This window comes from Typopeltis vanoorti, chromosome 22 (assembly GCF_054136105.1).
Source record: "Typopeltis vanoorti isolate ZY-2024b chromosome 22, IOZ_Tvanoo_1.0, whole genome shotgun sequence".
In the NCBI taxonomy this organism is placed as follows: Eukaryota; Metazoa; Arthropoda; class Arachnida; order Uropygi; family Thelyphonidae; genus Typopeltis; species Typopeltis vanoorti.
In genome coordinates, this window is record NC_143570.1 from 51,954,438 (window position 1) to 52,026,526 (window position 72,089).

Sequence of the window (72,089 nt, forward strand, 5' to 3'; positions counted from 1 at the left end):
CCTTTTAAATCCAAACAGTAGTTTTGTAGCGAATGTTCTAACGATGAAATACCTAAAAGACTTTTGTTGTTTAAATAAATAGGATTCGGTTTATTCGAGATAAAAATAATTTGATCAGTCAGTAATTTTTACTCGTAGACTTAATGAGACCAAATAAGGCAGTTTTTCATCACTTCAGTCCTCCGATAAGCAGTATAGTGGCGTCACACCGGGAGATGAAACTCATCTCTCACTTAACAACAATCACAAACGTCCACGTCACAATTTGAACTCGCATGAAGAGTGGGTACACTTTTCACTCGTCCAACCAAGGATGAGTGAAAGCAGCAGCATCCGAATAGGGATACGAGTCGGGTTAAAAGCCATAAGTTAAAAGGCGTTAAAACCTGAAGTTAGTGATTGGTTCCATTTTCTGAAACGGATACGATTGTTTTCTAAGAAGAAAACAATCATATCCGTTTAGTTTTGTATTCGGTTTGATGTCGTTGTATACAGCTATACCTGTCACTGCATGAGAGAGAGAGAGAGAGAGAGAGAGAGAGAGACTGGAAAGCATCTCGTTGACGCTAATGGTAAGTTCATTAGACTCCTATTCGTTACTTTATTATGCATTGTGGTTGAATAATTCCATAAAGTCTGTTTGACTAATAATAAAAAAAGATGGAATTATTTTCGAAATATTTTTGTTCATTTCTCTACTGAAATATAAGTGGAATCAACGGATGATCTTAAAACGACTATTTTCTCCGCATCTTATGTCATCAGACAACTTTCTAAAGACGAAACACTTCTGAATGGAATCTTCAGCCATGAAAGGATGTTCAGTCGTAAGTTTACTATCTGGTTGTATGATAAAAATAAAGCCACGAGATTTTTTTTTAAAAAAAGAAAGAATGCATTTATTTCTCATGTCATCTGCTACCATCAGAAAGAACAGCTTCTTATCTTTCGAGAAACTTTGCAAAAAAACAACAAAGTAAGGCTGGAACACGAGACTCTTGCAAGCCTCACTTACCTTAGCTGTCGGACGTCCGACGCCTCCGTCTCCTGAAAAGCGGTATTGCATGACGCCATCCTCCGTTCGCTGATTGGTAGGCTCTCCACCATGCCATTAATGCTTTGCCAGGTCTGCCGACAGATGGCGGTCTATTTAGGACACGCTAATGAAAGCAGGTAAGCATAGCGTCCCAGGTACAGTAGTACAGGTGAGCTTGGGCAGGGACTTGAGTAAGACGCAGGCAGCCAGAGAAACGCTGGACAGTTCCACTGCAAGGGGTTTAACGCAGTCCTGAATGTGTGGACTCCACGCCAGGAATACACCCGCTGGTCCGCAAATGGGGACTGAAGTTTAAGGGGGCTCAGATTTGTGACCTGCTACACGTTCTGTGGGACAGGTGTGCGGTACTCGAAGTGTCCGAAAAACTCCCATGTCGACGGGTACGGCAGTGCTCAACTGCGTCCCTCCGGACTCTTGTACGAACAGTGGATTACGTATCGCAGCGATGACCTCTGACATGGCGGATTTCCATGATGTGAGTATTCGTATTTGTGTCTTTGACGATGTGCGGTTAGTTTAAGATGTCGCCCGATGTTTTCTTTTGATTTGGTCGGTAATAAATCGTTGCGATTATGAGCAGCTGTGGACAGATACGAAGGTGTCTTTGCAGCCTCTGTAGACGAGAGTGTCTTTCGGAATGTCACCTTGAAAGCGTAATTAAACGGTGAAGTTAATGGTTTCTCGGTGACACATGAGCATCTCGTCTTAGATGGGTTGGTCCTTGAGTGATAATAGCAATAGTAGAGGAAGTTTTCTAGCAAGTGTTGATATGTTTGAAATGTGACGTTTATGTTATCTGAAAAGTGACAAATATAGACTCGTGGTATTATGCTTTTAAATAACAATTATTTTTAGTTCACTTTTTTTATCTTTTTTTTTTTAAAAAAAAAAAAACAACACTCGAAATAAACAATGGAAGGTTGTTTCAAGTACAGCAACTCGAGCAAATAAAAACGTGCGTGTGTGTAGGTCGATTGTTAAAAGTTTGAGGACAACAATGGCCAAACGATGACGTCAGCGCGAGTAAACAAAGCAATACACGTGAACTCGCTGTATAAATGAAAGTGACAAATTTATGTCAGTTTGGTTCTAACTGGATCTTGCACGATTTAGGTTTTGGCTTATATAATAATAATAATAATAATAATAAGTAGGCGATCAATGGAGAAGGTCGTGTAAATTTTGTACTATGTATTATCCACAATTATTAACGGGAACAAAAAGATGGCGGAAATATTATTCCAATCTAAAATTTATTTATGCATCATAGAATTAGAATTTTTTTTATCACTTGAGCACAACTTTTTTCTTTTTACAGATCGCATCTGCTTTTACTACTTGTTTTTCTCTCGAGGTACAAAAAATTACTATAATAACAATCTGCTAACCATACGAGACGTAATCTGATTATAATAAAGTGCCATTTTAGCGGATAATGTTTTTTTTTTTTTTAAATGGCAGCCGCCATCTTGAAATTTTATTTTTTAAATTTCAGTAGCTCCAGCTGCAACGTTATCCTTCGTTCTCAGCCACAGCACCGAGTCCCATGACGTTCAATCCATCTTCTCTTTATTCTAATACAATCCTTTACTTTGACCACTTGTCTTAGCATTTCTCTACTATTGGTTCGCTATCAGATGGACCACTTTTCACAGATGGTGCATCTTCTGCTCATTGGCCTGTAGCTTAGCTCGTCCATGACAACAGCATAACCTCTTGTGATGATTTTTTTACTAACCGCACATTGTTTGCGAATAACAGGATGTCATAAATTGTAATGAAATTGCCCATATGGACACCCGTTAACAGAAAATCCTTTTTGTACGGTGTGCATCCGTTAGAATAAGCCAAAGTTGTTTGAAGAGTACGAGACCTTGGGAGGAAATGCGGATGAAACGCTACGTTCGCTCCTCGATACGGAATTCTTCGATAGGATGCTTATGATTTGTCAAAAATATATTTATATGACTGAAATGTAGTTTTGTTATTTCTGCATGCCTCTGGCTTGAATATATGTTTGAGTTTACTACCGCTAATTATATAACTGGTTTAGATGGGGAAAGTAAACAGATGTTGGTATTATCAAAAGGAGAGATGTCGCAAAGCTTGTATCAGTTAAATATTTGTTTTGTGAAAATATTTGCTGATATATTTCGCAAAACGTAGCACTCAAATAATATTACAAATGTTTGAGATGAAAATGTGGCGGTCTGGCTGGCTGAGTGGTTAGCATATTCGTCCTCCAACCAACAAGCTGAGGGTTCGAATCCTGCTCTGGGCGTTGATGTCTGTGATTAACTTTAGTGGTGTTGGGGGGAGCCTCCGTAGCTCAGTCAGTATAGACGAAGCCCTTCGGTCGGAAAGACCTGGGTTCGATTTCCGTCAGTGACGTGACGAACCTTTATCTGGTCTCTTTCGACGGAAGGTGAGTTAACCGGTCTCAATACGGAGGTAGGGTTTTTTTTTCCCACCCGGAAAGTCGGGTTTTTCGTCCCCTCAGAACAGGAACCGGTTCTGTGAACACACATGGATTACAGTCATGAATACTTTGTTGTATAACGAAACCTGTGGAGCATTGATGACTATACATACGCACGTAATAACCGCAGTAATAAGTTTTATTAAGTAAATATGTCATCCTAAGTATCTTGGGACATCGTCAGTACAGTTAATTCAAACAATACTAGGAATAACATAGTTAGGGCGCATGCTTACAATGGAATCCCAATAGGCGTGCAGTAGCGTGTTATAAGAATTAAATTAAAATATATCTGGAGGAAAAAAATTCATTAAAATGAGATAACATATATAAATTATTGTACGCAATTTAGGATGACAATTTCCCACAGTTTAGAGATAGTAAGAACGTCATTACGGTTCAAACTGGGTTTGTGACGTAGGGCGTTCGTGTTTATATAAAGATCTGTGTAGAAGTTTGGTCTTTTTCCAATGGATCCTATGGTTTGGATTTTGAACTCCGTGTTGTGCGAAGTCAGTAATCGTGAACTACCCTGTAAAAAATCTCACTTGGAATGCTTTATGGGCAAGCCAACAAAATCACTTACGGTCCGAAACGACTGAAAGGGAAAATCAGTCAGGGAAGGGTGAAGATCATCGTGCCGGTTATTGGAGGCCTGAAGCGGCTAAAACGTTTCGTGCTTGATCGCGTGAGCAGAGTTTAAGGACCATGTAAAAATCAAATAGAAAAAAAAAAATCATTCTTTTTCCTCCGTACGAATGTGCTATTGGTTTACAAAATCTTTCGTTGGTGGGAGGCACATAAAGAGATTTTTATCTGATGCATCTCAACGTCCACGATCTATTTTAATTTATAAGATAAATCACGTACGATTACAACACACAATGCAGTTTCCATCCATTACACGTTATTACCCGGGGAATTCTTCAAAACAATCTGAAAGGGAAATAAAGCGAATTCTAAAAATAACGAGCCAACATTAAAAAAAAAAAAAAAAAAAAAAAAAATGAGTGGCTTCTTTACACATGACGACATATCACCTACTTAACCATGCACTCCGAGACTTTCTTGAAGTCAACTTAAAGCAATAAGAAAGAAATTAAGAGGCAACACTCAACCAGCGGCTAAGTAAAGCTTATTTCATGTAAAGCGAACCATGGACAACCTTTTCCTAGGTCGTCACGTGACAATGTAATTAAGGTTACGGCAAATAATCAGAATCGAGTAGTACTATTTATTTGAAGTATAACAACCTTAATAAAACCTCTTCCTACTATAAGAAGAAAGAAAAAAAAAATATTAAACTGTGCGCGCCGGTGCGTAAACGCTAAAAATAAGAACACAAACCACTTTAAGGATTCTACGAGTGATGGTGCTTAAAACTAAAGGAACATAAACTGTAAAAGTTGGTTCTAACAATAGTTTGCCGTCCCTTTTGCCTTAAGGGGGGACATTCTGTTTATCTTGATGTTTTAATCGGGAAGACTTCCGATAATAAAAAGCGAGTAATGTACGCGTCGTAAAATGGTTGATTAATTGGGGCCTAATTAATTCTCGGTTAATTGGTAGCGAGATAAAGATTTTAAACGTAAGAGAGTCCATTAAGATTTCAATAAGTGAGGCGTATCTCTTCGATGCGCTAAAGGGATAATGGTGGCATGGAAAGAAACTGTCGGTACTCAAGTGCTACAGCTATATTTAACGCTAATGGGTGACGGGGGTCGTTTTATGATGGACAAATGAAATCCACTTGGGAGAACGATCCTGGGATTATTTCACATAACAGCAGTGGAAGAAATCAGTTAAATTTAGGTTTTGCGTCTGCGCAGAAAATTCTTGATCACACGAAGTTCTGCAGTTTAACTGATCTTTTGATACATTTTTTCAGATGAGAAAGAATGGTCTTGATTATTTAAGAATGATGCTCCAATATGGTGCATCATCCAGTAACATTATTCCTCAATAAATATCACATATATCGAACTAGAAGCAAGATTTGTTTGTCAATTTAATGTACCTCTAACAGACCAAATTGCAATAAAATTTAACGCTTGTTGTTTGTCGCACAGTCATGGTGATACGAAAATAATTCGCAACAGTTCGGAGAAAAAATAAATACGTAATATTCGCATTAAGATGATTACAAAATTATCAGCAAGAAATAAAGAATGCTTGAGATAGAATTTTGATATACAAAGGGAAGGATAGACTCGAAGAAATCGGGAAGTGAACGAAGAAATTATCACACACCTTCGGGAAGTGAGAACACGTCTCAAGAAATGACATAAAATAATTTATGCCATCTTTTTTCGTGATTTGGTTTAATGTATTAAGGCTATTCAAAAAATGGCTAATTGGGGTGTAAAATTCTATCAGAAGTGATTCTAATTCATGTGTAAAACTACTTTTTTTATTATTATTTTGGTCATTAGCAGTAGCATTTTAATACTCCCTTTTAAGAAGTAACTTTCGTAATCGACATTGTCATAAATAAAACCATTCGCCACCCCCCCCCCATAAAAAAAGAGACGGGAATCACTTGAAACCTGTATGACTTATATCATGTAAAAATTATTAAAGAAAAAAAAATGGGAGCAAACACGCTTTGTCCAACGTGTAAATGGGTTTAAGTATCTTTTCTTACTTGACTTTTCTTACTAACTGCGGTACGACAGAGAGATTATAAGTTCCGATAGCATTCGTTAGACGTTAGTGATCTGTGTTAGCGTGACATGTGAGTGATCTTCTCTTCAGATAAGAGTCGTAAGCGGATACAAAAGTCTCTTCTTCCCCCCCCCCTCCCCAACTTTGTTCTAACCGACGTTGCCCCTCTACAGATGTACTTTCCCAGCAGATTTTTCTTGTTGCTATTTAGCTAATTGTATGATTATGTCAAGTCTTCTAACTCTTGTACAAGTTTACAACGTGTAAAAGGAGAATGGTTAAAATTGTTGAAATGTGCAAGGCTGAAATTACAGTTTGGTAGTTGTGTTAGTTATTCGATTGTGGACAGTGAACTCGCATTGTAAGCTATACGCGTTACAGTTAGTAGATGTATGTTGTGTATTCTTTTTCCATACGACACTTTGAGTAATAGATTTTTTTTTATTTCTTTAGACATAGGTCTAGATGCTAAGGGATTGGTCTAATTTGCTTTCGGAAAACTCAGTTACACTCGCATGAAACTGGCTAGCTCACTCGGACATCCCTAAACGTCGGGATTCGAACCTGGTATTTCCAAACCCTAAGTTGGGCATCCTCCTCCTAATTGCGCTAAGCAACTCGGTGAACTGACTCACTAAAACAGAAACACTTGTGATGCAGTAACATTATTTTCGTAATCTAAATGGCATAGCGTCACTGATCATATAACAATGTGTCTTGCACGGAGTGTGACGTCATTGCAACTGCACTTCAGTTTCCTTGACGTCATCATACGATCAACACATTCTACTCTATACGAAGTCCTTTTTCTTTAGTACCATAATTTGAAATAATCTTCAGTAAAAACTACCCTAATAAATGAGCAAGATCGGAACCATTCTACTGGGCATGATCACTTATGATTTTATGCATCTGTACGGATTTGAAATTGCATAGGCCTACTTGGGAGCAGCCCGCGTGGAGATGATAGATTCCTATTCTTAGGAATGTATCCGTGAATATTTGCGTTTTACCGTCACTAGATAGATGAAGATGTTTCCATGGCAACAATTTCCTCTTTTAATAATGAGGATTTGTTTAATTCAACTTACGTCACAAATATTGTCCAAGTTTTTTTTTTATTAAAAAAAAATTAGCTAGCTAAGAGGTGCGTTGCTCCTAAGACAGTGACATCTAGTGACGGAAAATTCAGTGATATATAATAACCATAAGGATTATTCTAATTACATTACGTTACTAGTTTAAAAAAAAATATGCGTATAAAGCAGAGAGGAAAGAAACATCTCAGAATAATAAAATAAAAATCATCACTGAATGACAATTTAATATACGTTACACTCGCGCGCTTTTTATTGTCCATTTTCCTGTCAGCGCTCTGAAATGCTTCACTGCTTAGATCTACGCAAGCGTCTAATAAACAAAGCAATTATTTTCCCCATTAAAACACTCCTAGGTAAAGAAAAAAAAAAATAAATAAACGTCTACTTCTTGAAAACCGAATTATCCAACAAGTAAACGATGCAACTTATTTATAAAGCATGACGTCAATAAACAAATCCGTGCTTTTAAATATCCCTTCAATCAGGGAACAAGTTTCTCGCGAGACGAGACCTGATATTCAAAATACCACTCAATAAAAACTTCCCACTCTATTCATAGCCGGTGATTCTTCCTCTTACACGTGTCAATGAAGAGAAGTTCCTGTACCTGAAAATACATTGTTTGCGTGGCAGTGAATATTAAGTGCCTATTTACCTGTTTTTTGGTATGAACTGCAGACATAATTGGCTCAAAAATATTTTCTTTATAGAAGTTCCTTCCAAGATTGCTCATGGGGAATATTTTAAATGATCCTTTGACGTTTTTAAACCGAATGTCTGCTCCGTCATACGGACAAACCGATTCTAGAAATACCTGATTGTGTCGTGTTTGTATCAACAGAATGTTAGAGCTGAGGGTTGGTAAGGGGAGATCGTCAGTTGGGTGATTTCAAAAATTTTGTCGACAGAAAAATCCAAACACAACCGCGATCACCTCTACTAAGCATCGGTCGTTCTATATATCAATTGTGATAACAATCATGGCTATAAAGGATAAATATAAATAATTTTAAATGTTTTATTTTAAAATTAAGAAGAATTTATCTATCTAAAATAAGACTAATCCAAATATAAAATACAATCTTATTTCTTTCTGATAATGTTAAAGTGTACATTGGATAATGATCATGCGACCGATGGAATTTTGGTTTTTACATTTTGTCGATAGGTGGCGCTCACTAAAACGGGAAGAAATGTACTGTAGATGATAAACGTAATGAGCATCTAAAACAAGCGAACTCGTTTTAATCATATAATAACTAAAACTCCACAAAATGTTCATCAGTGGAAGTATTAGAATGACAAGGTTTTGTTTAATCTATTAAAGAAGGTATAGTTGTAAAGGATGAAAAATCAATATCTATCTAATGTATCCGAATATGGTCTTGTTCTGCTTACGCACAATGTCCGGGTGATTTTGCGTAGCTCTCATTCAAGTCTGCCTGAAGCAATCATAACCGCTGGCATCACACTTACAGGTTATGCAGCCAGGAGTGTTAGTTTCACTGCATAACCTGCTTGTAGAATTACTGTTAAAAGAAGTATTGCATTTTACCTGCACTTCTGACTTAGAAGGTTACTAGGATGGAATGATACGGAGTTTTTTCAGAATCTAACGTCGCTAATGAAAGTTCTGCTTGTAGAAGACATTTTACCATAATTTTAAGTTGAACTGTCGTTTACAAGATTTGTTCTCGTGTCTAAATTCACCCTGCAATGTGCAGATAGTCGGCTGTTAGGTGGCAGAGAGAGATCAATTACGGGTAATAACCCTACCTGGTAGCGTGTGGGATCTACATACCCTCGGGCTATGTAAAGCGAGGAAAAGCATTCCCCTATTTAGGCCAAAGAAAAGTTAGCCAGTTGGCCAGCTAAATAGCCTCGAACTGGGTCAAGACGATATCTGATAGTGTAGGTTGGAACACTCGCATTAGCCCTTTTAGTGCTTCCTATAATTGTTTAACTAAACTGGACTCCAAGTACGGCCTCACGATTTCCTCTCCAACCTTGGTATAAATGCCTATAATAATCCCCCTCTTCCCCATACTGATGGGGGAAAGCAGGGGTGAGGGGAAATATTAGCAATGTATAATGAAAAAATTAAACATTACTGAAACGTTAACAACATATGGAAGACATGAAGAGAAATAAAAAGAAAATGAAAGAACGGGTTTAAGTATAGGGAAAAAAAGGGAAAGAAATGGAGTTGAAGGGGTGGGGGGGGTAAGAACTGATAATAAAATAATGAGGAAAGTGTACAAGTCGTTTGATGTATTTTAAACCAATATTCAGATGTTGAAGGGGGGGGGGGGGAGGAAGGGAAAGAAAGAAGATTATTGGAAGTTAGAAATGCATGGAAGGACCGAGTAGCTTGCGTAAAATGCTGGATTTGCTGTTAAATCAAATTAATTAAAATTATAAAATAAGAGTTAGTATTTTTATAGAATAAATAAGCTGAAACAGTTGAGTTTACTGAGATTTATGTAAAATGAAATTAGTTTTTTTTTTTTTTTCTTCCGATCATGTATTTTAAGCCAAGTGGCCTATTCCTTGATCTTTCATGATTAGTCATAATAATTTCATGATTAGTCGAATTTCATTATTTAATCGCCTTAATCCGAATATGAAGAGATGTTCCGGTCGCATGCTTTATACATCTCATTTAAAGCACTAGACGAAGGTTAGATTAGGTTATTTTGGATTTGTGGACAAAGCAACACGGGCTAAAAGACAAGTGTGTGTTATGGCTGTTAATTGTGGGTTTTTTATGGCCGGTTTGTCTGTTTTTTGAGGGGTTGAAAAGACTAGACGAAATCATTTTAGTTATCGCTAGAAATGTTAATAGTGAAGGTTGATCCTCTCGATCTTCAAAATGCTGACAGAGCAAGTAGGAAGAGGAAAATAAAGAAAAAAAAAAAAAAAAAAAAAAAGAATATCTCGGTGTCAGGCATTTTTTATGTGGTTCCCACCCATGAAAAGTTTTTCTAAACTTAGGGCACATTCTTACCGTGGTTGGGATAAAGATATTTTCTATATTTATTAATGCTTTATTATTTTTTTTTCTATTTTTTAAATATTTTTACACAGTCCCCTCTAGAGAAGACCAAATATGGAAGTTTTCAAGTCTTCAATGCGGGGGGGGGGGTCTCATACCAAGCAATGAGGTTCATTTCCCACTTAAAGATAATAACAAACAACGGTGGTGCCCAAGGCGAGATTCGAACCCGCGACATGTTGGTTGTAGAGAGGATATGCTAACCACTCGGCCAACCTGGCCACAAATTGAATTTTTTTATTGAGTTTTATGTATCTTATCTTCCTAAATTATCATTATGGCATTTGTTTTTAAATGCCTGTTTACTTTTCAGTAATGAGGAATACGTATTCTCCCCCCCCCCCCCACAGAACTGAAATAGCTTTCTCTCCAAGTCAATTGCAAAAATAGCATCGCCTATAGCACTGTCCGCTAGCATGTGCAGGTATCGGAGATGTTTGGACTTTACAAGTATGTAGTGACTTTCCGGAGATATAACCAAGGCGCTTTTCCCTTTCAAACCCAGTATGAAAAAAAAGGTAAGAGAAGAAAAAAAAAAAGAAAAAACCTCTACATCGATTTTATTTCCTCTTATTGTGAGTTCTAAGCTGTCAATGGTTATCTATTATGTCCCCAGCATCATAAAAGAAAATCTGGGTCCAGATAGGAACTTATCACAAGACTGCTTAGGCATGTTGCCAACATAACTAGATCGCCAGTGCTCAAGGGTTGCCTCATATATTACAGCAGAGAGGAAATGAACGAAAAAAAAAAAAAAACTTGATATGTACCCTTGTGAGTCCGGTTTTCTGAAAACCGCTGGAGCAAAAAAAAGAAGTTCTTAAAACACAAGACGTTGTACATACGTCTTTCTGAATTCTCTTGTCTTATTCAAAGACTTCTCCCCCCCCTCCCTTGATAAATCATATTTTACCCTTCCAGATAGCTACGCCCGTTTGCCCTATACAGGCGCTTGAAGACATACGGCTATAAATTAAGAAACAAAGCGTGAGGAGTGAAAGGTGCTCTGGATTATCCCCCTTTTAAATCTTAGCTCAAAAAGCCTTTCCTTCTACTCAACTACTTGTTCGACAACATCTGTAGGGCCTCTTAGTTATTGAGGGGCAAGAATCAAGCGTAAAGTAATTAAAACAGTTCTGATAAATGTATATTGTAGTGGTCACTAATATTTTGGATTCAGTGGTGGCAAATTGTTAGGGATATAGGTGGCGCTGATGACGTCATAATGGAAAAACCAACTCTAATACGAATCTGCAACTACAATAGTTAATAGTATACAATGAGTTTACGTAGAGATAAATTATGGTGATTTTATTAACGTAGTAAAACTCGTTATGAATTCAGCCCATCATTAGCAACGTTTCCATAAAAAGAATCTTAGCTTAGAGTTGGTAATATTAAACGAACGATGATTAAGCGTTGAAATGCAAAATGGTTGTACTGATAGCGGACTCCATTATATCAATAACTTTGTCCAGTAATTACCAAATAATTCTCCTGATGTTAATGATATGCACTGCGTGTATATGAAAGCGATTCACATTAATAAATTATACCTACATTCTATGGTCAGCCATTGGACACTTTTCATTAATTTTAATATTTCTATAACGCATTTCATTCTGCGTGATAAATAGAACCAGTGATAAATGAAGCTCGCGCATTAGTAAATCAAATAGGATAAACAAGGCACTTCGACCAAAGTGAATCTGATTGCAGTATGGATTCCCTTGTGGTGGTGGTGGCAGCTTACATTAAAATCAGAAACAGGCATTGATTAGTCAATTTATTAGATAAACAGTGTGTATAATAATATGTGTAACTCAGCCTTAGTCCAAGCATTATAAAGGTTGAAATAATGTCCAGCTTTATTTCTTAACTGTCAATTTAAAAACATCGTTGAATATATAACCTATTTGCATTCTTTTTCATTGCTATTAATTCAATATCTAATAAGCAATTTTAATTTTATTCCTAACTTATTGAGTACTTTCTTCCCCTACCTTTTTTTTTTTTTTGAAGTATTTTCCATTTATTATTTTTGAAATGTGATTAATCGACCGTGAGATGCGGTGATTGATTCATTCAATCCAATGCTCTTGGAGGGTAACGGATGGCAATGCTGTACCAATGAAGTTTAACTGAGGTTCGGCTGTTGCTGTTACCCCTTTGGGCGCTGGGATTCGAGAGTTTTGAGTTCGCTCTCTTAAGGTTTTTGCCTTAAGGGAAGCATTCGGTCTCCGGGGGAGGTGTTTTTCGGCACGGCCCGATGAGGGGCTTTGTCGGTGAATGATTTTCTTCCGAATTCCGAATTTGAGTGGTTCTGCTAGGTAGTGGGGGAGCCCGTCACTGAGTGGAATCAACGCTGAGATATGGACGGTCTTTCGCCCACTATGGAGTGGCCTAGAGATCGTCCGAATTTTTTTGAGTTCACCTTTACTTAAACAGTCGGTGATTAATACGCTTGGAGGGTAATGGGCGGCAATGCTGTAGCCAACGAAGTTCTAACTGAGGCTCGGCTATTGCTGTTACCCTCCTGCCATGATTAGAGCCTTAATAGCTCAATAACACCTTATCCCTACACTGTCCTCTACAGATAACGGGGAATATGAAAAGCATTCTTGCTTCGCCCTTTTAAGCCAATCCTTATAAGGATAAGGACATTTATCATTCTTATAGTTATAAGAATGATAAATGGAAAGTCTTGAAGGAAGTGAAGTGATGGGTTCGACACATAATTAACAGTGTTTTAATGATGAGAACTTTCCTACTTGAACAGTCGGAAAGTTATCCGAGAAGAAAAAAAAAAAAAGATTCATTTTTCCAGATCACCTTCTTGAAGACTTGAATGCATTGAAACTAGAAGCCAGCATAACTGAACAGGTTTTTTTTTTTTTTTTTTCCTCCTAGTGCTTCCCTTCCCCGTAGCACCTGTTAATTTTCAAGTTACTTCACAGTTTATTTTTAAACCACGGTATATCTTCTCTTCGTGTTTCTATTAGTTTAGTTATTAAACTTCTCCAGCCTCAGCCAGTAACAACAACAAAGTTTGTTTGTGTGTTTTCAGATTCAAACTGTGGTCAAAAGCCTCGTGAATTTAATTAGAATTATGATATGACACAACAATATTCGATCATATTATTGCTACTATGATAATATTCTCTCATTCCTGCCCTACTCCAAAACGTATGCCCACAAGAAAGCTCAATGCCACAAAAAAATAATCTTTTAGTCTGAATGAATATCGCACAACGCAAACGGAAGATCGTGTTGTGCGATATTTACTCAGAGGCTGGAGAGATCTAAGTTTGAATCACTGTAGGGCAATGGAAACATTTTTATAACACAATTTCGATTTGCATTTCCATAATATTCAAGTGTCCTTCATACCCACTTGTTTAAATGATAAGTCATCGCTATTAAAGTTTAGCTTTGCTTAACCCATATTATAGTAAAATATATTCAATTAAATTAATGTAAAAACAAACTATTAACATGTATTTGGCTTAAGTAATGTCCAATCTTTTACAGTAGACAGTATTTTTATGCTTATCTACCTTATAACCGCATCGAATGGAACATTGAACAATCTTTACGGTTACCAAGTAGGATTTTTCCCAAAATCAAATTTAAGTTTCCGTTATCTGTGGTAAAACCACTACGCTAATTAGAATCATTGGCCAGAAAAGTGCTCCTCAAAGTAGTTAATGAAGCAAATCATACACCACAAGAAGAATCATTTAACCAAATAATCATTGCTTAGGAGCTTAATGTTCTTTACTTTCAATTATCGTGGCCAGCGGGCATGAAATTACATGCAAAACTCACCCTTGTCACTACAGTCACGTGCCACCGAGCATTGTTGGTTTGCTGTTAAAGCTTTTTTGAACACGTGATGCAGGTCGATTGGCAGATAAACTCATTATGTAAATGGTATAACTCGAGGTATGGCGATGCACATGATTCCGTATTCTTGCTGCAGACAACTAGGGTGGTTCATAGGAAGTGTCGTGTAGAAGTGGAGATTTCAAACACTGTCTTAAGGATATTAATATATTCTATTATCGTAGTCCATGCTTTAATTGAAAATCGAACCAGCCGTAGATATTTGTGATGCATATCTACGGCTACTTATGCTTAACGAAATTATATTTCTATGTAGCCATGATGGGAAAGATTTAAAGAGAGGAAAAACAACCATCCAAAAATATTTGCCTTATATTCCAGTTTGCCGCTTATGAACAGACGCAGACTTTCCGCACGGTAATATTTATAAGATAGTTTGGCCTACGGGTATAGAATGTCTCGCAGAACGTGCTTGGCACAATATATAGTTTATTAGAGTGCATTCTTTTTCGTTTTCTAAAGGAGGTTTGAAGATAAAAAGTGGCCATAACTCTAATTAACGTAAGGATTAGAACGGTCATTTATTTCAATTTTGTTGTGTTCTTTCTTCGCACTGGAGGCCTCTTAAAAGTCTGCAGTTTTGTAACCCGCTACAATTGAATGCGGGTTGTCTCTCTCACACACACACACACACAATGTGATTCACGTGCCACCAACATCATGAAAATGAGCACAACAAAAGACCATCGCACACATCCTTATCTTTCTTCAGTTTTGTATCCTATTTAATAGAGAATGGGCAAATTGACCTTTGAGTAACCGCATTTTTTCGTTCGCCTGCTTTCTTTTGTTAATGGCTTAAGAATTCTCTCTCTCTCTGTCTTCTCTACTCGATTCTTCATTTATGTTGGGCAGATTTTTTTTTTTTTTTAAAGCCTATTCGCTCTGCATGGCTGTTTTATAAACCTCTGGGGGCATCATCGTGAGCGTTCTAGTTTTTACGGTTCGCTAACACAGTACTTCCCCTTGATTGGGGTTGTTGTGTCTCATTAGAGAGAGAGAGAGAGAGAGAGAGAATGCTTCATTCCTGGGTTTTCAGGTACATTTTCTTCGTTTTGGATGAATAAATAAAATTATTCCTAAAACGATTGTACTTTGACACTAATCTTCGAGATGTTTGAAGCAATTCCTATGCAGACATAAACAGGGCTAGTTGAAGATAAATCCTGCATTCGAGTGCTTGTTTACGCTGTTTCGTTCAGTCTCTGTTGCACTGAGGATTTGACAATAATTGTTGTCAAATCCCACCACTAAATTTCCAATTTCAAATTCCAGGTTAGTTCCCTTTGGTAGGTTACTAACTTGATTTATCGCCGTTAATTCATTTAGGAACATCAATAAAGGAACGAACAAAAAAAAATCTTCAGGAATTTCCGTTAGTTTTATCCTACACAAAATGATGCCATGAATTCCACTAATGATGGTACAGCTGAGCCATAGATACATCCTCTACTACATGACCTGACTCGGAGGTTATGTATATAATTAGACGATTGTCTGTCCTTCTTTATTTATAACTCTTGACTTCAATAGCTGTTTCTTTCGCATAATACTCTATATTAACCTATTACGCTCTCGAACGAGGAAAGGCTTAACAAATAATCCTGTTGCAAGAATTAAGCCGTGAGTTACGAGCTATACAAAAACGATGTCACATGGATCGAGGTGCATGGCGGTATAAGCTGGATGTGTGATCAAACAGGCAACAAAATGGGTAAACGGAAAAGATGTGGAAACAAGTTATCGGAAGATTCTCTTTGAGTGACGTAGAATCACTCTGTTAATATGAACTGAAGTTCAAGTTTTGTAAACCAAAGTAAAAAGTATAAATGATGAGATCTCAAGGTATTTGATCTCGTCTTCTGATTTTGGAGATTTTATTTCTATCAAAAGGTTCACGTTTAGTAAACATTATGGACAATTAATGTTCTTTGTTGCATAAAATTTCGGGTCAATATTATTCGAAATTATGGCAGAAGTGCTAAGACTATGAGGCTGCTGTGTTATGTGTGTAAATTGTGTGTGTGTTCTTCAAGCCAGTTTGTCTATTTATCGGGAGGAAAAAACCCTGTCAACATCCCCATATGAGACCGGTAAAGTCACCATCAGTTGAAAAGTCCCTTATAAAAATTCTTCGCATCCCATACGGATTCGAACATAATTCTTTCTATGTATACTAAGCTAAGGCACATAATCCTTATAAGGACTGGCTTAAAGGGGCGAAGCAAGAATGCTTTTCATCTTCCCCGTTGTTTGTAGAGGACAGCGTAAGGATAAGGTGTTATTGAGCTAAGCTCTGATCATGGCAGGAGGGTAACAGCAATAGCCGTGCCTCAGTTAGAACTTCATTGGCTACAGCATTGCCATCCATTACCCTCCAAGGATATTGGATTGAATGAATCAATCACCGCATCTCACAGTCGATTGATCCCAATTCACTAAGGCACATAGTTAATGCTCTGGGCTATTTTAATATTATGATACATTTTATTTTTGTGGGGTGACTGAATCTGCATTCAGATAACTTTAGTATTGATCTGAAATCATTTTACATCTTCGGTTGCTGTTTGTTTATTATTATCGAGAACGTTGCTAATTAAGTAATTATTATTTTAGAATGATCGTCATTTCTCCTGTTGTTCGAAATCAAGTTTGCATTCGTGATAACTACAATCATTCGTATATCAGGTGATCCACTCTGACAAATGTAGATCAACGTAATCAACTTACTGATCCATTTTGTGTTTGGAGAAATCATAAATTCATTTACAACACATAAAAGCAAAACTTGCGATGCGAAGATAATGACTTTTAAATTACGTGCACTTATTGGTTGTTTTCTAGGTTTTAAGAAGAAACTGCAAAAAAAAAAAAAAAAAAAACTGAATTTACTGAATCTTAAGTCAAATGGTTCGATTCAGTAAATTCAGTTTTTTTTTGTGAAGATATATTATTACATCGGTTATTTTCGAAGTAAGGGTTATTTTTATAGTCCGTTATTTTCATCATTTTCTTACGAATTATTACAAATTGTAAACTTTTGCCATGGCTAGTGAAATAGGTGCCGAATTTAAGACGTTCTGCTCCATTTGTTGAAGAAATTAATGTGCTATGCTCTACTTAAGAACAAGCAATATCTTCACTATTATATATTGGAAACTGGACTATTTGTCGAAGGAGGACATAACTTTTTTTTTTTTATATTTATAAACAGCTTTCTTCAAAATTTACTTTCAGAATACTAAAAAAGGTGGCCATAAAAATGAACTAAGGCATATTCGCATAACAAAAATTTGTCCGGTTTCTTTTTTGTAGAATATTGGCAAGTAGAATCCGCGATGGAATCAGTAACACATCAGTGAATTTTATGCATCGTTAAACCATTTAAAATGAAGGTATTCACAACCACAAATACCAATACAAAGTGCATGCTATTAGTGAAGAAATAAATAGGCTTGTAACAGAAATGGGGGGGGGGAGGAATCACAAACCCTACTTTCCTATACATCAGATCGCTTTGCATGAAAATAATGCAAATAAAGAACCTACCTACGGTGGATGCATCCTTAATCCATCTGAACATGTTAAGAACTTAAAAGTTCTTAACGTGTTCAGTTTCTAAGCTATAAATGATTCGCATTTCACTCCCGTTGTGCTACATAATACATCGAGGTATGGTTGCTCGGCATGGGCCACGATATCTCCGAAGAGACATCGGAATATGACTATTTAAACAATATATAGGATCCCATACGCGTGCATTCTAAACTGCTGCATATCTATCCCCAAGGCATGGATATTTTCAAATGATAATCCTGCTGAATATTTGACTTGAGTTCAGTAACCGGTTTGAAGTACACGATGACGAAATCAGACATTTTCACTGTCCACCCCAGTCCCCAAACCTCACATCTCAATTGAGAATACGTTGGATACATTCCAAGAGAATTAGACTAACTCCACTCCCCTCATTATCGAAGTCCCTAGGAGGCATTTATTGTTATAGGATGACTTGAATGGGCATTAATCCTCCGGTTACATCCCCGGAGGATTAATGAATTATGGCTGTCAATTCTGTGTATGTGTGTGTGTATACTTCGGGTCGGTTTGTCTGTTTTGCAGGAAAGATATTTCCGCTTCCGTATGAAATCGGCTAACATACTGCAAAGTTTAAAGGCAAAGGAAAATGCAAGTTAAATACTGCAGATGCAATAATGTAAACTGGGTTGAACCTTAGTTCTTACGGTTAAAATACAATTAGAACATCAGCAATAAACTGCAGCCAAAATACTTTTATCGGTATTAAGTGGAAAGTCTACTCAAGAGGGTAGTTATCCGTAATCGTGTCCAAAGATAGGCTAACTGCATTGAAGTTTGTGAAACATTCAAACGTCTATTACCTAGTTTTAAGAACTGTTGTATGGTCATGAATTAATAGTCTAAGCTTGGCTTAATATGGGTTTACATGATACATCGCTGCATTGCAAATCCTTTTAGAAAATTACACAAAAGTTTGTTGCAAAAAATATTCGAACCATAAAATTTGATAACAGTAATTTGTTACTGTGACATTGACAGATAAGGATATCACCGTATTATATGATGATAATTATAAGTATTACGAACAATACTAACCGGTTCCCAACAACCAATGACGTCATAGTTGACTTTTTTATTTTTTTAGTATTGACTCCAACATTTAATTTCGAATCCTCTTATCGTACTGATAAGACAGCTTAAGAATTCCTTTTATATTAAGTACACCTTACGTTAGTAGAACGTATACGGCGCAATATTAGCATTCGGTAGGTTTATCTTCTATAAAATGTTACCTCTTCATGCATACAACCCAACTGCACGCTCTGATAACTAGCCTTAATAATAACGATGCTTCTGTGAATAGGGAGAGAGGAGTGTAATTCCCTCAACTACGTTTTATTGGGGACAGACAAACAGCGTGGGACATTGTGGGAATGTCTTCAGGTGACTTTCACCATTGCAGGCCACTCTCTCTCATTTTCTCACCATTTCCAGCCTCTTTTACCATTTTCATTTCTTGTTAGTAATAAATGTACTTATTGTTACATTAAAGGCTTGCAACCTGGACTTCGGAATAAAACGCCTTTAGCTTATGACGTCTGATATATAATGCTGATTTTTAAGATCACTGTTATTTTAAATGAGTTTTTTGACAGAATAGGATTCATTCAAACTTCTGAAATGCTATTCTGGGGAGGGAAAAAAAAAAAAAAAACGATTTTATGCTTTCATACATTGGTCTCTCAGAACCTGATTTTGGATGCATGACCAAGCTATTATTGAATTATCATTTTTTTTTAAAACATTGAACAAAATATATGTAGGTAATGCAATTCGCCGTTGAAAGAGTCTTAATAAAATTTTAATCTTTATTCCTTTTTTTAACACCGACATAATATCTCAACGAAGACTCAACAAATTATGAAGTGGCCAACTGATTTACGAAAATAATTGTTCCAATCAGAATTAGCTATTTTGGTGTGTGAAAATCATTTTAATATATATCACTTTCATGAAAAATAAAAATTAATGTATTAATAATTTCTTTTAATTCTTAATAAAAAAAAAACAATTAGAAAATATTTGATATAAGTTTCAGTAAATTTATCAGATACTAAAAGTTTATATATAAAATTTAAGAAAACAAACTATTTTAAAAAGGAAATAAATGTATTCATATTGATTTGATTGGGTGTTTAGCCAATAAACTCAAGTTGTTTCTATGATAATTCACTATAGGTTTAACAACCTTTTTTGTTGGTGGTATTATCATAGAAAGTTTTAGTTGCTTGGCTAAAATGTTTACCGTGGATGGACAGAAATAAACATTCTCACATTAAATCTGAAGCACCATAGGTTGTACTCTTTAGGAAGTATATAAGAAGGCAAGCTGCTCCAAAGGATAGGACGAATGAAGAGAAAGAAAAATTTGATCTGCAAATTTGGATTTAAACCATGAAGTTATATAGTTCATGGTTTAATACATTCTGAAGTGTTTAGGGAGGAGTCATTGACCTCTTCTAAGGAATAGGGATCGTGGAAATATTGCAGAAAAAGTAAGAATCAGGCACGGAGCTTCTGTGTGAAACAGTGTGGATTGAACTCGTGTATGTGAGAGAGAGAGAGAGAGAGAGAGATTGGTCATTAATCAACCTAATTTGATCTCTTCTGTACTAACAGGAAAGAAATATGCATCTGATAGTTCCTCTATTTACAAGGAAGATCTTTGAGAATATAAAGAAAATTACAAAATGAATGAAAGGATAAAAAAACTGCGTTTGCACTGAAGTCGATCCTGATATAGGCGGCTTAAGAAATTGTACTTTTGTCATAATGGCCTGATTTAAGTGATGACCTCTCTGTCTCTTTCTTTCTCTCTCTCCTTTCATCTGGCACCAGCGGTAACTAGAGAACATACTTGTAACTCGCTACTAGCCATGCATTGTATATTCGGTGAAAAGCCAACAGAAAGGGACTCCCATTGTACGATGCCTGAGAAGAGCTAAGACACACACAATGTTATGGTTTAACCTAAAAACGCTTCATCCTTAAGGATCTATTCTGAGGAAACTTTCCGTACTTGAAATGTCTTATTTTTAGCAATACTATTACGTGAACCAAGGAAATGAGGCTGCGCACCTCTTAACAGGGTGCTTTATGGGCCGATGCACCCAAGAAACAAACTCGGTAAGTAATCACGTTCCAGGATTTCCGATTTATCGTCGGTCGGTGAACGGAATGACAGCCTCACTTTCCGTATATGATGAAAACGCCAAGTTTTCTTTCAAGTCATAACCTTACAATGAAATTCTCTTTAAAAATACAAGCGCTTAGTAACCATAACTGTCGACAGAGGTAGGTATTTAGTAACAATTGTCAACAACAATAGGCGCTTAGTAACAATAATTGTCCTCATTGTTAGTCGTCGCTTAGCAACATTAATTGTTAACAATCATGCAATCTACAAAAATAGTAATAATTACAGTAATAACGAATTTATTCGACAGCAACTCAATAAAATCTTAATCTGTAACGAAAATTGAGAATTTCTTTCCATAATTTTTAGTTGCAGGCAACGTGAGTCATGGGATGCTTCCATAATATATGGTAGCAGGAATTAATGCACCGAACAAATAGAGCGTTTCAAAAATTGCTGGAAAAACAGATTACAAAAAGCAATAAAAAGTTTCGAGGTAATGGGAAATTAAAAAAAGCATTTATCCAATGAAGGTTGACTCTAATTGGTATAATAGCAAGCAACAGATTTTTGTTCAAATGTTTGAGTCCACTACTATATAAAACTTAGCTGGACGAAGGAGACTGATGCCAAAACAGACTTCATTTATCCTTATTGCTTATAAGACATTCTTTGATTACAGTGTAAATATTTGTTCCATTCAATGTTAGCCTACTTTTTGGCTATTTGACGCCTTCAGCGCTAGAAGAAGTAAAGTATTAAATCCGCTGGGATTTCATTATTACTTAGTTTTCCTTTCTAACTTAATCTCAGGCTAATCCCTAAGGATAAATCTCCCTCGATAGCAACTGTTTACGTTCTACAACTTCGAAGTTCTTTTTGGCTTATCTTAAAAAAACCAACAAATAAAACATTGTCTATTAAAACTTAAGGCTTCCTTGTACTAATATTTCGCTTTCCTTCTTTTATTTATATCAATCAGTTAAAAGGGGGAAGAAAAAAATCAAAATACATTTTTCTTTTGTACCATCTTTTACGTATATGAATAACCGATAAAAGCAGTATGATATTTAATAAAAAAAAGTTCATTGTTAGTTGAAAATTCATGGATGAATATAAAAGAAATAACAGACAAAATGTAGATGTTTTCCATTGTAGAACGTTCAGACATACAACAATGAAAAATGGAAACCATGACAACTGAATAAGTCCCATCATGTGCTAACAAGAGCGTGCATTCTTTTGAAATGCTAATCACGATCTTCAATACGCTTTGAAAATTTATTTCTATCTTTTTTTTTCCTTTTTTTTTTTTTTTTAGAAAGAGAGCGTATACTTCACTATTATTTGCAACCAGGCATCACTACACAATAAATCCCATGTTTATCGTAAAAATTTAATAAATTTTTATTTTATTATTCGTAATTAATCCTACCTTACACAAACAACTGCTGTTCCGCTCTCTTAACTGTCTTTTCAATATTTCTTTCCTTGATTTTCTTACACGAATCGTTGCTTTCAAACGTCCTTGACATATATAGTATTTGAAAGCAGATCACAAATGCTATGAATGTGTGAAGTTTGCAAGTGTGCAGAAGTTAAAATTAAAACACGACGTCTCATGCATAAACATATTTGGACAATGACGGTTAGCAATGTGGATTTGCAAACGGAATCTTAATTTTTTTTTCTTTAATAAATTCATTTTAGGCGATGTTAGCAACAGAGGGAATGTAGTGCCAATCCTTTGAGTAAAAAAAAAAAAAAAAAAAATTGATAACGAGTACATTCTATCGACGTTTAACTATCATTAAATCTAACAAGCACTTAAGTTTTTTCTTATTCGGAAGATAATTACCAGAAGTTGTTATAGTTGTTTGCTTGCAGTGTTTGATTTACAAACAGGTCTTCATAGAATTATACCTTGAATTATTATTTTTTCTTGTAATTCGGTGTTCGCGTGCAGTTGAATCTGATATAAAATAAGGTAGTGAAATACAAAATTATCCGAAACCCCACTGAATAATAAGAATAAGTCGAAAAAGAAATTAGTTCAGTACTGGGAAAATCTAAAATTAGTAATAAGGGAAGTAAAGCTGAGCGTCTTGAGTGTACTTTTTTTAATTTATTTAAATTTATTTTTTTATAGTTGACTGATTTAAGGAATCAAAGAAATCTGAAAACAAAAAAACTAGAATTCATTTCGGGCCTCAAGGGATTCAAGTTCATATCCAGTCAATCAGCCAGGCTGGGTGCATGATGGAAGACTGTCAAAAGACATTATACCAAAGTGAGGGGGGGGGGGCGTTAGCCAAACCGTAAAGTAGCCTTCTTTATTAGAGATGGATGGGTGAGAACACCGGTTTCAACTCATTAGTTATTTCCAGAGGACAGCGAGAAATCTAACACAGTTGTAGTAGCTCGGGTAAAAAATAATGGTGTTTTGGAATTAGGGTTGTAACAGGAGATCGAATACAATCTTTCGAATAACCAGAAATTCGTGGGAATAAGAAATAAAACCTGATAAACGTTTGCCATCATTCACTGTCATGTGACTTCTGCGTACAAGTTTGATTGCTTCCTGATATTCCAATATGGGTTATCATCACAGGAAAACTGCCCACTTCTCTCCTTCGCAAGAGAAGTATTCTGAGCGAACACTTCATCAGGATCTATAGAGTCATGTACTGATGTGCTATAGGATTAAAAATGTAAAAGATAAAACTTTCTTTCCCCTTCACTAAAATGCACGTATCACAACTTTATATTTAAAACTGTGATGCGAGCATTGCAGTGAATGTGAAATTGGTTTTTCCAGTTGTTAAAAGGGGAAGACTCCATTCTGTAATGAATTTTTCTGCGGAAATGCTGATATCAGGTGATTTTACCTAGGAAAAAAAATGTAATTTCATCCCCTATTTCTCCCCCATCCAAAAAAAAATATCGGTTATGGGGACACTCTCTTTCCTTTCCCCCTCCACGTCATGTGGATCATTTCACAACGGTCCATTAACTGGTCCTCTACAAGCAGCCAAGAATTGGTTCAATGGTGTGGATGAATTTTCTCTAAACCATCATATGGAAAATATTCTTTTCCGACAAGTCTTTCCATAAACCCAAAGCATATGGTCTTGTAACAATGAAGATCAGTTTACTTTGAAATTTGCAGAAATCGTCTTGGAGATTCCCTCTCAAATTGTCCGGTCATCGTTGTTTAGATCTCCGTTGCTTCTTTTGCCTTGTGGCTTCATCTCCAGCACTCTCCTTCCCACGTAGCATTTATCTCGCCGAATAACATGATCAAACCACCTCAACCTTGATTCCCTAATATTTCCAGATACTTGGGTTACCTTCATTGTTCTCCCTGATCAGCGAGTTTTTAATCTTGTCCAATTTTATTACACCACTCTTCAGCTACGTCCATTCTCTTCTCCCATCTTTGGGTCATCTGCCAAGTCTCATTGCTATACGGTACATCAGTGCAGGTTTTACTACCATTCTGTAAATATTTCTTTTCAGTTTACTAGACACTTTGTATCACACAAGATACCTGAAACCTTTTTCCAGTTTCTTGGGAAAACGTGAACCTAGACACTTGCGGCATGCCAGTGCCCTGCAATGTTATACTTCCTGCTGGCCTCACTACAACACATATACTCTGTCTTCTTTCTACTGATCCTCAAACCACTATCTGGTGGTGAATTATGGCCCAATCTTCCAAGTTGAATCAAACGTTTACCCAGTATTATATCAGGGTGATGAATTAGATGATGAAGAAGACAACTGCAAAACAGCTGAAGTACTGTAGATTCTACCAGAAGAAGTTAAGTGGAGAATCTAAAGCTTGCAAAATGGAAAAGCTGCAGGTGAGGATGGAGTTATAGTTGAACTTCCAAAAGCAGGTGGAAAAATGATCTGCAAAATCTTGGCAAAACTATTTACCTTATGTCTGAAGAAAACTGATGTACCAAGAACATGGAAGAAGGTTACCCTAATTCTGATACATAAAAAAGGTGAAGTAAAAGACGACGAACTACCGATCTATCAGTCTAATATCGATAGTTTACGAAGTGCTTACAAAAGTCTTGGCTCATAGACTTTGTAGGACTCTGGACCTAGCACACCAAAGAACAGGCAAGCTTTCGAAGCGGCTTTAGTACAGTGGACCATATTCAAGTTGTGCAACAGATTATCGGACGCTGTAATGAATATCAATTACTACGATGTTTTGGTTTTATTGACTATGAGAAAGCCTTTGATTCACTTAAAACTTGTGCAATACTTAAAGCATTACGAAACCAACAAGTGGAGTAGCCATACGTCAGGACCATCAAATCAGCGTACACCAATGCCACAGTAGCAATTCATTTCAATGGGAAAATCTCTACTGTGGAAATACAAAGAGATATAAGACAGAGTGACAAAATATCTCCAAAATTATTCTCTGCGTCCCTAGAAGAAATATTCAAACTTTTTGATTTGGAAGGGAAATGTCTGAAGATAAATGGAAGATATTTAAGGCATTTACGCTTTGAAGATGACATAGTTATCTTAACTTCAACTGCGCATGAATTACAGCCTCGTATCCATCAACACCAAATTGCTAGCAAAACAGCTGGACTAAAGATAAACCTAAAGATTACCCAAGTTATGTTCAATAGCTATGTCCAACCAAAAATAATAAAAATCAATAATGGTGAAATTTAAAAAAGTAGATCAACTGACAATGGTTGCTGCTGCTAATGATATGTTTCCATTTTGAAATCCCAAATTGGCTACACTGGAAGAACATTTCAGTTGCATAAAGAAGGCCTTAGTGGAATATGCTCTCATATTTTCATAAGACCTTAGTGAAACATGCTCTGGCAAGAAACACGATTAATTCATCAATGATGCATCACACTATATGCAAATGAGCTGTATGACAGAAGAATTGCTTGAAATATTTTCAAAACAGTTTAGCTGGTTGAACACAGATGTTTTGAATTTTAAGCACTTTTTGGGGTACATTCTGCAGAGCGGTATCTTTTTACTTTTTATCTTGCACTGTTTCAAATTTCCGACTGACTTTTTCGTCACTGCAAGTTTATTAACTGAGATCTTGAAATACGAATAAGACTTTCGAAGCCAAGACATTAAAACATGGTGAACCCTGTCAAACTTGTCATATTAGTGATTATTTCATTAATATGCTTTTATTTAAAGAAAGAGAAGAAACCGAAGCTTCATTCACTGTGCTGGCTATTTCTTCCCTATCATTACATTAAACATTTTTTAAAAAAATTAAATAATTTTGAAGAAATAAAATTTTCTCTTAGGAACATATTTTTAGTTCTTTTCTTCCTATCGGTAAACATAATCAGAAGGGAATGTTCAAAAGTTTATTTACAAGCCCAAGCATTCAACAGCGCCAATTCAGAAATGCTGCAACACATTGGAAATCGTAGGTTGGCAAGAATGAGATATTCTGTGGAATCGAGATTCAACGAATAGTGCACATCTCTTGATGCAAACTTTATTCTGTTCAAGTTGTGTTTACTATAAAGATATTACACCAACAGAGATTCATTCTATCTCCTAACCATTCCACCAATTATCCCAACTTTTTTATGACCACTCTGCTCAAACACTGGTCTACTTACCACTGTTGCTTTGCCAACTGTGAATCGCTTGTATGACGTCAAATTCACTCATGATGATGTCATGGCAAAGACGAGTAGAGTGATTTTAGGAATGCAAAAAAAAAAAAGTTGTCCTTATGACGATTTTTTTTTTAAATTCCTAAATGTTGCATTCCCAAAAGAATACCCGAGGAATGTCACGCTTTGTTAAAATGATACTGTCGTAAATGAACAACGTGGTGGTTATTTTAGGATTAAAATCCCGTCGGCATCGCTAAGATGGGTGAATCCGATTAGGACTTTGGACAAATGTCCCTGGGTCCATGGTGTGTGTGTGTGTGTGTGTGTGTGTGTGATTTACGTTATAATATTAGACGATGCAGTAAGAGAATGCAAATTCGATTGCCATTTATAAATTCTGCACTGTATGTCTTTTCGTCTTAGCTCACACATCTTATCTCTCTGTTTTTATCTTTTTAAATCTTGTCTCGAAAGGTAGCAATCGCGAGTGTGTTGTAAGCCGAATAGTTTGCATTTAATCCAAGGCAATTTGAAGTGTCACAAACGGAATGAAATAAAAAAAAAAAACCTCCTAACTATCCACATATCGAAAAATATAGGCTGATCTATATCCTGTCTTGGTTTATCACGTGCCAACGGTGACTGACCCGACCCTAATTGCGTTCCGAACACATAATCAAATATTGGGGCCTTTCATTACCAGAAGGCGTGTCACGTGCTCCATCACCGTTGGCTACATTACTCGAACACATCACCCAACTACTATTAATGTCCAACTTTCACTGTTGCTGCAATCTCGTATTTCATCTGTGACACAAACAGCTAAAGGAAACCGTGTTGCTTTGGCGATTTCAACTGTGTCAAACAGGTAAACTGATGGGGTCCAGATACTGGAGAAAATTTTAATTAAACACTGTGACCACTGTCTTACACGTCTACATTTGTCCTAAAATCTGCATATGGCGTGGGAACATCTTGTGTTTTGATGTCTTTTTCCGAAGAAAATAGATTGAAAGAGAAATAGTATAAATCCCTAAATATTAGACTATCAAAGATAATGTTGAGTACAAAAAGGGTGACCACAGATGATGAACGTAGCTGCAGGGCACAGCGCAGGACACCGACAGTCTGTCTAAAACGTCGTAATCAGAGTTCAGTTTAGCGTCAATATCAGGATGATAACCTTTGACCTAGGAGACAGCTTCTCTTCCGAACAATTGGCACCTGATCATGCAAAAGGCATGTAAATTGTACTTATTGCCTTTTAATGCACAATACTTGATACGCGAACTTGGCGACAGTCAGTTGACCTGGTGTTAGCAGAGCCCGTTCTGTGCAAGAAAACTAAAAATTAGTCATTCTATGATTGTTCCAAAATTCAGGGTCTTCCACAAAAATCGAAACTATTGCATTCAGAAATTTTTCCTCTGGAATTGGCTGAATAACATGAATAGCGTTTGTAATAATACCTGAAAATATGAATTGTTCCAACCCTAATCCCCCCCCCCATAAAAAAAAGATGGAAATTGGTTGCACATAAAACTGGAGAAACTGAAACTAGAACCACAATGAGCGTCTTAAATTATGTGGCCAGTTTTTTTTTTTTATGTGCATGTGTGTGTGATAGTAAAGCCCCTTTAACGGCGACCAAAAAAGTTTTTGTCGCGAAATCTCAAGCGGTTTAAGTACCATTATTGTGTAAGATTTTAAGAAACAAACCGTAAATATGAAGGGGGGGGAGTATTTTATTATAATAGGAGAGAGAGAGAGAGAGAGAGAATTAGGAATTGTATTAAAATATATTTAGCAAAATATTGTATTCGCTTTGACGAAAATGATTTCTTAACACTCCTCCTCCTATTGGCCTAAGGCTTACAGTTAAAGGCGAACATCTTTGCCACAATGAGCTAGAATATGAATTCTCTGTCCCCGTACAAATCGAAATATGCACCCGCTTTGAAAGTATGTTGATAGTGTATACTCTCACGTGAAAGTGGAATCTCACTGAGACCTTAGTCAGATGTTGTTACCAACGGCGTTGTTGGTAGCAAACTATTTTAATTATTATTATTTAAATATTTTGTAAGTCAGGCAGTAGCATGAATTCTACAAATTATCCAAGTAAACATAATTCTACCCCCCCCCCCCCAAAAAAAAACATCAGATTGAGCCTATACTGACTAAAACCACTGTCAGTGATTATTCTTGAACGCTTGTGTACCTTTCAAATAGCTTTTTAAAGAATAACGTTGGCCGGTTTTATTGGCATTCCTCCCCAATGGTTTATTCTGTGACAGAATATTCACAATGCTTACTAAAGTGCCTGGTTTTTATTATTTAAATCGTCTCTGGATGACATAAGGGATTTTCAGTTGAAGGTGAGTTAGCCAATCTTAAATGAATGTGGAAGCTCTCTCTCTCTCTCTCACACACACACACACAATAGACAAGCCATCCAGACGGTGATGCAAGCAATTAAGCGGTACACCAGTTTTAGTTGCTTCTGCTTTGATTATAACCAATCCAATCTCATTATTTAATTTATCGCATGGCTGATATTAATTATCTGTTTAGCATCGTCTAAACCCACAACATCGGATCCCATCCTGTCTAACAGTTGCATGTGTTCGACAGTCGAATTTATTTGTCGAATTTATTCGACAGATAAATCGACTTTTCTACTTATATGAGAGTCACAGGGATCCAGAATATGACGAGGTTTTTCCTTTCGTAAAGTGACAAGTCATTCAAATTCTGAAAGTTGCCAATTTACATGAATGATTTGGATGAAAGGTAGAGTTGTAAGAAAGTTGGATCTATTCGTGTAGCTTATTTTTACTTATAATCGGAAGTACACCATATTGCCAAAAGCACAGAACCCCAATATTATCTTTTTAATATGGCGTCGGTCTATCCTTAGCCTTCATCAACGTTTAGTCTACATGCTGAACTCTCCAAATCCATCTCCTGACATGTTTCACTGAAAATTAATTTCCCTCTTTCACGCAGGGCCGTCCTGAGTCCTGCCCGTGATTCTGAGCTATAGGAACAACTCTCACACTCATTCAACTTGATTTAGAATTTAGATACGAAGAGAAAGCCAGCCCATTTAGAGATGCGTTGTATCAATTCACAAGCAGGCTTTGTTGTGCGACAGGAGACCTAATTGTTACAATGGGTACGATCCTTAACCATAACTGCATTGTTACGTGGAGATACACGTTCCTAATTACGATAACAACAAATATACGAATTCCCATACCATGAAATCCCCCCCCCCCCCCAATCACATACACATCATCATATATTTTACAGTGGAAACAGCGCAGTCCAGCGCGTAGCGTTTACTAGAATATCACCAGTTCCAGTTTCTCGGATCCTATGGAATCACACCTTAGCAAGTTGCCCCCCCCCCACATCATCCTTTTCCAATGATCCGGGGGGGGGTTCATTATTATAATCATTGTAATTCTTATCTATCTCTGATTATCGACCCTTATTATTTTTAAATCTTTAAGCTCTGTTCAAGGTATAATTTCAGACTGGCCTCTCCTTTACATAAAGATCTTCCCAGAATGCTGTTTGCATTATTTGTTTAACATTCATTTGCAAGTTCTTTGCATCTCCTGTGTCAAAACCATGGCAATACTTTTGATAAATACTATAGTCGCTATCCAAGTTTGGTAAAGATTTGAAATGAACTTGCATGGATGGGGGGGGGGGGAACAGATTCTTTCATTTTTATTTTCAAACCAAACAAAAATGTTTTCTCTTTACGAAGCGTGGAAATCGCCTTGCACATCTAATAACTTTCATATTAATTGTCGGGCTTTCTTGAGTGCATGTTTCTAAGTTTATTACTAATGATCTTAATGGATATTTCACAATATTCTTAAGTCAAATAACACGCAAATGTTATGAGTTTTTCTTATTCTAGATTCGCAGTTCCTTCATTCTTATGTTTCATAAGAAATGTTTCGGTGAAAATGGAATGGTAACTGGTACCCAGGCAATCTTGAAAACATTTTGTTGGTTGGGAGGGGAGATTATGTCTAACAGCACTGCTTCCAAGTAGAATAAACGCCATATCGTAGTCTTCAAAGTTGGCAGTTTGTCACGAGTTACAACACACCCTTCAACTCAACACTGTTCTCTCAAGACCAAACAGCAGGCTCTGCTAGACATCCTTATCAAACACGGACTAATACTCAACGCACATATTTGTACAAAGTGAGAGTTCTAACCCAAAACATGCAGTTACAGCAATCTTTTACTCATAAGTAAAATCTCATGAAAATAAATCAATCTTTAAGTGAAACGTATTTGTAAGAATGCGGACATATGTGTTGCAGTTTTTAAAAATCTAGTTGATGGAATTTTAAGCCTTTTTCGCCAAAACTTAAGTTAACCTGTTCGGATTATGATAGCAAAGAATTTTTTTTCCCTAAAACAGATTAAAAAGCATGAAACGATGCTTGGAATTGGTATTCCAGGGAGGTATTAGTTACGAAACTGTTGGCAGCAATGGACCGGTATATAGCTCTACGCTCATTTCGAAGAGTACCACAAGTTCATTAGCGTATCGTGAAGTTTTTTGCATACTGCAAAGTTAAATTACGAAAGTAAAAAAGGAGAGGGGGTTGAGATGAATTTAACCCAGAAAATCATAATTGTTAGTACTATTTATAACGGAATGCCAGACTTCATGCTTATCCAAAAACAGCGAATATACAGGACGAGGCTGTTGACGAAAACAGTGGTGAGAAGTCCATACCAACCAGTATCTCAATATTAGTTGTCTCTCAGATCGCTTAATAACCACATTTCATAGCATTTTGGGGAATAACATTAATAAAGAGTTTTACACACACGTTTTTTCTTGTTGAAAACGTATTCAGTTATTTGTCTTTAATTCAAAGCTTCTGAGAGTCATGCAGAATGAAAGTCAACTGGAATCGAGTTATTATTCCAGTTATTTGTTTATTTCTTCATAATACGAAGAAAAACTTACCTGACGCTTTCTTGAAGCAAAAAATAGGCACGTCCTTCAATGTCTTTGATCGCAACACTGATATCTTAACCAGTGGCGATAGAGAGTGAATATATTTACATAATGTCATTTTTAGCCTTTCACTAAGAAAGCACAAATGACTGAATGGGATAACTTTAGTTTATTCTATCGGTTCCATGAAAACCAATCGATTGTATAACTTACCTGAGTTTTTAATTTTCCGTTAAAAAAAAAAAAGCTTATTTTTAGACTTCAACTTGACATTCTTAAAGATCTACTCGATGTCCAATGCATCAACTATATCTCACTAACTAATGTCAGTACATCAGTGTAAGAAACTGTGTAACTGCTGAGGTTCTTAACTAACTCTTTCACAGCATCACTGGTTTTATTTTTAATATAAAAAATGTAATGTAAAATCTTAATTTGTTTATGAAATTACTTTAACTTAAGGAGGAAATACTTCTCTTAAGATAACGAGATGAACGGGTGTTGACTCATTTTTAGAAAGGATATCTGAAATCAGATAACTCGAAAACATTTTCCCTAACAAACAATGGTTTTGCATCTTTCTAGAATAAAAATTATCTTCAGAAGGATATCACGAAAAGAAATCTTAGTGATAGACACCATTGTGTGAGAGTTGAACTTTGATTTCATACCTGATAGCGATATCAGCGAGTTATCCCCTAATAATAATGGTTTCCTCTTTCCTCACGAAGTACACAAATATCCATCGACTTCGACCTGAATCCTGTTTAAAAAATTGAACAACGCACTCATATTTTTAGAGATTAACCCCCTTTCAATGGAAAAAGTTCCAGTCGCTGTACTGTAATTGACTTCAGACACGTGATATCGCCACGATTCAACTGATATCATGGGTAAGACCAGAACAAGTTTTCGGTTTGATGTTTCGTATGTGAGAAAACACTAATCCGGTCAATAATAAACAGTGGATAACAATAGCAAATGGACAACGTGATTGAAGTTTATTTATTCGCTAACAAAATACGTCCTCATGCGTCACTACTTATTCCATCGAATGGACTGGTGAGGTAAAACAACTCTATAAAGTCAGTGAAAGTGGTATACACATTAAAAAAAAGTCAAAAATGTCAATAATAAAGTTGAAATAAATACCAAAAAAAAAAAAAAATTAGTTGTTTTAAAACTTCAATCAATCAACTTATTTCCCTTGAAAAGGCATTGCTCATGGTAAGCATCGACTGCCCAAATATATAACATAAATGAAGTAACTTCTACATTTTAAGTTCTATGGTTGTTCCTTTCACTGATTTTTATAGGTCTGTTTGATTCAAAGAGGACCGAAGATTCAATACATGATGAATGATAAAGACAGAAAAATTTTTTTCTTTCTTCGTACTCTTTCTTTCCCATGGAAGAGACTATCATGAACTCTGCGTGCAAATGTATACCAGAGGTTAATCAAGTTACACCGCTACACACAAACTGAACAACTCCAAGATTCTTATGAAAAATTGAGTTCTTATTCGGGGATGAAAAGCAGTTCTGTGCTGATATGTAAACCGCTTTATCAACAATAAATACGCGTGTTTCAAATTGTTTTAAAGACAAAAGCTATAATTCCTGAATGTTTAGAAATACTGTTACAACAATTAAGAACCGAGTTTTTTTAATTGTTTAAAATAAAAAAGCAGTAACTTTTTACAGGAATCCAATCAATTATTTGAGCCATTTTAAGACTTAAAATAAACATACGATATTTACATAACGATGAAGCAAAACAATTATTCTGTTTCCGAGGCTTTTGCAGAATTATGCCATGTAAACTTCCTTTAAATTGGGGTATTGTACTATTACCTACCAATATGTCTTTACTTGGTAGAAAAAATGCAGGTAAATGACGAAATTTATAAAAATAACTGTCATAAATCGACAAAACTAAAATTGTTTCAAAAGCTATCATAAGAAAAAGCTGCCTTATGCTAATATCGAAAATCTCCTTTGCTTTCGTCAAGAAGAGAACAAGACTTCTAGAGCATCTACATCTTCAAACAGTTTGTTTTATGACTGAAGATCTAGAAAATAAAACGAGGAAAAAATTGGGTTTTTGAGTTCTCATTAACATTTGTTAAAACAACTTAGAAGACAAAATAAAACGGCTTTAAGTTCAATTGTTGAGATATAATATACTTGATGGTGTGTGTTTTACTTACTGCTTATTTTATTAATTATTTCAAAATATTTTTATTAATAAAAAATTATCCAATTATTAAATAATGTGTTCATTTATCGTTTGTAATAGTTTTTAATGTTTTATATATTTTAAAGAAATGCCGATATTATATTATGTCCATAGCCCAGTCAGATGCCATAGATATATTTATGCATACTATCTCTCTGTTTCCTTAACAAAAAATAAAATAAAAAACGTATATAGATTACTGGTTTAGAATTTCGAAGCACTTAAAGGTGCTTAGACTCTTGTTTTGTGGAAAAATGACGGAATTATTTATATAGTAACTTGTGTATAAATTGTTTTTAATTTTTACAGAAGCAAAACAATTTATGCAGCAGTGACGATATTTCGTTGACCATCTCCATTGGCACTACATGCAATCAATATGGACGACATGCATTATTATAAACACCTTTTTAGATTACTTAAATAAAAGAGCCAATAGGCTTCATTTCGGCGATGTAACAGAGATTAAGGGGATATTAAATCCCACATTATTTCAAAGATAAAATAAGCAACTAAAAGATCGGAATCAAAAAGTTTCATACCAAATATAGTAAACTATAAAAATTTCGGCGGATTGTAGCGTAAGCTAAAGCACATAGTTCAACACTAGGGCAACTCGTTGCAAAGGTGAGTCAAGTCATAATGTAAAACCCATCTCCTAGATGTATGATATTATGCATTATGGTGGAAGGTCGCTACCCAGACCTTTATTAAGGTCTCATCAGTGAGTAGGTAGACCAGGTAATACTGTGGTAATACATTATGGGTAATACTAAGAATAGTGATCAGAACTTTACCCACCTTTGCAACGAGTTGCCATAGTGTTGAACTATGTGCTTTAGCTTACGCTACAATCCGCCGAAATTTTTGTAGTTTACTATATTCGGCATGAAACTCTTTGATTCCAATCTTTGAGTTTCTTATTCGGTTTTGAAATAATGTGGGATTTAATATCCCCTTAATTTAAATAACCTTTTTTAGTGCTTTAAATACATTCCGACTTGAAACTTGCTTAATGGCTTTAGCCACTACAACATGCTATGCAGGACATTATGTCTGCTAACTTCAGCATTTTCAGTAGCCAAGGTTTCTAGGAGGAAAATACCTCGGAGTATGAGCATAATTAAACGGTTGAAAAGCTGTTATGATTCGTGCGTTAAATATTGCTAAATATCTCAGTTGCTTCCACTTCGGTGTTAGGACTAACGAGATGTTACAGTCAAGTGAACTGTCATTCATAAACCAAATTTTATTCACTAGGATATGGGTAGTTGATCTTTTCCGTAGTTTGCTCTTTCTGTCAGTGGCCCCTGAGTATCCCCCTGCTTTTAGTGATGAAAGGGGGGGGGGGGACGTGAAACATGCTAGATATATCCAGTGACGGAAAAGGAGTAGAGCGTCATTCTAAATCACAGATGGCTCTTGTATGTTAAAGATACCAAGTTATTTTAAACCTGGTTTTAATCCATTTCCCAAGTAAGCAAACAGACAAGCAAGTCAAGTTTGCGCCTGCAAGTAATAAAAAAAAATTTCTACAGATGGCTCTTGTTGTGTTCACTTAATATCTTCTCGAAGATTTTCCTTATGACTCTCTTTTCATCGCATGAAATTGTGTAGTTTTGTTGGTTAGTATTGACTATACATCTTACATACTCGAGATTTAGTTTGTCATCGTCATTTTTTTTTTTTACAATTTAGCAATCCTTTCATACGTATAACCATCTTTAAACAACAACAAATCTCTTCTCTGGGAACCCATCATGTTTGGCCTACAGGACTGATAAGGACAAAAAAAGGCATTTAGTTCGGTTTGGCATTTAGTTCGTTTTGCTTACTAGGCACATTGCAGAAGGAAATGATGGAATACAAGTTTTGTGATTACATCAGTAATGGAATACATTAAGCGCAACGTCATATTCGATGATTACATCTTTATTTAATCGCTGAAAGATTTCATGGATGTCTGAAATTCAAACCGTCAAGAAGGTTAAAAACAATACTTAATTTAGAAAAGTAGCACGAACAATGACCAGTAGCACTAACATCTAGTTAGCCTTAAAATGTTTAGGAGCAATAATGAAATTATTACTAAATTATTCGTAAACTATCTGATGCTAAGACTGACAGGCACTTTGTTAAGCGGTAGGCAGTGCTGCAGATTATTGCTTGCAAGATGGCGGTGCAGCCACTGTTATCTTTTAAAGGGTTATTTATAGCGTGCTCTTCTTTCCTGCAAAACAAAGCTTAATGATGTTAAGCTCAAACAGAGAGAGGGGAAGAAAAAAATCGATTTTTGTGTTGAGCTTCCAAGAAATACAATTACTTAGAGGGGTCAACGTAATTGATCACCTTGGTCTTAAGTCATTAGTTACACTGAGATTTCGGTGAGCGATCATCAGCATTTTCTTCGGGGCTGCTCACTATGATATCATCACGTGGAGTAGGTTAATGTGTGAAAAATGCAAATGTGTAATATAACATGTTGGTGTATGTGTGTGTGTGAGAGAGATAAGTTGGGGATGAAGATGATTTAGGGAAGCACAGGAGGAAGCATGCATACTAACGAACGTAGAGGCCAATGGTGGGACAATAAAGAAGAGAAATTAATCAAAACGATTCGAAGAAAAGAAAAGAAAAAAAAAATCCTGTTAAGCAATGTATCCTATTACTTGTGGCGCCTCAGAGAAAATATGGGAGCGGCAGGTCTAGTCGGAAGCTACTCGTTATTATAACCGTTACGGTATGCAGTTAAATCAAAGTTAGGTATTTTTACCAGGAAGCAATATCACATTCTGACGGTTTTCGTAATACACTGTATACAGTATTTTATTTTATTTATTTTTTGTTTTAAATTCAGATGAATCCAATACTTTGTATGAGTCATGTTAAGTGACTTTCATATAAACAGTCACGTGTTGCAAGCTTGTCTATTGTGTGTAGATATTTCGCGTGCTTATGTTTGTAGGGAGGAAAAACTTCGATAACACTAGGCAAGTCAGCAATGAAGGAAAGAAAGAAAAAACGAGTATTTCCGTGCTCTCATACTTTTATTATCTCACATAACAGTGGTGGTGGGTCCACACCTCAGTATTTGAAAGAGCAAGAAATACTTATTAGGTTTTTTGTTTAATTTCTTGTTTTATTACTACACTATTTTATTATTTCTGCTAATAAATATTTCGCATTTTAATTTGTTTTTAATATAATTCAGAAACGCACACACTTCTTATTAGAATCCAAATGACAACTGTCAACTTTGAAATGACATTGTTGTAATGGGTCCCGGATATTTCGATTCGATATTTAAAAATAGCACACAAAGATATCGATAAATACAGGACATGCCTGCATGCACGTGCTAATTATAATGAAAACGATCTCTGCCCCCCCCCCCCATAAGTGTTTGTCCAGATGACAGCAGCTGTTAAGTCCTCGAAAACAAGGAAATAAGAGACAGCAGCTTTCAGTTTAAGGACACCCGCGACTTGAAGATTGTACTTCTAACCGAATTGTCCTTGGGTGTCCTTTAGATGCAGCACCATCCAGATTGATTCAAAGCTTAGCTGTGGAGGGGGAAAAAAATTGTACTTTCGCTTTAAGGACTGTAAGGACTCAACACATAAAAGGCAGGTTTGCTGGAAAAACGAGTTCTAAATAACGGAAATAATGAAAATCCCGGCACGAGCTTGCATCGTCGTTTATTAGCGATCGGTGTTTATTTAATGGGACGGTTCAAGGAAACGGGATGTCTGAGTCGAAAAGGTTGTAGGGTAAGTTCTGGATTCTCGTAATCTGTTCCCGGATGTCGATACGTGGTTTTACTGTGATGTACGTGAGAAGATTTTTAAGGACCGAAGAAGGAAACTTGACGAGAAATTAGCGCCGCCATTCCGCTCGTTGTTACAGTTATAGGTAAGTGGGCCACGGAAATACGAGGCGCACACAATATTCGAACAATCCTGCCTTTATTTGAATAATCACAAGAGGATTGGTTTTCAAAGGCCTCCTTTACTCCTAAAGTAGGCTTAATGATAAGCGATGCTGATGAAAAAGTCCCAGGAAATTAGTTGCGATGTACGGGGGGGGATGAAGGGTACTTCGTGTACCTCAATTATAACAGTTTAATCTTTCCCCATTTGAACTTCTTTTTAAAGCCTGGACGTTCTAGAATTGTTCGAAAATAATGCCGGACAATTCTCCCTTTATTATTGAGGCTTGAAAGAATAAAATACAAGTGAACATAAAAACTTCGTTAACTGTTTGCCCCTAAACAACACTCATTCTTACTCTGGCCAAACGGCTAGATGATGAACTCCGAAAGACTATCATCTAGTCGTTTGGTCCTTATCACCCTGGCAGGTGACGTTGAACTTCTTTGTTATCCGGTTGTTTGGCCAGATTATCAACGGAAGACTCAGCGGGTATCGTCATAGCTACATCCTATCCGTATTCAGTCCCCAGGCCACAGCAGTTAATCATTGCTGGGGCCAGTCAGCAGTATTAAAGATTTCTGGCTTAATTTAAACAATTAAGAGTCATATTTTTCATCTTAAAACCATCATAGCTCTGTAATAATCATATAAATAAAACAGGATAAGTCACGAGATTCACTTTAAAGTCCTTAAAAGGACTGGCTAGATTGGTGAAGCAAGAATGCTTTTCATATTCCCCGTTATCTGTAGAGGGCAGTGTGGGGATAAGGTGTTATTGAGCTATTAAAACGCTGATCATGGCAAAGAGGGTAACATCAATAGCTGAGCCTCAGTTAGAACTTCATTTCCATCCATTTCCCTCCCAGGATACCCATTTTAGTCGCCTCGTACGACATGCTTGAGCTACATTGGGGCTATTCACTTCAAAATTAGTTGATATTTGAATTCATTAGTTACTTATCTAAGACAGAAAGTGGTGTTTCTTACCTAATCTGCGAACATGTATATAAAATATATCGTATAGATAACTTTAAAGATCAATAAACTTTTCTTTTTATTTATTTTTTATTTCTTAATAGATGTATAACAGATATTATATTAATTAAATCAAATAATGTCAACTGATGTTGTATATCAGATACGTTGTTTCAGACAGCTGCATATTTGTAAGCATTAAATTTAGCCATTTATAGACAAGTCTTTGAATTGCACAATCTATTCTATTCACAGAGCAATGCTATAAACGGGATAAAAGCCAAGGAATTGCTAAAATAAGTGTGTTGTTTTTAAGTATCTCCACTTGTCTTCCCGTGACATATATTTAGGAGCTTATTTTAGTACACTCGTTCTTTTCTCCCACTTGCTATCTGATCTGTCAAGAGCGAAGGTGTTGGTTTGAATTCATTATGGACGCATGCAGCATGATGGAGAAAACTAATTACATAACAGAAACGTTAATCACGATGACCGATTTAGCGAATTTACCGCAAATGCGAACGGTATGATTATGTATGCCGACTGTATAATTGCAAATGATAATCAAAAACGGAAGAAGAAAAAAGTTAAGAACGAGGAATGAATATGAGAATCGAAGTTAAAAATAAAGCTCACCGCATGAAAATTCAGGACGACTACAACATCAGAATTTTTTTCTCTTTAAAAGATAAATATGATCCCTTTCCTTTCATTCGTCTTTTAGTGCACTGAATTTACTTATAATAATTCTATTAAATTCACTCAGCAGCTCGAGATGGAACGTGATTTTCATCAGCTACTAAATTGCTTGTTGAAGGCCTAAAAAATTCCGCATATAATCTCTTGAACTGCATCCCAGATCATCTAACTCTTAGTCAACCAAGTACTGAATATGGCAGTGGATTTCGTTCATGGGATTGTCATAAAAAAAAAAAAAAAAAAAAAAAAAAAAAAGCTTGCACTATCTGTTTTGTTGGACTTGAAGTCACGTGAAGAAACAGTCTCAAATAGAAGCTTTTTTCTCTCATTGAATCTGACCAAATAATTACAAAGAGGACACACGATCGCCTTTACTATTTAATGCAAACTGCTACATCATTTTTGGCTTTCGGAATCCTCCATGCCATTGTCATCCTGTGTAAGTAGATGATTTTTTTAATGCTGTGTTTTTACTTTTCTGTTTGAATAGGATCTAAGTTCGTCTACATACATAAAACGGAAGGGCGGGGGGGGAGATATTTTGTCAACATAGTGTATACACTATGTTGACAAAAGTATTTGGAAAACTAGCTGTAAAAAAAAAAAAAAAAAAAAATATATATTCTTCCATTCTTCGCGCTATCCCCATTGCTGGTACTGACGGTCGCTGTGGTCTGGAGCGAATTCGGCTTTCAAATTCGTCCCAAAGATATTTGATTGAGGTTGAGGTCTGGATTCTGAGCCGACCAGTTCAACACTTCAATGTTGTTTTTGTAAAAAGCAGTCTTGGACATGCAGTGCACTATGGCATGGAGAATTGTCTTGCTGAACCATGCAAGGATCACTGCCGAAGCACTTCCACGGCGTCGGAAGCATGAAGTTGTCCAGGATGTCCAGGTAGCAATCATACATCATGGTTTTAGATACGTCCACCAATGAACATAGCCCCAACAAACTGAAACACTCCCATACCATAGCTGAACCTCCGCCAAACTTAACAGTTGGAATGATAGCCTTGCCGGAACCGTTTCCTGGGTAATAGAAATACGACCAATCAGAGTAAAACATTTGGAAGCGTGATTCGTCGTTCCGAAGAACCCTTTTCCAATCATCTACAGTGATTTTCGCACCATGAAAAACGCCAGTCCAAACGACCCGTGGCTTGTTCGCAGCAACTCTGCCGTAGTAACGTAAGGCATGAAACTCTCTGCGTACAGTTCTAGTGCTGATCCAGATTGACTGCGAGGTCAGCCACTAATGAAGTACAGGATGCTCGAACATTCCGAGACAGAGCTGTTCGATCTCGTCAGTGAGTGTCGGTGGTCTCCCAAGCCGTTTTCCTGTGGTAGCACCATCAACTTTCCATCTGCGAATGACACAAGCAACGATGGATTTCGGTATACTGAGACGGGTTGCAATGTCACGGACAGAAAGACCACTGTAGTGACCCCCCCCCGCCAACTACCATCCCACGTTGGAAACCTGTCAGTTCAGCTGAACGTGGCATCTGGACATCGAGTACAGTACAAAACATGCAGTGCATCTACCTTTTATTACCAGACTTAAGTAGACACTCCATGAATATTTGTATATCCTAGGATCCGAAATTTTCATGGACGTAAGGTATTCAGATACTTTTGTCAACATAGTGTATGTAGACGAACAAATCTCTATCACTTCTGGTTAGTAAATCCTGTTCAAACAGAAAAGGGAAGATTCAGAACTGTAGAATCATATACTTACACAGTATAATCTATAATAAAACATAATAAATTATTACATAATTATTTGTAGAGTAATAATTTTTAATTCGCAGTGGTATTTGTATACTAAAAATAAATATACAAGACAGAATTCTTATGAGCTGTACCCTGCACATTTCTTTTTTTTTTTTTAAAGTCCTTAAAAGGACTGGCCAGATGGGCGAAGCAAGAATACTTTTCATATTCCCCGTTATCTGAAGAGGACAATGTAAGGATAGGGTGTTATTGAGCTATATAAAGCTCTGATCATGGCAGGAGGGTAACAGCAATAGCCGTGTCTCAGAGCTTCATTGGCTACAGCATTGCCATCCATTACTCTCCCAGAGTAATAATTTTAGTCGCCTCGTACGACATGCATGAGCTACAGTGTGATTGGGGCTATTCTTATCCCAGCCACCACACAGTGGCCCCCTGTACATTCTGTTTGTCTACTTCTATACAATGAGGGTGATGACAGCTAAACAGAGGTTTGAAAAAAAAAAAAAGCACGCAATTATTTAATTGGGGGGGAGGGGATGGAGGTTGAAGCCAGCTATTTTTGACCCCTACATACCAGAAATAATCAGTTTTTTTTATTATTTTTTTTAATACAGTGCCGCCAGTTTGAAATGGCAAAGATTTGAACCTACGGTATATGAATAGCTAATATTTTAATGATCTTTTATACTGACAAGAAATGAATTATTCATTTATAAGACTAATCTTTATATCAGTAAAATTATAGGACAAGGAATACTTCGTGGCAGGAATTAATACATTAGCCAATAAACACGAAAAATTTTACCGGTCTTCGGTAATGCTGCAGCTGCCGTAAACTCTCATCTCCTGATCTGCATAAATGGCAGCACTTCAACTCGAATAATTTGCATATCAGCTCATAATTTTTATGCTACGTCACAAAAAAGTAATTTGGATTCATATGCGTGTCACAAACCCAGTTCGTCTCAATTATTTCGAAATACTTCATGGCTCATTTTTTAACTTTAATTTTCATTTAAAAACACTTCTTGAAATTACTGTCCAAACTATGAGAAATAAGACATTATTAACTTTCCTGACGCTATCTCTCTATATTCCAAGTTTGGTTGGAAATGTGAGTGAACTTGGATAGCACAAGGGACGTATTGAAAGGGAAATTGTGATGGATGAGCTTTTCAAGTCACCTAATAATTAACTGTTCACAAATTGGATGTATAGTACAGGATTTAATTTGATTGATAGATACAGTGGGGTAGCTATCGGGTAAATGCTGCTTTTAATTCACTCCCCCCCCCCCAGCTAGTAATTTACATTGGTAGGGGGAGAGGGGATCATTTGGCCGGCAATCCATTTGAATTCACATTAAAAATTAAAACACAGTTCTCTTAAATCACTGTCGGACCCGCACTTCGTAAATTTTAGGATAACAGAGAGATGGAAGATTTAATGAGATTTCTGACAAAAGACAATCGAAAGAAAATCACCCTCATATGAACAGTGAGAGCATCTCTGAACACGGTAATAATACGATATACATATAGGAAATATACTCCGCCCTGGTTACACACCTCGCGTCGGGAAATTAATAGCAAACCATACAAAATTCTGATAATTTCTGCTGACTTGCCCACCCAAGTCAGCAAGGATCATCACCGAAGCATTTTAGACTACATAAGTCGTTAACCGAATACTAGACAGTATTTAGAGCAGCCTTCTTAACATGCATATTAGATGAAAACAGCGGTAGAAAAGGAAGAATAACAAATTAATATTTCTAAATTCTTGCTGTCTACATCTTTGTAATACATCAAATATTTCGATATTTGACCTGTTTTATAAGTGTGAAATGAACTAATAAAGTGAGTTTCTATACACCCACTGTCATTTGAAGTCATGTGGAGCGATTTATTCGTCTTATCCTCAGACCGATCTAGTTTGTGAAGAGAGAATTTTATACCTAAACCTGTTTCACTGGCTATGGTCGCAATCTGATAGTTTTATCTCCTTTCGCTAGTGAACTTGGCAGCTTGCAACAGGAAATAAGAAGTTGCAGAATCGTGTTTCATGTGTAAACATGCAAAACCTGTTAACATAGCTCAGAAAACGAATCAGCAGAAAACTGGTTGAATTTTTTTTTTTTAATTTTCCACATTAAGGCAATTTTGAATACTAGAAAAAAACTTATAAAATTTGTCTTAGCAAAGCAAAAGAAACACTCATAAATGTTTAGACGGTTTCTGAACTCAAAAGATGACTGCAACCCTCTCTCGGTGGGATCTTCACCCTTTTCCATCTAAACTTGTGAAATACGGTTGAGTCATTATAATATGCATGCACAATAGGAATATGGCATTGGAAACGTTATAATAAACAAAACTACCAATCGACCTTGGAAATAGCGAAGAATGATAAATAAATTTTGCCAGACAGATTTCCTCCACACGTAAATACAGTTTGTATCAATTCTTGGATAAACACTACCATGATACTGGATTTAGAGCATTCATTCTCATCTTATTTTGTTCCTATTGCATCTATTATAAGTGAAAACACAAGAAATATTACACTGGTAAACAATTAAATTATTATTTTTATTAATGAAAATATTTTTTATTGATTTAGAAATATAGCTTTGGATTAATATTTTGTCAAAAATAATTTTTCATGTGAATAAATAGTAAAGAAGTTTATACACTGTTATAATAATTATATAGTTTACGATAATAAGGTAATCAACTCAATAGCACAAAAGTGGATTCATTCAATCCAATACCCTTGGAGGGTAATGGATGGCAATGCTGTGGCCAATGAAGTTCTAACTGAGGCTAGGCTGTTACCCTCCTGCCACGATAAGAGCTTTAATAGCTCATTAACACCTTATCCCTACACTGTCCTCTACAGATAACGGGGAAGATGAAAAGCATTCTTGCTTCGCCCCTTTAAGCCAGTCCTTATAAGGACTAAGCACAAAAGTGGGGTATGATTTATCATCCGGTGAGATGCGGTGATTAATACCCTCGGAGGGTAATGGATGGCAATGCTGTAGCCAGTGAAGTTCTAACCGAGAAGCTATTGCTGTTACCCTCCTGCCATGATCAGAGCTTTAATTTAATAGCTCAATAACACCTTATCCCTACACTGTCCTCTACAGATAACCGGAATATTAAAAGCAATTCTTGCTTCGCCCCTTTAAGCCAATCCTTATAAGGACTAAGCACAAAAGTCCGAGTATAGACGGAGAAATGAACTAGTCGACCGTGAGATGCGGTGATTAATACCCTTGGAGGGTAATGGATGGCAATGCTGTAGCCAGTGAAATTCTGAGGCTCGGCTATTGCTGTTACCCTCCTGCCATGATCAGAGCTTTATATAGCTCAATAACAGCTTATCCTTACACTGTCCTCTACAGATAACGGGGAAGATGAAAAGCATTCTTGCTTCGTCCCTTTAAGCCAGTCCTTATAAGGATAAGGTATAACAGAAAGCAACAAATGAAGGTAGAGCAATGCTGTAGCTAATGATGTTTTTTATAAAAAAAAAACACTGATCCAGGGTAACGGATGGCAATGCTGTAGCCAATGAAAGTTTAACTATGACTCGGTTATTGCCGTTACCCTGCCATGACTTACAGCTTTTAGCTCAATAACACCCCCATCCACACAGATTTTCTTCAATCAGATGAAGGGATAAAGAGTCAAGGACTCAGTCCATCTCCCCGCCCCCAAAAAAACGGAAAGCAATTATTGTTATGTTTAGACTATGGTTTGTTTCCATTCATCACTGATAGCTTGTCATTTTAAGAGGAAAATTCGTCTTCATTATATTCAGAAAATAGTCAAATTCGATTCCATTAATAAAATTCAGTAATACTCACTCTCTCATTGGCTGAAGCTAAATAAAACATCGGTTAGTTCGTTTTGGTTATTTCATGAATTGTGGAAATTTGCATTTAATTTATGTTCATTTGATTTATTTGCCATGGAGAAGGAGTCAACGAGGCGTCCAAAATAATAAATAAATAAAATATAAATAACTACAAAATAAATGATAAAAGAAACAAGCAGATTTATTGATTTGCTAGGAATACAGAAACATTTTTATTAGTAGTAGTTAACAGGAACACAAAATGCGGAGGATGGCTAAATGCTTAACGCAGTGAGTGAAAGAATTAATTAAATGCAACTCGTTTTTGCAGATTGCACGACGATATCTGGGAAACTGCAAGACAGCCGTCAGAATTCTAAGTATTACTCATCACGCACCAAGTTGGGATGAGGGGGGGGGGGCATTTCTCCTCGAATTGTGTTCATCATCATTAGAGGCAATGTTCCCAGAAATGGATTCGAGATGATTTGAATCTTTCGGTTGAATTAATAAATATTTGTGTGTCCCTGTAGAGATCTAAAGTCTGAGAACAACTGCGTTTGATTTAACTAAATCACTTGCCATCTTCCCACTTTTTATTTATTCGTTTAATTCCTCTTTAACGGGAATGAAATAATCCAGTTAAAATTAGTTAACGGGATTATTTCATTCAAGCAGTTAAAAGTTAATAAAATTATTTTAGTATAGTGAAAAGTATAAAATTATTAAAATCATATAAATAAATATAGCAAACGAGAATGAGCATTTATTTTTATAATTATTTGTTTCTGCTAAGACTTATTAAGATCTTTATTAAATAATGTAATGAAGACGCAATATTTGCAATTAAAAAAAACTAATAAAAAAATACTCCAGTTTTTGTGTTTAGAGAATTCGACAGCATTAAATGAAAGATGTTTTAAATATAATGGTGTAAAAAATTTTTTTTAAAAAAATTTTTATGCGGATGACGTATTATTATGCGGAAAAATATTATTTCATTTTCAACAGATTTATCAAAAATATAATATGGAAATATGATTCCAAAAAATCAAAACACTTCTGATTAATAAGCAACCAATCAGGTTTAAGCTATAATCGAACGAGTGATGAATTTTAAATACTTTGGAATCCAGATCAGCTGGAGGATCAATAGAAAATTAATGAATGATGAAGTGCGTAAGATTTCTGAACTTTTAAACAGAACACTATGAAAAATATTAATCGAAATATTGCAACTAAGTTGATCAAGCGTATATAAAAGTAGAGTAGTATTTTATATTATAAAAGATTAAAGATCAAATAGTTACAATAAATAATACTACAGAAATGAAAACTCTCAGTAAAAATTGTGGTAAAAACAAAATTTGATAAGATCAGAAATGAATCTTCTGCTGTAAAATTGCTGTCAAAGTTCCACTAAAATCATTGACATGGAGTTTGATATCCATTCATATCTTCTGAATTTAAAAATATGATAGGGGTGATATTCATTAACATCATTTAATATAATAACGTATTAATATTGTATATATTATTAACATTTCATTTAATATTTTATGATTATTTTTATCATCCAGAAATAAACAGAATTTATTTATTAATATGTACAATGCAAACAATTTCTCTCTCTTATTTCTTAATATCTTTATATTAGATTTCTTAATATAGAAATGCATTTGTTTCTCTGCACATCCGCAGTTTTCCAATCTCGTGCATTTATTTACTTTTCCAGATATGGCAAGACATCGAGAGTGTGTTACTAGGCGACATCCATCCACAGGAACATTCCATTAAGATGAACATGGGTTCCAACTGTGGAACTCCCAACATCGAGCAACCCATCTCACCATCAGGTCGACGACCATCTTCGTCAACACCGGTGACTTCCGGTGTACCACCTCCGCCTTCAGCTCCTCCTCCTCCTCCTCCTCCGCCACCATCGCAACCGCTGCTCCAGCAGACCAGGTACGATGACCTGGGTTTGGAATTAGACTTCATTTTTAGTCAGAACGCCAACATTTATGCCGAAAGCACTCCTTCGTATGGTTCCTCATCATTAAAGCGAAAAACGACCCAGGACGACGTGACGACAGCAGACCTCCCAGGGCCTCTCTGTGGCCTTGTGCAGGCATCGCCAAGTCCCATAACTCAAACGACGGAAGAGAAGCCAAGCGACAGGTACCCTTCGAATTGTGCCGCCAATCCTCAAGTACAAACACCGTACCCGACAGCGCTATGGGCAGCATACAACCAGTCGAATCTGGTGTCGAGCCAGATATCCCCTCCTGCGTCTCCGGAACGGACAGGACAAATTCCGCAGAAAAATGGAGGCGGCAGCAGTATTATCGACAACCACCCCTACACGTTCTCCCATCTGGTCACCACGGTAGTAACGACGCATCCCGTTCAGTTCGCTGGTGCTGGCGTTCCCCCGTCGTCCCAGTCGCAACCACATTTACGAATGGTGACGCCTCCTTCTTCTCCCCATCTGGCCGAGTTATTGACGAACACGACCAGCGCGCGAGCGACATTTACGCCCACCCCGACCACTTTCGGTACTCTACCAGATCACGCAACTCCGCAGCCAGCCGCAGCAACAGCGGCGGCGGGGAAACCCAAACGAGGTCGTCGAAATTTCGGAAGGAAGAAGGTCACAACGCACACTTGTTCACATCCCGGCTGCACCAAAACGTACACAAAGAGTTCCCATCTGAAGGCGCACCTCCGGACCCACACGGGGGAAAAGCCGTACCAGTGTAACTGGAAGGGGTGCGGCTGGAAATTTGCCCGATCAGACGAACTGACACGACATTACCGTAAGCATACTGGCGACCGACCTTTCCAGTGTAGGCTCTGCGAACGTGCTTTCTCCCGGTCCGATCATTTAAGTCTGCATATGAAACGTCACACGGCTGTGTAAGGTGAGAGACGGAGTACAAACGCCATCCACGCCAAGCCTACATTAGGCATCTCCCTTCTTCTTCTCCCCCCCCCCCTCACCTTTTCCCTTCTCCTGCAGTCAGTTGTTGTAGACAGTCATTGTGAACTTCTGTGTTGACTTATCTTTGCCATCTGACAATCTCCTCCTGTGGTTGCCGGACATGAATTGACCAATATTTATTTCACTGTCAAGAGAAACTTTGAAGAGTCAGAGAGAAAGAAGCAAATAGAAGAATTCTAAAGAACTTTCTTTTCTTGCCACTGTTCTTCCTAGTTGCTCAGGAAGAAAAATCAGCGCTCTCTGGTGGGTGTTTCCCCAAAAGGACAGATGATTAGAATGTCTGAAGAATAAAATATTGCTAATATATATGTAAATACATCGGTGTTTAGATAAAAGAAAAAAAAAAGTTGAGTACATATAATTACGTGCCTAAAAAAGCTTATAAACCTTATTAAATGTTTATCTTAGGAATTAAAAGCTCTTATTCATAAATTATATCTAGAAAACATAATATATATATATACATATCTACATATATATATATATTGCTTTGTGTAGTTTTCATCGTATGTATGTGTGAGTGTATATGCGCGCGTGCGTATGGGGGTATGCTTGTGTAACCTTAATATTTTGTCTTATCTTCACTCGAAAAATACCTACGTAGACGACGGACGTGATTCTGGAGATTATCTTCCAACTATTTCTTTAGTATACGATCTATTTTAGAAAGGAAGGAGCTCTACCTTTTTCTCTCAGCTATGAACTTCCATTGAACAGTTGTGAACCAGACTGAGCTATTGAATTCGTAATAGCCAGCTGTTTGGCTTACTATTTATTAATAAATGCCGTTAAATTTAGCTTCCACTTCTTGAAACCTTTAATTACTATTTGTAGTAACTGGTAAAAAAATAATCGTCTAGATTCTGAACGTTTGCTACAATTATTCCGCTGCATTACACACGAAACTAGCACTGTTTTTTTTTTTTTCCTGAAAAAAAAAGTCTGATATTGATCATTCATCGCGACCAATGAAAGACAGCGAAGAATAGATACACACTATCCAATAGCAGGCAATGTAACAGACTATGCGCGGACTTGCGCGGTTTCTAAAAAGTTCGCTGCTTTTGCTACAGAACATGCGCAGAAGAGAATAGAGAGAAATTATTCTTTCCCGTATTATGTGACATTAAATATCATTGCCCTCTGTTGGTTTCATAGTTATTTTACTATTTACGATTTTTGTTGCTTCTGATGTAGCAGAGATTTAATATGAATGAGAGTTCTCTGTTTGTTTTTGGTGTGTTATGTAAATTTAAAGAATATTTTAAATATATGTAAATTTTTGAAATATAAGAATAGTAAAATTTAAATATTATGATTTTTAAAATATATATTATTGTACATTCAAAATTGTTTATTTCTTATGTATAAATAAGTATATATTTATTAATATTTTAAAATGTTCAATTTGTTCCACTATTATAATTACGAAATAGCGACTGCCAAATTGTTGAAGTTAGTGAACTATTGTATTTGAGAGAATTTCAGAACTTCCGGTATCTTAGTGATGTAGTTGACAAAAGGAACCAATTTTGGCTCATTGCTAAAACAAGAAAAAAAAAAAAGCAGACTACTTAGTTGCTGCTGCAAGAAAACATTACAGAGCAATGAAATCCTATCGTTCAGAATAATTCCACTAGAGGGAGTTTGGTCGTTTCGTTTCAGTAATGAGCTGAAATTTGACATCAGTAAAATAGAATGTGTTATTTGTGTAGCTACATTACTCTGCCTATGTTACATTTCAAATTATTGATTAGAATTCCTTGGTTCAGTTCATACTCACAGAATGAGGCAATACAATTTAATCTTTAAGTGTATGTGGTTCTCCAGATGAAAATAAATAAAATTCCTTTGTATATATTTGAAACAATAAAATATATGAGAGTATTTTAGATATGTTTCATTAATTACGATAAATTACATATTACATGACTGGATATTTGAGATAACATAAGTTGCACTCAGTAGGGGAAAAAAATAAAATAAATAATGCTTTATCCCTAATCATTTGTTTGAATTAGTATAATGAATTGGAAATCATTGCAGATCAGTTATTTTAAGCACATCAAGTTATACAAATCACTCAAGAAATATAATTTTCCCCTTTGTTTAAAAATGCCGAAATTGGATTCAGTTTTGTGAATGCCAAGAGTATAATAGCTTACGAAAGGCAATTTATATAAGACTTTATGATCTAACTGCCAACATTAATGACATTCTATGTACAGGAGTACATATAAACAATACTAACCGGAAGTTATCACATATGCCTAAGTTCACAATGCCGAGAATATTAGAAAATAACTATTTTAATAGTTATTTTCTAATAAATAGTCATAATAAATGAAAAAAAAAAAAGAGCATACCCTAATACTGTAAAAGAAGTTAGTTCGTTATCACTGTATTTTTATTTATTTATTTTCAAAAATGATATCAAGAAGTACAGATTGATTCAAAGATGAGAAGAAAGGCTTTAAGAAATAAATAAAAATAAAAACAAGGCAAAATGGTTAAGTTAAATCGAGTAATGCTATGAATGAATGTAGTGGATTTAGCAATCGTTTCGTAGAATTTAACTCTGAAGTCGATGTACATAAAACTCTTGATTTAAGAGATCTCTTCTTCCATCTTTTAATCCCCCACGCATCATACTACTCAAACCGGCTCGTGAACACACTAGAATTATGGGCATAGGGATAGTGACTATATTATTCTGGTAATCAGGCCTTAATCTTAACCGACAAATCAAGATTAAGGCCAGACTGTTTTTATAAATATAGAATAAATAAAATTATTCCAAATGACATCAAAATTTGATATTTGCACTCATCGTTTAGGGGGTGAAAATGTCGGAATTGAAGTCTAAACTCCTATATGTTTAATTTCGATGTAAGTTTTAGAAAAATAAAAAAAGAAGGAAAGAGTGGTTATTAAAAAACACCAAACTAAATTTTGTTCCCCATGCAATGCCGCAATTATAATAATTCTTTACTGGGCTTAGATTTTTGTGCGCTAAACAGAACATGTATTTCCCTCACGTAATAATAATGGAGCACATTCACAGATCCCAATTTCGCAGAGTAATTCGTATCCTTTTCGCTTCGTCTTTGCTGTTGGGAACTCATTGTACTTCTAGAATATCGCACGATGTTTCATCTTGATGGTCTCTTCACATGTCTGATACCTGACTTTAATGGCTAAGTACTTATTAACAATGCAAGAAGCCATCCACTGATTCCCCTATGATGGCCGCCCGCTGTGTGTAAAAGCTTGCCTTTCCAACCAGAATTGCGTTGATTAATTTTTAATGATTCCTAGTCGTTGATGTAATTAGAGGAATTAGTATCCTGGGAGGTTCGCTCTAGGCTCAACGTTCGCTTACAGAGACGCTAACAGCACCTTTCATTAATGCAAATACCACACCAAATATACTTTCGGCGTGTGCGTGTGTGTAAGAGAGAGATTTCTACAACAGATAGAACATTTTACTAGATCTATAAGAATAAGGAGTCTGACGCAAACAGGACTATGTGTCGATTATAAACGTACTGCAAGAATGAGTTGAATAAAAAAAATTTAGTTACCTTTTCATAATTAAAACACTAACCGATCGATATAGAAATGTGTGATGACAATAGGAATATTAAAAAAAAAAAAGGCTTGAATTTTTTTTAAAAATCGGACTGAAAGTTATATATATATATATATATATATATATCATTTTTTACTAAAAACTACAACAGACAGTTTATTCATTATTAATTTGCATCGTCTTTGTTAGCCTTCTTTCTTTTTTTTTTTTCGAGTTTAGAATAATTATAATTTACAATGCATGCTGTTTTAACTATGTTTTAAAGTTAAATTAAATTTTCCAAAAGAAAATATAAATGCTTAAAAAATAAATTGTAATTAAAATTATCAGATTAAAAAGACTAATTATATCATTACTTTTAAAGAAAGAAAACAAAATTTTAAAATATTTCGAGTTCACCTTTTAGATTTTTGTATCATTATACAATTATTATCAAGATAAACGCAATATAAATTTTACTTCTAGAGTCCAGTCTAGATTCATTTCCCTTTGGTTTTTCTTGATGATATAAGAAAAGAAAAATTTGCCTTCTAGATTTGTGGAAATTCTAAATTTGTCTTCCGTCAAGTATATAAATGAACATAGCGAGAGGGGAGTTGAAGAGAAGTGTCAAATCTAAAAAAGAAAGGCAGGAAAGGACAGGTTTTACTTTGTATGGTATCATTATAATATAGGAAGGAACTTTTAACGATTTCACTAGATCCTAATTTTGTTTGCCTGTCAGAAACTGCGATCTCTTAGGTTCTTTTTTTATGAAAGCACCAAAGAGATCGCAAAAAGTTTTTTTAATGAAGTGTTAAAAATTAAAGATTCCCATCCCCTCCTCCAACTATTAATAACAGAAAACCTGCTTTACTCTCTTATTTGAGTTTCTATAATTACGTATTAGGGGGCTAATTGGTGGACGTACGTTTCTTTTTTTCATATATATATATCCATTAGTATTTCTCATTGAATCGATCTTGCGTGCTGGGAACGAACACCTCTCTACGTGTTTGTGGTTTTGAATTCCACAGCGTACAGCACTTATTGAAAGCTTACAAGGGTAAAACCGTTCAAAATCAGAACGACCATCTCCAACTTCCCAAAATAGATTTTCATAAAGTGGAATGGCTGAACGGTCATCACAACAAATCTCTCTTCCTCGTTCCCAAAAATGGCCGAATAGCATAATGGTATTACGTTCGCCTAATAGCCTCGGTTCTAGCCGATCGATACTTGAAGCAAGCCACTGACGACACAGACGCTATTCCAAGCGTGATTCGCCCGGGGCAAGTGTGTCCTGCTCTGATACACTACAAAGATACTGGTTACCGATTGGTGTATCGTCTTTGTGCCGATTGTTGCCTAATAACTTGAGCCACACTGGCGCCATCCTATAGTCGCACGCTGGCTTTGCGCGTGCCTCTCTCTCTCCCGTTTCTCGCATGCTGCTCACGATGTCCAACTCCAAGTAGGCCGTATATGAGTATCTACTGAGACGTTTGATCCCCGATTGCGGGCACCGTACTCAACTACCCCGGCAAGAACCTGTTTATACGTTATTACAGAACTGTCACCTTTTCTTTTCATTTTTTTTCTCTTCTGTTTTTCTTTTTTCGGTCTGGAAACTGATCCCTTTAAATCAATGTCGAATTAGTTTCCCTTGACGGACGAGGGCAGTGTTTCAGAGGGCTGAAGCGGCAGCTGTTACAAGGTAGAAAGGATCATCTTACCCTACACACCGTGCCGTATTTGGTGTCGGTTCAGTGACCGGCGCTTCCTTTTTAACCTGACATCTTCAAACAGATAGCGGCGGATGAACCAAAATGAGATACAAAGTGGCATTAAAAAATGATAAAAGTTAGATTAATAATGAGAATAAAAAAAAGTTCACTGGCATCGAGTTTCTAAACTGCTCTTCATTTTTATATTAAACGAATTCTGGAAACGAGAGTAGACTAATACAAAAAACGCACCTTTGTTATCAAAGAATAAATTATATTCAATACAAGGCAATTAACTCGTTATAATTGTTAGTGTGATTTTTTTTTTTTTTTTCAGTTTTACAGCATCTTGTGTTTCACCGGTATTGTTATGGAACATCTACAATTCATCCGCCATTTTTTTTTTAACTGATTTAGAAATCTGCATAACTGACCACATCCGGGTTTCTGTACTGGACCTCTTCACTGCAAACAAAATACCTGCTATCAGCTAATCAACAGAAAGGGAAGAACAAAAACACGCATGTCTAAAAACTGAACAATCCCAATATCACGAATCCATTGTCAAAAAAAAAAAAAAAAAACTTAAGCAGAAAATGGGATAACAAAATGAAAAAAAAAAAAAAAAAGCAAAAGGGTTTTCTTTTTTTTTATTTTTATGAAGATATCTGAAGTTACTCTTCCCCATCAGAATCACATCAGTATTTTTTCATTAAAACGCAATAATTACTAACAACAGCTAGGATAAGTCGTGACTTGGAAGGCCAATGTTACACATGGAAGAACCCGGTACTCTGTAATGATACGGTAACACGGACCGTCAACCGTTCCGCTAATTAGCAAGTCTCCCGTTTGGTAAGTTAGCGTTTATTGTGGGTCACCTTGAAACCACACTTATTGGAACGCAATACCTGTTAACATTGAGAGGACCTGGCAACGCGAAACTTGTACAGAATTAATCAATTCGTCCATTGTCTGATGAGGCCTAAGTACACTTTCAGAAGCACAATTAACATTCTTATTACATATTTCTGAGATTGTTCTGAGAAAAGGATTTCTGAAGAATTTTTCTCGACAAGAATGTAAATAAGGAGTTATCTCAGGAAGAGTAAAAATATCATTACTTAGTTCATGGTTAACAAGTCGTTTTATAGTTGAGTAGGGCGTGTGAAGAATCCCGTGAGAAAGAGGTGCCGTAAGCACTGAAAAATATCCATTTCTCGTCAATCTAAGACGGGATGCGTCTCCTCAATTAAGAGTTTTGGACAATTTAATGCACGTGCCATTCCTCTGATGCCTCCTTCTACAAGTAAGAATTTTATGTCTGTAGTGTGTGTTCACGGCTAGTTTGGAGCGTGAAAAACTCGAGTTTCTTGGGGAGGGACGAAACTCCAACTCTTTATGAGACCGGCACTCAATTTTAGTTGAAAGGAACTGATGAAGTTTTTTCTCGTTCTACACAGAATTCGAACCAAGTCTTTGTCTTCCCAACCAAATGGTTTCGTCTATACAAAGTGAGCTATGGAGGCTCCTTAAATTAAAAAAAAAAATAAAAAAAACATCGTAAGAGTAGTGAATTAAATTTTCTGTAACATTTCAAAAGAAAAAAAAAAACTTAACAAAAAAAAATTAGTTGGACGGCTTTATTGGAATTATCAAACTAAATAAGAACCTCATGAGCGGGAAAAGTGATCATGGTAGTACCCGAATTCTATAATGAATGATCCTCCCCTGGTTTTCACTTTCAGTCGTTTCCGACCGTAGGTGACTTTGTAGGCTTTGTCAACAAAGTATTCCTGGTGAGATTTTCACAGGATAGTTCACCATTGCTTTCTCCAATCCCCCAATTTTATCCGGGCTGGAGACCAGCATATTCTGTATTCATGACTACAATCCATGTGGGTGTTCACGGGGCAGGTTTGCCTGTTCTGGGACGAAAAACCCGAGTTTCCGGGTGAAAAAATCCCCTACCCTCCGTATGAGAACGGCTAACTCACCTTTCGTCGAAAGAGACCAGATAAAGAACAGATTCTACATCACTGACAGGAATCTAACCCCCAGGTCTTTCCGATCAAAGGGTTTCGTCTATACTGACTGAGCTACGGAGGCTCTTTTGAATGATCAATAAACGAAATTTAGGCAATCAGATGATATACAGAATGTGTTCAATGTACTAGAACTTGTTCTAATACAACACAGAGGATTAAGGCTAAAGTACATATCCAGAGAATGTATACTTGGCTCTTAAATCTCCTGCTTTTTAGTAGTCTTTGAACCCAGCCTATTGGATGAGCTGTATCTCCTCTAAATCTGTTAGGATTAACGTATTCAATATCCTCAAGAAAGTTATTAAATACGTCTAAATTTGTTTCTAAAGTAATCCTCGTAATATTACTTATGTTGCTGTTATAAATGCATTTATTATAATTTTATAGTGTACAGTATTGGATTATGCTTTTTCCATTAAACCCTATTCCATTGAAGAGAATTTATATATTGAGGAACTAAACAGCGTAATCAACTGAACTTCCTGTGAGTTATCATTCCAAGGACATTTTATCTGACTACTAAACACTATTCTCAAGGCAGTTTAGTAAATGCAATTTGTATCCGGACGGTGGAGAAATCTATAAAAACGGAGTTGAACATCACATTACAGTCCATTAAGTTTTGCAGATACCAATCTGCATCGCTGAGTTATGGAGTTGAAAGGTGTATTTTTAGCACTAAAAAGTGATAGCGCATAATAGTGGAGGACGAAATAACCTCAAAAATATTCAACTGAATAACCTCAAATGGATTTGTTCTATTTTATTTCACATTTCCTCTCTTGCTCCCTAACGGTTAGAAAATGATGAGGAAACAGTGCGAATATTATTTCCTCATCATTTTCTTACGTGTGGGTATTTACATGAGCGTGCGTCTTATGTCTGACGATTCGGTGCATTGTTCTGCGAGAGTCGACGAAGCGTATCTATTTGAGTGTATATTCTTAAACGTATCCAACCTGAGGGAGAGAATAAATAAAAATATAATGGGGATGATGAACGCTACATCACTTTTTTGATGATACTGTTCAGCATTAGGTTCATTCAAAGTGTTGCTAAATGAAAAACAATGGCTCGCCTTGTTTTTTTACTCTGTCATTTGTCCACATGGGTGACGCAACAGAGCCTTATTATACTAACACGTGCACTGACCAGATAATCACTGCAAAGAAAGGAGCTTCCATTATCTTCTTCACACTTCTTTTTCCCTGTAGTTCTTAAAATACACAGTGAAACAGCTGCTAATGTTACAGTTCCACTGAAATAGATAGACAAAATAAATAAATAGACAAAACCAATAGAGGATCGTTACAAGCCTAACATATATGAATATGGATAGGCAAGAATAGGCAGGGAACCTTTTCTTTCACGCCACTTCAAGGCCTTCATTAAGCAGAATAGGCGGTGGTCTCATACCAGTCGATAAATTTATTTCACACTTAAAGACATTCACCAATATCTATGCCTACGATGACATTCGAATCCTTAGACTGTTGGATGGACAGCGTATATGCTAACCACTCGATCAACCAGACCAGCAACCCCTACATAACCCAAATTGGAGAAAGAGCAACTAGTCCCATCATCATACCCAGCTACGATCTGTTAATGTGAGTATTCTGTAGTTGGTTTATCTGTTTGGGGGATCAAAACCAGAATTTCTAGGATGAAACCTTTTAATCACTGCTGGAGTGATTAAAAATATCTGTGCATCCTAGATGGGATGCGAATCCAGTTCTTTCCAGCCAAAGGACGTCCTTATTACCGACAGAGCTACCGGTGGTCTTTCACACCGAGAAAACTGCTGAAAAATTAACTGTGTATTCCCAATGAACATTGCAGAAATGCGCGAATCTACAGTGTATATTACGAAGTCTTTGAAGGAGCAATATCCAGTCCTCAATCGCGGAATTAATTCACTTCGGGTCCATGTCTCTTTGATCAACCTCAGGAAGAACAACCAATGGACACGACCAACCCTTTTAACTGGGGAAGTTTCCCATCGTAGCTCCTGTAATCTGAACGGTTTGATTCACAAGCAAGCTGATAATGACGAATATTTGCTTGTCTACCACTTATTTCTATTTTATACATATTAATAAAACAATAGCATTTAGATTTTTCCAATAAATGACTCAAATATACAAGGCCCTGATTTAGCCATTAGATGCCTAAAAAATATATTCGCTGATTTAAGGCTCTTTCGATTTACACAGAAATTTGCACTGCTTACGTATACAAAGAAGGGTAAGGATAGAAACACGTTAGATGTCAAATGTTTCTAATTAAAAAACGAAAGCTATAGATTAAATACTAAGTGAAATAAAATATAAAATAGTGTCCTATTATATGGTAATAATCACTGGGTTAGTCCACAATTAAGTAATGTTCTTCAACTAAATGCGTTAACGAAAGACGTAGAGATTTCCGATAGACACATTGCGTGCAGAGTTTTTAAAAGTTCAACTCAACAAAACTAATTTAACACTTCAAATGTATAATCACAGTGCGCCTGTTCATTAACGCCATCATTTTGTTGTAATTACTAAATAAGCAACTTATACACGAATCTCAAGGTGACCTGTTTTACAACCTCTATAGTTCATCTGCAACACGAATAGAAAGAAAGAAACAATTTGTTTCAAAAGACAAGCAGAACTCCATAATGGCATAGTAATCTAGTACCGAGAACCATTGTTTGTGCACAAGTATGCTTTTTCCCCCTGGATATTTATACCAACGGAATTCTCTTTCCAGCAACAATAGGGTTGCCATGGTGACGCCACTAACACGCGGTTGCCCAGGAAATTGATGAGTAATTCCGTTACAGCTTTTCCAGGGTAGGTTTTTGTCTAAGCCAAGTCATCAACCGTACAATGTACGCCATTTGATTGGTTCGCTAACAATTAGAATCTACTGTGAGGTCATATTCGCGAGACACAACCGCCGCATGTCAACTGAACCGTCAGCCAGTCGGCGGTGGAAGATAATCATGTGCATATTAATGAGGCTATGAAGACTTATTGGCTTAGAGAAGTCTCTTACATTTCTGGAGGTAATGTTGCAAGCGGAACACACACACACACACACACACACACACACACACACACACACACACACACACACACACACACACACACACACACACACACACAAAAAAAAAAAAAAAAATCAATGCAGTCTTAGGCTTAAATAATCTAAGTAATTGCCGATGTGTTTACGATGTATTGCACTAATCCCAAACGACGGAACAGCCTGGCCCAAATAAACAGAAATATATTTGGGCCATCCAATTATATCTCACACCAATTATATCTAATATGGCAAATAACCAACGTTGATTTCAACTCAGTGACGTCATCAAATAATTAGCAGAATCCATGCATTTGCGCGATGAACACTAATAGTGTAAATTGCACAATAAAAATTCATCATAATAATTACAAATAAGGAATTGGGAAAAAATGTCCACGTATTGAGGTCAGAAGGGAATTTTTTTTGTGTGTGTATGTCGCTAGCTAGGCACGTGCCTCCGGAATCTCCCTACTGAGAGACCGATCTCAAAAATATATTATCATTAGATTTTATAAGAGGTATGTCTTGGTCAGCATATTCGCTTCCTCTTGTTGCTAGTTATGAAAAAAAAAAAAAAAACAGCAACGACTGCAGAAGAAGAAAAAAACTTGTTCTACCTGTTTCATAAACTACACTGTTTTCAGTCATGTAATCCATTTCCTAAAGCGGTCACGCCTCAATTGCTTTTCCGTTGTAATAACGAAACAGTGAAATACACACTATCATGCACAACGAATTTCTTACAAAAGAAATACTACAAAGAGGGAAAAAAAATTCTCGACAGCCGATACACTAACTTGCGAACAAATATCCGAAGCGTGACAGTGGCCTTCCGTTTTCTAAAATTTGTTAATTTCGAGGAGGAAACTGCCATCTATGTGAACCAGCACGAGATACGCTCGAGTGAGTTCGCTAGAGAGAGAAACACGAGATGAAATGACCACGTGAATCAACAAAGTTGTTGGGTGTCAGAAACTAAACAAAAAATACGCGTCCTCAATGCTCTGTGAAATTAACAGCAACAAAAATGATTAGTCTCTTTCACGCGCATACCGGTTTCATTGTTGTGGATTGATTTCTGAGTAATACACTCATTCTTGTTTAATCTTCTGCCTATTCCTAATTTTTTTGTGTGAAATGCACTAGGAACAATTACTGTATTTTTAACAATAAAACTGCGCTTGCGCGTGCGTTTATTCGATTGGAATGAACAATTTATCTGTGTTGGTAAAAGAAATAACTGGGTATCACTTAAAAGATGGGAATAAAGGCATTCTTGTATCTATCATCTGAAATTGGTTGAAAAAAATGAAAGTAAAAAAATGCAATAATGCATTCGTATCAAACAGTCTTTTAAAGTCACCGTAAGTAAAATGGGTCAATTTAAAATAAGATTACAGGGATAAACATCGTAAAAAATCGAAGAATGAATTTTACAAAACTCATTAAGCCACACGGAAGCATCTGTCGAGGGAATAACAAGGAAGATTTTTTTCCTCAGCCTAAGTCAATTCCCATGTCGTGTGGTTGCTGTGGTGTCATTTGGATGTCGAGTCAATGATTAAAAAAAAAAAGATTTACGACTTCATCAAGGGATCGTTCAAGGATCCTTTCTCTGTTGAGTACGTTAATTACTTTCAAATGTCCAAAGAAGGCTAAAATGAAGGAAAGAATCTTAGACTGTAATTAAAAATTGCTCAAAGGTATATTTTACTGTTGACACCGCATACTATTCCTATACTTTTATTAATGGTTTCGAATGTGTGTCAGCTAAGAATGGTGCGAACGAGTGGGGAGTTGGGGATAAAGAATTCTCGCTGCCCTAATTCACTTGGCGTAGGTTCCTTACATGTAAAGATGCCCTCTAGCACAAGCAAATACGTACACACACACGCACACATAAAAATCATTTGGGGGATGAGAGCGTGCGAGTAAATAGACTCAACAAACCTACTGGAGTTCGTTAAGTGGAATGATTTGTTTATGACGAGGCCTCTTTCAATGAGCAGACCAATTAAATGTGACACCGACCACACTTAAGCGTTAACGAACGAGGTCAAATGCCATATGTCGCCATTTCCTGTTTCATGTGATGCTTTTTTGTTTGTTTATTAATTTGCTAGGCTCAGCTGTGTCATGAGGATCGTCAGTTTGTGTACAGATGAGAAGTTTTTAGTTGGATACGCGTTTGTTGGTCAATTAGAAAACCTGATTTAATTAAAGAGGCGACTGGATGATATTTTGGTAAAGGAAATGCGCTCGCGCACACACACACACAGAGTGAGAGGGGGGATGTTAGTAAAGCTTTCAGATTATGAGCGTGAGGGCAATGTTTTGTCTCTTAATAATTCCGAATAGTGAAAATAAATGATCCCATACATTTCTGAGATTTCTTATAAGATATTATAAGCCTCAAGTTGAGTTTAAAAAGCTTTCTGAACAAGTCAAATGATTATCGCAAAACAAACGGCTCATCATCTCAAGCCCTCAGCTTTTAACCCCCCCCTTTTAACTGCAACTGAATTGTCATATATTAATTTTGTCCGTCAGTATGCATTACAATAACGCCACTCCACAGAAGCAGACGTTCGTAAAATTGTATTTGGACCACTCCATATCGAGTTCAATCAAACCATAGTGACAAAATCTGGGCGAAATAAAATCACGTGTTTATAGTACATAAGCCAAAAATGGTTTCATAAAAGGCCTCTGGATCTTTTATGACAAAAAATGATAAAAATTATCATAAGAAAAAACTACTTACAGGTTCGATTCTAGATTCGCAGAAAAGAAAAAAAATAACTTTTTTTTTTTTATTTTCTGCGTAATCAGCTAAGAGTCTTCCCTCGTCCCAAAAGCAAATAACTTAGAAAACACGACCACAACCGTAGAACATTCACGCACAAAGTACACGCAGATAAATACTAGTGAGGATTAGGAACATCGCCATGCAGCCTACTTGGGAATGAATAGGGTCAGTTTAATACTTGCAGTACTTTAAAATAAATCCGGACCTATTGAATGAAATAACTGTTTCGAGAAAATAAGACAACGTTTCTTGTATTTATTATCTCGACGACTCTCTTTTAGAAGAATTGAGTGTTCTAACTGTAATTCTATTAACAAATCTCAGGTCCAGTGGATGGTTTATTATAATGGCTACTGTATTAGCAAACACAAATGACTGAAAACTAGACTTGGTTACAATTGATGGTATGAACAATGGAGAAATATACGCATCAATAAACATAAGAATATTTTTGAAAAATTTTAAGATGAAATATTAGCATAGGTTCAACCTATCATAATGAACGTGTACTTAATCGCAGACTAAAACTGAAAATAAATTTGCACCTCTTCTTGCTTAGCCCAGCTCTATAACATTCATCGATAGGAAAGCAGATAAATGTCCCAGCATTGCTAATAACTACTCGAAACAGGTTTAGTACAATAGTTATTGCTTGCATGCATTAGCTTATTGAAGAGAGAAGTGTTGCTCGTCTGGATTTTTGTGGATTTTAAATCCATTAAAATCCATGCTGGGTAAACTTCTCTACTGAAAAACGAAAGTATTATACGCAGTGGCGGCTCGTGGCTTGACATCGTGGGGGTGCTGCAACTTTCGAAATATACATACACACTGTAGTACAGCGTATACGTGTTTGGATAAAATATCAAAATTATGGTAAACATTTAAAAAAAAATAGAAAAATCTTTCTAAATTTGTTTAATTAAACATGAAAAAATATTGTTTATTATTGATAAAATTATACAGTTTGATATAATTCAAAATTACTTAAAAATAAAATTCATTATCACATATGCCAATAATGTTCTAAAATAAAAACTATAACAAATGTTATAGTTTTTACAAAAAATGTCTAAATATTTAAAGAGACGGAGTAAACACGATAAGCACTACGAACACTGTACTACTGGTGCAAACTGCATATAAACAACAGTGGAACTGCGCGACGGACAGTGCCGCATTACGCTAACAGCTCGTATCTCAATATGAAGTGCATATGCTTGCGCGCGTAGTAATATGACACTGTGGTAAACACAGTGCTGCAAGCGTCCTTCGCCCTCCTAAGTGCTACCAGACGTATTTTTATTATTTTTTTATACAAAATATGAGAATTGTATAGAATTGGTGATGATAAAATTAAATATTACAAGCAAATATAAATAAATTAATAAACATATTTATATATCGAGAAAAATTGGGAGTGCTGCAGTTCTGCAGTGCCTATGCACGAGCCGCCCCTGATTATACGCCTCAATTTAGTTTTTAAAATATCGTCCTTCATTCACGTACAGGGGCGAATAGCATGTTAAGGCAAAGTTGGTTTTCTAAGCTAATCTGAATTAACAAGCCGTTTAGCCTAACTTAGAAAAAAAATTTTACAGCTCCATATGAGAACGACTAAATCTTCAGTTGTGGAAAACCTCTCACATATACCTCTCGTGTCATAGACGGGATTCCAACCCAGGTCTTTCCAATCAAAAGATGCGTATCGTTTTAATTGCACTACAAGGCACTCATTTGGAGAAACTGCATACGTTTTAAGGAACATAACTTGTAGAAGCCCTAAGCCGATTAGTCATTGATATTAATCTCTAAACAAACAAACAAACAAAAAAAAACTTCATTTGCATTTTAGCGACGCCACTGTGTCTTCTATCTCTACGAAACGATATAAACACTTTTTTATTTATTTGAACAGGATCTCCTTATGTATATCACCTGTTAAAATCTTAAAAGCAATGATTGCTACCATCCACCAACGGTAGGTACCCATCTCGATTCATGAGATGACCTCTACGGTATTCACTCGTAGCTCAAAAGCCAACGTCCTATTTGACTACTGCAAGCCAACCTCATGCTACTAAGCTGCGTTTCGAGATACATAATATCCGACCGTGCCTCGCAGCACCTTTGGATGTACCCGGCGAGTTTTGTTCGGCGGAAAAACTTAACAATACACCTCGTAAACTAGATTCACTAGGGGGCGTGTTCAGAGGAGGTGTCTTGCTGGCACGTGAACGGACTACACGACAGCTCGAAATGAGTCTTCAAGACTTGCAAGGCAAGAACACATCGTAGAACGACGCGGGACCAACGTTGTAATTACATGTGTCCTTTGTCCACAGGTAATCATCGTAGCGGTGGATAACAGCGACCCGATAGTGCTCCGTAAGAGTCATCCCTATAGAGAAACTTCACCGAGCATTTTTAACTTTCGCCATTATTATTATTATTATTATTATTATTATTGTCTGTTGTTGCGACCTAAAGTAAACTGCTTATGTTGAGGGAGTTCATTACTTTTATTGCTGATATAAACACACATTTTCGTCATCACTCCTACATTCCTGTGTCTGTCTACTCTTTTGTTTGCTTCTTAGTGTACATAATTTCTTATTGACAGACGCAAATAAGGTGTGGCTTCCTACATTTCGGTCTGACTGACATTCATTAGCTCTCATTTAGGCATGAAGATGTACACACACTCTTGAAAAAGTCTATACTTGGCTATGTAAATGCTCAATTGTTCATTGTTGTCTCGTTAGCTAATGATTATGACGTTTCCTTTTCGCAGAAGACATTTCGGGTGGGTTTTTGACAAGTAGAATTATGAGATTTTTTTTAATAGTACATTAATAGATTCAAGTTTTATTGTATACGATTGGTACAACTGGAAAAATCAGACTGGAAGTTTGCTTAGTGTGAAATCGCAGTTGAAGAATGATCTGAGTCTGCGCATATTTTCGATTGTTGAAAATTCAATTGTTGTTTCAATTGTTGAAAGAAAACTGCATTTGACGCGTGACGAATAGTGTTTTAGGTAAAAATACGAGCCATAATTTGGTCGGGAATAAGCAAAGATAACAAGAGAACCTGAAATTATGTCAAGCTCGGAAAATATGGTCATTCACATAGTGTTCGTCAAGTTATTGTATTAAATCGTTAGCGCTTCTGCCATTAACTTCGTCAAAGGCATTCATGGTAACAATCGGGAAGTAAAGCAAGAGCTACAATATATCGATTCTCCATAAGCACAACCTGTATTTACATATTTGAACTCAGAGCCTTTACTAGGGAATTATTTACTAAGTAGCATTGAATTTATGATTTTTTTTTTTTTTTTAAGGGAAGAGGAGAAGGGGATTTGGAACAGATATTTTATGACGTATGCCTGAAAGGGCATGCGTCATAAAAATTACACGTTTCAAGCCGAAATATTATACTACTATTATAATGACAAAGCCTCAGTAGCTCAGTTGGTTTCAACTCAACTTTCTGGTTGGAAAGACCCAGGTTCGACTCGCGTCTATGACTCGAAGAACCTTTATCAGCCCTTTTTGTTTCAAAGGTGAGTTTATCTGGGCTCTCATACGGACGAGAAGGGTTTCTTCTGAAAACTAGAGAGTTTTTGTTCCTTGAAACAAGTAAACCGACCCCGTAAACACAAATATCTATATACACATAGAATATACACATAGAACTATTGGACAAGGATGGCAACGGAAAACCACTTTGTTGAATAATTCCTTAGTAAAGTTGCAATACTACTCCATCAACCACCAGGTTGAGGACAGACACAATACAGGGACAATGTGCATAATGATGTAAGGAAATAAGAAATGTATCGACTATATACTACTGACTGCCCTTCTGGTTATATCGCTCTTTAACTGCCTTTCGATCCAGCTCGAACAGACATTGCAAATTCTAGTTAGGACAAGAACTTATTGACAAGTTCTTGGCAGCATGTTATTCCAGTTTGCAATTCCCCAACTAAACCAACACTCTCTTCATCTTCGGCATGAGTTTAAAAATTATAAATATTCTTGTCATTGCTCCATTTCACATATCATTCCTTATCATTGAATAATGCATGACACGTGATGATTTGCTAACCAATGAGAATCGTTCTCCTTATTCAAAAACATCACGATCTTTCATTTGTCACTCGGATCACTGCTGGTTTGCTTTCACACCATTACAATAACTGGCTTTGTGCACAATTCACCCCCTCCCCCCAAAACTAATTATCCGGTCGAACTAAACTGTCTGCGATTAGTAACAGTAATTGGCATGTCGATAATTATAGCCGGCAATGATCTTAACGTGTGCCGTATGATTATCAAGAAGGGTCTGCCTTGGACTTGCTTAATGGTAAAAGTAAACATTAAGATTGGCGGCGTTCTTATCAAATTATTGATGAGGTCCACGCTGTAAATAGCAATTAACAAAGAAAAGCGACCTGAATGGAATAGCAACAGATACTAGTAATACTGCTTACATCATAGTATATGTATGTGTCGGTGAGCACGTGCATTACAGATACACATACACAGAGAGAGAAAGTTGTTTACATTAGTGAGATTCGCCTGGATTAGCACACAATTACAATTCATGTCGTGATGCATCCTGTATATTTCGTCAATATATTGTTTGTGTTCTAATAAAGGTCAGCTGGTCTGTTTTCAATGAGGAAAAAACATTTAGAGGATGGGTGGGGGGGGGGAGAAGTGCGACATAACACTACTTCGAACGAAGCACTAGATAAGGCCTCAAAGCTACGTCGGTTAGCTAAATCCTTGGGATACCACTTGGTCACAGTGAAGTGAAAAACATCTGACAGCAAAGATTGTTATTATTATGCGCGCGAGTGGTGTAGCTAGAGCTTTTGCCGTCCGGGGCGATCCCTGAGTTTGCCACCCCTCTCAATACACACCAAAAAATACTATAAAAAGTCAATACGATTTATAGGGAAATTAATTAAAACACTGTGTTTATTTTTGAAGTAAAACTTTAATTTCAATATTCTAAAATGTTATTTTTCTTGCTTTTCTTCTAGCAAAAACGTCGATGACATTGACGAAGTCTATTTCATAGTAATGTAGATAATTCTTAATCAATTTTAATGCAGAAAAATTCCTCTCACAACCAGCAACACTTACATCAGTTGTGAAGAAAATTCGCAGTAGTATTACAATAATTGGAAATGAGTTCTCGCGACTGTATTTTAGAATTAATTGCAGAAGTTCAAAAAGGTTCAACGTGCTGCCTGGGCGGACTGCCCCCTCCACTCCTCCCTAGCTACGCCTCGTGCGCGTTTGACCCTTAAAATTCGGAACTCAAAGAACGCACTTGTGTTTTTAACTGCTTCCTCTTTTTGATTCGATCGATGAAGGCCCAGTTGACATCAGCTGAAGTTTTGTAGCTTACAAAAACAATCAATTGCTTATTGATTGTTCCAGTCATCACTCGAACAATCAATAGTTCGAGTCAGTGATGCTTTTGAAGTCGTAAACCTCTTCTAATAACTGTGCAACAACTCCCCTTAACTAATAAAAGAAAACCTTCAAAATGAAACACATTGCGATCCATTGTTTTAATCAACATATGCAAGCTGGCGTGTTTTCTCATGAAATTAACTTTAGATCAGCGATGTCACTCCCCTTTAGACCTATAATGCAATCTGCCTAAGATCTAAGTTCAAAAGTTTAATGACATGAAACAGATGCCTCAGCAATGACCTTTTTTTCTTCCTTTAAGATTTTTTTATTCTATTTATTTAAATTTATTTATCTAATCCTGTTTGTTTAAAGCTTCTTTGTATTTTTGAAATTTAAAACACAATTCGTTATTTTTTATGTCAGAGAAGGTTCCTGAGGACATACCAAAAAAACATAAAAACAATATTTTTAGTATATATATATATATATAACAGATAATATAACTATTACTGAACTAAACGAAAGATTTCTGTCAGTTTATTAACGCAGTCCACCTACCAAAATTACTTCCCGCTTCTGTCCTTTCATTGCCACATTCAGCTAATTACCAATTAAATCACGCCCGTAGAATAAGTAGAAAGAAGTGCTACAAGGCGAGACACTAAAATCATGACTCATTTATTGATTTGCAATTCGATGACAGAAAGAGGGGGGTGGTGAGGAAAAGATGTTTACATTACTTGATTCTTTCCACCCACTTTCCTTTGTGCACTGTAAATAGAAAAGGGCGTGTAATCGTTTTGAATAGCCAATGAAAAGGAGAAATCACGAGAGCCTTCACAAAAACTAAGATGTGATACAAGTATGTAGAGAAACAGTAAAAACTTATTGTTTCAAACAACAGTTCGTGATAGCGAAGTAATTGGCAACCTCCCCCCCCCCCGTCCCCTTTGCAACACTAACACACAAGTCTTAGGAAACCAAGCAAAGTTCGTGACATGCAGAATACTTGTAACTATATATAATGCTATTTATATTACATGTTTTTCTTTTGTGTTGTTTAAACTTTTACTCGTTGCCCCTTATTTTCAACACCTATTTGTCCAACAAAACCTGTTTGACTGATGGAACTTCATGCAAAAATGGTTTCCTCGCTTCTTGTTCCTTCCACATTCTTCAACAAAAGGAAAAGGAAACGAGTAAATCATACCCTTGAAGTGTGCTAATTAAAGAGCGGTTTAATATAAAGAGAGCACTAAGGATTTGCTTCTTTATGAAGTAGAATAGTAGTCGCAAAACTACTTTCTCTCACGGTTGAATCCCTTAACAATAAAAACAAAATCTGGTTACCATGGTGACTCATTTGTTTTTGGTGTGAAGTTGTTTCCATTTTAAAACGGGTTCAGGGAATCAAAACTCATTTAAATGATAAATCGACTGATTTGAATCCTTTCCAACATTTTTTTTTTTATTATTATTTGTTTGTTTGTTTGAAAAGGAGGAAAACATCGATGGGAAACTGGCGGTAGTGGTTTGACTTGTAAAACACATGCAAGTGCTTTAACTGTTCCTAATTTCACGCTAAGATGTTTTATCACGATATCAAACCACTAAATGAAATATTTACGATCCATTTGATGGGTTGTTATTCCACTGGTTTTCCGCTTGAAGCGTTTATTGCATGTAGTATTCTGACTTTTCAAATTCTTCACTCCATTTTATGACTTTTAGGACAATGTCCTAGTTCTTCAAGTCCTTGAGTTCCATTTTTTTCCCCTTAGTAATTTAATCTATTTTTTGATATAGTAAATTCGGATTTGATTCAGAATTCCAATGTATAATAGTGTGTATGGCCAAAGCAGGTCAAATTCCGTATCCTGAATAGAGTTCATCAGGAGAACAAACAAATGCAATGATAAATAGAATGGGATGATAAAAAAAATTGAAACTAATACAATTTTTGGAATCATGTTTCCGATTTAGGATTCGTTTACTATTATTTTTAATTCGGAGTTGATTTTTTTTCCCCCTAAATCTGTGGCCACCATACATCTCGGTCGCTACGGGCCTTCCCCTATGCTACTGGTACTACTTGTCTTACAGAAAAAAGTATTTTATTCATACAGCAATAGACTGGGCATAAAAACTAAACTGAGTTGCAAATAAAATGAACTGATCTTACACACAAAGGCAATACTGGACTCTCTTCTGGAAGCAAATTTTTTGAAGAATATTTTATTAGATTTGCAATATGCTATGTTAATATATCAAAAGTGTTTGTGCATACAATTCTGACATATTTTCAAAGATTACTGCCATTTTTTTAATGAAGTGCCATAAAATTTGTGAGTCCTATTTTCTTGTCCACAGTTGACTTATCAATTATTGAGGGAGATATCATTGAATAAAAAAATATGAATAAACTCCACTCAAAATTTATATTTTGCTAAAGAGATAAGGCTAGTTATTTACCTTTTCCGTATTTTGATACTATAGGCAGATGCCTATGCAGGAAAAGAAGGCAGTGCTTGAAAAACAAACGTTGGGGAGTGAACTGCTAAATTTTGGTGATTTGTGTGTGATAATACTTTGAATAATATAGAGCGAAAGTAATGAAACAACAGAAAATTGGTTTCTGTTCAGAAAAATAATTAATTTTATGGGTTTTTGAAATTTAAGAGCTGTACACCACACTCTGAACATGCCCTCTTAATATACTAAAATATATAAATTGAAAATGATTATGCCAGCTTTGCGTCAAACTTCTTTTATAATATCAAACACAATTCAACTCGAGCAAAAGTAACATTGCGCATGCTCAATGCTCAATCAAAGTAAACAATACAACGCTAGAATTCACTGAATAGTATGCGAGATGCATAGATCTGATTCTTTTTAGGCAAATATTATCACTTTTAGAAGACACTTTCGAGATTTTATATCATTTAACACATCTAACGACACAGAGCTTTGATTTCATACCACGTTTGTGTTAACACCGCACTGTTCTTTCACGTTAAGAATAAATAAAAACTGGCTTATCCTTCGACAGAATGGATAAATTTACGTGCCAATTTGAACAAACAGTAACAACGAAATCAGAAGGCGATAGCAATCACCACATCAAGAGTTATGTTTTCATTAATTAAAAAAATGCCAGACTTGTGCTTTGCATTTATTTATTTTTTTCAGTCGAAGGCAGAATTAAGACGTTCGTGCAATTCATGTTAATACATTAATGCGATAGTAACGGCCACGGTTACGGTTCACTTTCCAAACTACTATTATCAATGGTCGTGTATCTCTCTGGCTGTCGGATAAACGTCGTTTGACATTGCAAATTATTGGACCACTTCCTTAAATTTGACCCACTCCATCTCGCCTGCGGCTAGAATGCCGCAGTGATGACAAGATAACAGTGCGAGTTCAACCTCCTGCTGGTCCTTTTTTGCGCATGCTTAGTGGTCTCGCTTGACATCACCTTGGATGCAGGAATGAAAAAGAAAAACACATGCGTGCCGTTGGTGGGACGTCAAGAAATTCAGAATTGTACACTTTGTTAAGGAGATGTTTCTGCTATCAGTATGTTGTTCAATAGTTCCTTATTACGGGATTTAAACCTAGGTTTTTCTAACTGCAGGATAAACGTCCTTTTGGGCCATGGAGGAGCATCTTTACTGTCAAAATTCCATTAAGAAAATGACTTGCATTCACTAATCCATTATAATTCTTACTCGTCCACTTCATAGCTGTTCCTCTCCGGCATTTATGAGGAGAAAATTCACTATTTACTTTTTCCAACGTAATGAATCCAGTTTCGCACAAATCCATCTGGGCCATAACCTAAATGTTCGACCATATGCTGGAATAAGAATCTTCAAACAATTGCAAAGTTTTTATGGACATATCCACCCAAAATCTGCTGTTTTCACGTACTCGCAGTTAGGGAGAGAGAAAGAGAGAATTAAGTATTAACGCGCGCGCACACACACACGAAGTTTATCCTCTTGTAATAGAGGGCCTAAACTAGATTTCAGCCAAAATTTCAACAGTCTTGTTCACAGCATCGTCGTATAGCGGTTTGAAATGGTTCGAATACATTTACTTTAATGTTATTTATGTTATTTATCTGTATGGGGTTCCCCCTTTCCCCCCGGTAGCTTTGGGGGGGGGGCTGAGCCCTCCTAATGATGGGTTATATATATACCTAACCCATGTGTATATATACGCACGGATTTTGACTAAATCCGTGTGTGTTCACAGGGCCGGTTTGCCTGTTCTGAGGGACAAAAAGCAATAACCCGAGATTCCCGGAGGAAAAAGACTCTACCTCCGTATGAGACTGGCTAACTCACCTTTAATCAACAAAAGGTTCCTCACGCTACAGACGGTATTCCAACCTAGGTCTTTTGGACCAAAAGGTTTCGTCTATACCGACTGAGCTACGGAGACTATATTTACTTTAATTAACACGCGCTTCAAAATCACGTTTTCTCCACACATCAAGTGAGAATAACAACAGCGCGATATTTCTCTCGTTCTATTTGAGTATTGTTAAAGCTTGACTTACTAAGCTCACCAGAGCATAAGTTCACGAGGCACACTCCCTCATAGGAGGGATGTAGATAACGTCTACTAACAGATCAACATTTAGCTTCGTCAAGTTTAGAAATATGTGTCAACGAGAGTCAAGAAGACACGGCGAAAATGTCACCAAATTCTGCTTCTCACTGTTTCACGGCGAAATTCCTTTCGAGGAGCTTAAAGAAAGCTGAAGCTTTGTCATCACTAATGAAATTTGTGCAGAAGAACGCACTGAATATCCCTATATTTCGGTTTATATATATATATATATATATATATATATATATATATATATATATATATATATATATATATATATATATATATATAAACCGAAACAGAACAGTAAGAGATTAACAACAATAACTAATAATAAAACAGAACAATTATAACAATATACTGCGATAAAGTTATCTGAATGTGAATGGAATCTTACCAACCATAGCATATGTGTAGCTTTCTCCACCTTTGCAACGGGTTGCCCTAGTGTTGGACAATCTCTGGAATCAGCAAACTGTCTTAGTAAAAGAAAGAGCCATACGGCTTCATTTCGACGACGTAAAATTACATAAGCAAAGTGGATATTAGATCCAACATTATTTCAAAGCCGAATGTTTGCAGAGACTATGAAAGTTTCGTAAGTTGACCTTTCGTATGTTAATATCTTCGGACCGGGGATCCTACTGTATATATAAGAAAAAAAAATAAAAAATACTGAGCGCTATAAAAATCAGAAAC

At 36.2% G+C, this 72,089-nt stretch overlaps 1 protein-coding gene across 1 annotated transcript; it reads left to right on the plus strand.

Moving 5' to 3' along the window:
- Positions 1–1,422: 1,422 nt before the first annotated feature.
- Positions 1,423–48,402, plus strand: LOC150094416 (uncharacterized). Its single transcript, XM_090412468.1, has 2 exons — positions 1,423–1,532; positions 46,828–48,402. The coding sequence occupies exons 1-2, from the start codon at positions 1,428–1,430 to the stop codon at positions 48,013–48,015; spliced, it is 1,293 nt and encodes a 430-aa protein (XP_090268594.1). The 5' UTR covers positions 1,423–1,427; the 3' UTR covers positions 48,016–48,402.
- Positions 48,403–72,089: the final 23,687 nt, after the last annotated feature.

What these genes read in the sequence shown, in the direction of transcription:
- LOC150094416 (XM_090412468.1), top strand. Translation starts at nt 1,428, where the DNA reads ATGTCGACGGGTACGGCAGTGCTCAACTGCGTCCCTCCGGACTCTTGT. An exon ending in ACATGGCGGATTTCCATGAT is followed by an intron (nt 1,533 to 46,827) that starts GTGAGTATTCGT and finishes TTACTTTTCCAG; the next exon opens with ATATGGCAAGACATCGAGAG.